The sequence below is a fragment of the Triticum urartu genome, chromosome 4A (genome assembly GCF_056163025.1).
Source record: "Triticum urartu cultivar PI428250 chromosome 4A, HENAU_Tu73, whole genome shotgun sequence".
NCBI lineage: Eukaryota > Viridiplantae > Streptophyta > Magnoliopsida > Poales > Poaceae > Triticum > Triticum urartu.
In genome coordinates, this window is record NC_141876.1 from 169,796,585 (window position 1) to 169,859,692 (window position 63,108).

At 46.2% G+C, this 63,108-nt stretch overlaps 1 protein-coding gene and 3 pseudogenes across 1 annotated transcript; 2 read left to right on the top strand and 2 right to left on the bottom strand.

Annotated features, from left to right (window-relative positions):
* Nucleotides 1–16,556: 16,556 nt before the first annotated feature.
* Nucleotides 16,557–18,665, top strand: LOC147975272 (uncharacterized; annotated as a pseudogene).
* Nucleotides 18,666–18,702: 37 nt separating this feature from the next.
* LOC147975273 (uncharacterized) lies at nt 18,703–22,161 on the top strand (annotated as a pseudogene).
* Nucleotides 22,162–26,147: 3,986 nt separating this feature from the next.
* LOC147975274 (uncharacterized) lies at nt 26,148–26,567 on the bottom strand. The gene has a single exon (XM_087520340.1). It carries the CDS (start codon nt 26,565–26,567, stop codon nt 26,148–26,150), a length of 420 nt encoding a protein of 139 aa, XP_087376466.1.
* Nucleotides 26,568–37,601: 11,034 nt separating this feature from the next.
* On the bottom strand, nt 37,602–38,638 carry LOC147975275 (protein FAR1-RELATED SEQUENCE 5-like; annotated as a pseudogene).
* Between the last annotated feature and the right edge of the window lie 24,470 nt (nt 38,639–63,108).

Below are 63,108 nucleotides of genomic sequence, written 5' to 3' on the forward strand. Positions count from 1 at the left end.
GATGAGATGGCGCCTAGTCATCACAACCCACCACAATCTACAAGGCTATGACCATCTATATTGGTCATTAACAACTAGAAATAAGGCAGCGGACTAGCACTGTTTGCTTTGTGACCATTTCGTGTAAGGAAATTACGACCTTTCTGACCAAAATGGTCGCAATGGTTTAGGGTTTGGAGCCCCCTGAATAGCTTTTGACCAATTGGTCTAAAATGGTCATAAATTTATGACCAATTCTTCGAGGGTCACTGACAGAAGGTCATAAGTTGACATATTTCTTATAGTGACATGGCAACTTGAACCTAGTAGACGTGATCTGTACATTTTTATGAAGCCAATGTGTTAGTTCCCACATTTCATGTTGGACAATCCTAGGGGGGTGGGGGTGAGTGTTCCTATGATCTACCTCATTTGCCACTTTCAATTGAGCCAATATGGCAAGTAGATTCTGCTAGCTGGCAACTGCTTCCTTCAGAATCTCATACACATCCAGTTGCCATGCTTCTGTAACTGCTTTTCCATTTTGATTTATTTTTCTGCCTTCTTGTGCATGTTCAGCACATGGCAATCACTGCCCTCTTCAGATGCTTAAACTTTGGGGCAACCATTGGAGTTTTCATTTTTTTCATTCATCGAAGATATCAAGTGAATATTTACTTTATGCATTTCTTTTTGTATCTGTCAGCTGTGTTTTCATTTCACCCTAACGTGTGTTTTGTTCTTACCTTAGCACAATGGCTCACGGCGACCATCAAGACGATGATGATGACTTCATGGAGTTACCGCAACAGAATCACGCAACTGGTCGGACGAAAGATGGCGATGAGATCACTTTCCACTCGCATATGTATTTAATGTCACATTGAGTTCGCAATCTTCCGTTAGAAACTAAATTTTCACAACATTGAAACATGGCAACAAATTATCCTTTTTCTGTTATGCAGAAGAAGAAACGTTATCGCAATAGGGCTTCGCAAGAACGTCTGACTATATTGACCGAGGGATTTACTGATGAGCAAAAGAGAGTTGTTGGTGAGATGGGGATGCAGGCTCTGATGGATATTCGGTGCAAGAACCTAGTGAACCCTGTATGCGACTGGCTCGGTGAGATTTATGATCCTGCCTCCAGGGAATTCGTGATTCCGTGACGTAGAAGACTGCCTTTGGATGAGGAATCTGTGTTCTGCACTTTGGGTGTGATACGCCTCCATCGTATCTACTTTCCCAAACACTTTTGCCCTTGTTTTGGACTCTAACTTGCATGATTTGAATGGAACTAACCCGGACTGACGTTGTTTTCAGCAGAATTGCCATGGTGTTATTTATGTGCAGAAAACAAAAGTTCTCGGAATGACCTGAAACTCCACGAAGATTGTTTTTGGAAATAATAAAAAATACTGGCAAAGAATCAAGGCCAGGGGGCCCTGTCACACCTTGATTTTCATGCCACAACACTTAAGCTAATTAATCTTGATAAAGTGTGGTTTGACAAAAACTTTTGCATTATTTGTCTTTTATTTGGAGTTGGTTTTCTCTCTGTGTTTTTCAAGTGCTCTTTAAAGTCAACACAACTCCACCTTCTATACTTCATCTCCTTTCCCCAAACTTCTGCCCAATGATCATGCCATGTGTATAGAGCAATATAGTATTTTCTTACAAAAATAATTTGGCCAAAAAGTATTTTCAAAAATTAGTTTTCCAAAAACCCTTAAATTGAGGTTTGCACAGCAAGTACTTAATTAAGGGCAGTAAAAATCTTTCCAAAAGTATATTTGAATCCTATTAGATATAGGACTCCCATAAACCACAAAAATATAATTTTAAAAGTTATTTTCCTATTTTATTTAAAAGCTTTTTCTTATGGCCAGAAATGGTCTTTAATAGGGAAAAATTATTTTATTGTTTCAAAAATATTTGAAAAAAATCAGGGAAACTTAGTGGACATATATTTTCCATATATAAGAGTTTCAACACATGGTCATGTTCAAAATATTGAACAAAACCTCCCAAAACCCTTTCTGCCCATTCTAAGGATTTGAAATATTTCTACATGAAATATTTTCATAAAAATCCAAGGAAAATCCAGCAAGTCACAAATGCATATTGTGATCACCTTGCAAAGCCTCATATCAATCAAGGTCATTTTGGTTCACCAAAATGCCCCAAAACCCTCTCTGACCAGAATCAAACTTGAACAACTTTGTACTACCAACTTTCTCTCCTTGACCCCAACTTTTCTGAGCATGTTCACATGACCAAATGAGGCCACTACACCAAGGGATTCATCAAGGGGAAGTGATTTGCTCAACTAGATCTACACAAGTTCATTTCTGCTAATTTCTAGGGTTTACAAAAGCTACATTGTGAACTTTGCCCAAATAAGCTCAAAACAGGTGTAAGGCCCTAATTATATGTGCAATTTCACCCTGTGGAGTCTCCTGCCAAATGGAGTTCATTTTCTTAACCAAACAAGCATCAAACACCTTCTGCCATTTTACTAAAAACCCTGTTTTGACCTCTTCCACTCTTCTCCATGGCCTCCACTTTTTACCACAGCCCCTCCTAGACCTCTTCTACCTCCAGTTGCAATGGCTGCATCTCAGATCAATAATTGAGGGGTGAAACCACCTCTCTTACCTCTCTGGACAGCCCTTGCACCCCTCTTCCTCACCTCCCTCCTTACTCCAGTGGCCACCCAAGGCATCCAAGGCTTTCCCCACATACTTTACTCCTCCCTAAAGCTACCAGACATGCTTGGTCGTGCCCACTTTGCCAAAAAAATGGCATGTCGGCCATTTGCACGCTCTGGAGCGCGCTACAGTGCGCTCCCGCACTGTAGTCGCCCCCTACCAACCACCTCCGGCCACATCGGCTCTCCCCCTCACGCCAGCCGATGCTCCTCGACGTCCGCAGCATGCTACGCCTCTGTCCCCCTCCTCCTTCTCCCTCCTGCTGCCCTTGCTCGCACGCGCGCCGGCCGCCCGAGAGCTCCAATTAGTGGCCTCACACGCGCGGCGTCTCTGACCCCTCCCCGCTCCCTCTCTTCTCCCCCTGGGCGTAGTTGACCCCCACGAACGCCCTAGACTCGGCGCAGCACCCTCCCGAGGCCCGTAGCGACGAGCATGAGCTCCCCGGCGCACGAGCCCACGGTGGACCACCGCTCGCCTATATAAGGCATCCTCGAGCCCCCCCCCCTCTAGCCACCACTTGTCCTCTTCCACTCCAAATAGACCCACTGGGCCTCCCGTTCACTCCCAGAGCCGCCCGAGCTCGAGATCGAGCTCGAGCTCCGCCGCTTTGGGTCGCCGTCGATCTCGTGGTACAGGCCTCCTTTGCCCCCCTCTCTCTTGATCTGGAACCGCCTCACCTCTCTTACCATTTCCCCTCTGTCTCCCCTCTCTATTGCAGCCGGAATCGACCGGGGCAAGCACCTCCCGAAGCCCTTCCGCCGGCTTCCTCGTCGCCGGCGAACCCCTACACTCCGGCGACCGCCTCCACCTCCACCCGAACGGCGACTCCGCCCTGAGCACGCTGATGCCCTTGGATCGCCTCGCCGTCAACCATAGCGACGCCGGTGAGCTCGCCTCCCTCTCTAGGCCGAGGTTGAAGACGACGGCCGTGGGGCCCGTCGGTCAGCCTCACACTCTGACGGGTGGGCCCCACCCGTCAGGTTTAAACACGCATGCGCGCGCACTGGTTTGCTGCGTCGGCTAGAGGCGTATTTCCCAAATACGCCTTCGACGTGGCAGCCTTGCGCGGGCTGGATTCCCCCTGGGCCTGCTGCACTGTGGCCGAATAGGCCCAGTTGCACGGTGGCCTTTTTCCTTTTCTTTTTCTGTAACTTCTCCAAAAATTCCACAGGATTAAATAATATCCAAATGCAATAATTCCAACTCCTAAATTCTTGTAATAATCCCACCTATTTATTGGTGCTGTTTCCGCTCTTATCAAACCAACTTTTCTTCATTGTTCAAATTTAAATTTGAATTTGAGCATTTATGCCTGATATTTAAAATTCCTAGCACTGTTTCCATGACTCCAAATCCAAAACTAGGAATTTTCCCCTTCTTAGTTTTCACCCCTAGTATTTAACAAAAATGAGTTGACATTTTTCTGAGCACTTTGGTTATTCTGTTTTGCTATTGCCTTATTTTTCCCGTCATTTCTTTTGCGACGAATAGATCCCGTATTTGATGAAGTAGTTGGATAAGAATAAGGAGAAGGACTTGAAGACTTTGAAGACCAAGGCAAGCAGCCCTTTGACCATGTCTATGAAACCCTTTTTATGCGTGACATATAGCACCATATTGTTGTTGCAACGGAATCTTGATGAGGTGGAACCACTTTGATGGTTTGCCTCCGTTACTTCCTTGTTGATACTTGCATTGTGCATGACCCTACCTCCTTATGAGGGTTATGCCGGTGGGAGTAGATAGGATGCTAAAGTAGTTGCTATGCAAAAAGGGACGGGGATATGCATGGTGATGGAGACAAAGTATTTTCAAAGGACTTTTCGAAAACCCCGTCGGGTGCCACTTATGCCCGAGGGAGATGATGAGTTGGGTAACCACTTGATGACGAAGTGGTGTACCGAGGCAAGTGTGTGTGTTGTTTCTCAAAACGGATTGGTTTAAGTTGCGACCGTTATTCCAACCTTACATGCGCAACCACTCTACCCTTGTATGGGAAATGGCATTATTGATTACCTAGGCTGATACTAGCTTGGAGCCCGCAATACTAGTGACGGGAGAGTTGTTGGTGCGCTCTCTCGGGACGGGGTCGTGCCAGGTAGGGCGGCCAAGAACATTTTTATGGGGCACCAGACACACCGTTGGTACCCCGTGCCAGTGGTATGTGATGAATATGGGAGGAAGGCTCCACAATTTTAAGTTGTGAAAGGTTGGGCACGGGGGTTACTACCAATCAAGTGGACTCCATGTTAGTGTCGTCTAGGGAAAGATAGTGATCGGGTGCTTACCCCGGGTACTTGAGGTACCGCGGGTCGTGGATGACACGGAAGTTCCCCGGATCTTGTGGGTAAAGTGTGCAACCTCTGTAGAGTGTAAAACTATTCGAATAGCCGTGTCCATGGTCAAGGACAGTTGGGTAACCGCTCTTGGGCTACATCCACTTGTTTACAAACCAGTGTGTGGGAATAACTACTTGGGTCAAGTCAAACGACTTGACATGATTGAGTTGGGTTGATGCCCACTCTATTTATGTTGATATCTGTAACCTGTCCTCATGGTTAATTGAATTCTCCTGATGCATGTCTTACAAGTTGTTGAACATGTCATTGCACTCAAAACTAGCTTTTCGCAAAAATTTACCTATATCATGCATTGTTGTATCTTGAACCAAAACATGGGTTGCTTGCGAGTACATTCAAAGTACTCATTGGCTTGCCACTGGTTATTTTATTAGCCAGGCATGAAAGACAAGATATATTGAAGAGTTCTTTGGTGACGATCGTGCGAGCTAGGACCTTCCCAGCCAGAATGCCTGTAGGGTTAAGGTAGATGGCATGGGTCCAAGTTGTTATTGAAGTTTTCCGCTGCGAAGTTATACTCAAGACTTGACCATAATGGTCATAATTTATGTAAGACAGTATGTATGGATGTAAGACTCTTGTTATTCAGCTTCTGTGTGTTCAGTGAGCATTGATCTCTGGGATCACTGTACACGTGCATTAGGTGATCATGACTCATGAGTCAGGGTCCCCACAGAGCTGGTATCAGAGCCATCCTGACTGTAGGAAGCCTTAGTTAGCATGGTCGTTAGTTAGGGTAAAACTATTTTCAAAACTATCGCTAGTTTTCAAAAACGGTCTATACTTCTCTTCCCCTTCTCAGTTTTTCTTCAAGGTATACTTTCCTTATTGATCTCTTCCCCTTGAAAACTTTTGGTCACTATAACCCTTATGCCCCTGACCACTGGATTCCTTGAAACCCTCGTGGATAGTCTAGAAGGAGGATGCCTTGTCAGACATTCACCCACATCTTCCGAACACAAGATTGGCGACACCGCAACAAGACAATACCAACAGAGGATACATCCTCGAGGAATGAGGACATGAAGACCCATAAGATGGTGACACCCTTAACACTGCCCCAAGATGGTGCGACCATAGCCTATGATGATCAAGGCATAGGAAATGCAAGATCATGATATACCTCGCTAATAGAGTAACCATGTCCTTACCGTTGTTGCATCGGCAACCACCGGTGGATGAGAACCTAGCCATTTGGTCCGCCTCACTATAGTGAGCAGGAAAACGGTTCTCTTCATCCCCCGCTCTCGGTGACGATATTTTCAACAATGTGTCCGATGGATTGGACCTCTATTATGCCTTGTTAATGTCATTGCATAAAGGATGGCCACCTGGAACCGCCGACACCTTAAAAAGGCAAAAGCGATCATCATGATTAAGAGGACAAGAGAAGACCAAGTCAATGCCAGCTACGAGGAGCCACCTTCACCCCATCATCTCATCGGGCGAGAAGTGTTGAAGATTCTTCAGGCCAACCCGGATCATTTCATCAAACAACTACAAAAGACGTAGCGACACCTGAGGAAAAATCCAGAAGACTGCATGAGGCACGAAGTAAAGCATGACTACTTAGTCCGAGAACCCCTAGGGTAGGATGAGTCGTGTACCCCCAATGCGCAGTCGAGTCCATATGATGGTTCGAATCAAACCATGACTGTGTGTTGCTTGTTTTTATTTGTTTGTGTTTTGATATCAGTCGCCCTTTTTGCCCTAGGCAACTAGTATGCGGCTATATCACTTGCCTTATTTTATTGTTTGTGTTTGGCCCTTTCAGCCCTTGTTTGTTTGCACTTGCACTATAGAACCCCCTTTAGGCATTCCCCTCCTCTATGCTACTTTTCGCTCTCATCTCTCTCATCAACTGAAGATCAGCAAGACAAAATGCACTAAGGATTCCACCTCGGTAAGCAACTGACACTGAAGACTTTTTGCTACAGCCTCCTCGACCAGGTGCAAACCCGTAGTATTACCCCTCATGACTGGAAACCCCATCCCTAGACCCTTCGAGACTTCACGAGATACCCCAGCTCGAGTCCTTAACCATGTGCTTAACCCACAGAATCGCAGGAGGACCAGTTAAGCCTATGTAAACCTTGCACAGCACTGGGTTCATTATGGAACTAGCAGACATAGTGAACAAGAACATTATCATCCTAATATAGCACCAAAACTGACGATGCCATAGGGAAGACCAATTTGAGGATATAGGAATAGAGGACAAATGACTTGATGAGTTTATATCAATGACTATGAGGAATTATATGAGACTATTTGGTGGATTATGAGGCTTTCATGTTGGCAGATGAACTTGGTGGGATCATGATTATGGAGTAGCATAACTTTCCTTACCCTTGAGTAAACTGGATTTCATGATGCTCGCCGCCGTGCATGAGTAATTCCATCGTAGGCTTGCTGGACGGTGACGGGTTGGATGAGATTTATCATGTAATCAAGTTAGTTTTGTTAGGGTTTGATCCCTAGTATCCACTATGTTCTGAGATTGATGTTGCTATGACTTTGCTATGCTTAATGCTTGTCACTAGGGCCAGAGTGCCATGATTTCAGATCTGAACCTATTATGTTTTCATGAATATATGTGAGTTCTTGATCCTATCTTGCAAGTCTATAGTCACCTACTATGTGTTATGATCCGGCAACCCCGAAGTGACAATAATCGGGACCACTCCCGGTGATGACCGTAGTTTGAGGAGTTCATGTATTCACTATGTGTTAATGCTTTGGTCCGGTACTCTATTAAAAGGAGGCCTTAATATCCCTTAGTTTCCACTAGGACCCCGCTGCCACGGGAGGGTAGGACAAAAGATGTCATGAAAGTTCTTTTCCATAAGCACGTAATACTATATTCGGAATACATGCCTACATTACATTGATGAATTGGAGCTAGTTCTGTGTCACCCTATGTTATGACTGTTACATGATGAACCACATCCGGCATAATTCTCTATCACCGATCCATTGCCTACGAGCTTTCCATATATTGTTCTTCACTTATTTACTTTTCCGTTGCTATTATCACCATCACTACAAAACACCAAAAATATTACTTTTGCTATCATTACCCTTTGCTACCATTACCACTACTATCATATTACTCTGCTACTAAACACTTTGTTGCAGATACTAAGTTTCCAGGTGTGGTTGAATTGACAACTCATCTTCTAATACTTGAGAATATTCTTTGGCTCCCCTTGTGTCGAATCAATAAATTTGGGTTGAATACTCTACCCTCGAAAACTATTGCGATCCCCTATACTTGTGGGTTATCAAGACTATTTTCTGGCACCGTTGCCGGGGAGCATAGCTCTATTCTTTGAGTCACTTGGGATTTATATCTGCTTATCATTATGAAGAGATTGAAAGATCCAAGAACCAAGATTTATCCCTCAACTATGAGGGGAGGTAAGGAACTGTCATCTAGCTCTGCACTTGATTCACTTTCTGTTTTGAGTAAGCTTGTGACACCTAGACCTGCTTCTGCTATTAATTCTGATAAGTCGCATATTATTGATGATGCCACTTCTGCTATGCATGATACATATGATGAAACTACTTCTATGCTTGATACTACTGTGCCACTTGGTGAATTTCTTGATGAACAACTTGCTAGGGCTAGAGAGAATGAAATTATTGAAACTGGTAATATTGATGAAAGTGATGATGAAGGCTCTCCTAATAAATATGAATTACCTGTTGTGCCTGAGGGCTATGTTATGGATGAAGAAACTAAAAGAGACTTTCTTCTTGCAATGATAGAAGTGATCTTAAGAAATTATTAGCTAAGCTTAAACAAAAACTTTGAATGCTAGAATGAAATATGATCCTGCTTATGCTACTTCACCTATCTTTGTTACTAATAAGGATTATGAATTCTCTATTGATCTTGATATAATTACTTTGGTTGAATCTGATCCTTTTTATGGCTATGAATCTGAAGCTGTTGTGGCACATCTTACTAAATTAAATGATATAGCCACCCTGTTCACTAATGATGAGAGAACTCGCTACTTTTATATCCTTAAAATATTTCCATTCTCATTAAAGGGTGATGCTAATATATGGTTTAATTCTCTTGATCCTGGTTGTATGCGTAGTCCCCAGGATATGATTTATTACTTCTCTGCTAAATATTTCCCTGCTCATAAGAAACAAGCTGCCTTAAGGGATATATATAATTTTGTGCAAATTGAAGAAGAGAGTCTCCCACAAGCTTGGGGGAGGCTTCTCCAATTACTTAATGATTTTCCTGATCACCCTCTTAAGAAAAATGAAATACTTGATATCTTTTATAATGGACTAACCGATGCTTCCAAAGATTACCTCGATAGTTGTGATGTTTCTATTTTCAGGGAAAGAACACTGGATGAAGCTGAAATTCTATTGAATAATATGTTGACAAATTAAAATAATTGGACACTTCCTGAGCCTATTCCTAAACCAATTCCGAAGAAAAGGGGTGTTCTATTTCTCAGCCCTGAGGATATGCAAGAGGTAAAGAAATCTATGAAATAAAAGGGTATTAAAGCTGAAGATGTTAAGAATTTACCTCCTATTGAAGAAATACATGGTCTTAATTTACCGCCTGTTGAAGAAATATATGGTTTTAATCCATCATCTATTGAAGAAACACATGGTCTTGATAACCCGACATAGGTAGTAAAGGTAAATTCTCTCTATAGATATGATAAAGCTGAAATCCCTCCTACTAAGTTTGCTAGCCAATGTTTGGATGAGTTTGATAACTTTATGGTTAAGCAAGAAGACTTCAATGCTTACTTTGGTAGACAATTGAAACAAAATGCTTATATGATTGAACACTTGGGTGATTATATGTCTAGAGTTAAAGGTGAACTTAAACTCATTAGTGAACATGCTTCTATGGTTACGACTCAAGTAGAACAAGTACTTAAAGCTCAGAATGATTTGCTTAGTGAATTAAATAGTAAGAAAAATGATAATGCTGTTAGAGTTATGACTAGAGGTGGTAAAATTACTCAGGAACCTTTGTATCCTGAAGGCCATCCTAAGAGAATTGAGCAAGATTCTCAGAGAAATAATATAGATGCACCTAGACCTTCTAAAAGGAAGAAAAAGAAAAATGATAGGACTTTGCATGCTTCTAGCGAACCTGTTATTGACACACCTGAGAATCCCAATGATATTTCTACTTCTGATGCTGAAGCACAATCTGGTAATGAACATGAAACTGGTGATAATGTTAATGATGATGTTCATGTTGATGCTCAACCTAGTAATGATAATGATATAGAGATTGAACCTGTTGTTGATCTTGATAACCCACAATCAAAGAATCGATGTTATGATAAAACAGACTTTGTTGCTAGGAAACACGGTAAGGAAAGAGAGCCTTGGGTTCAGAAACCCATGCCTTTTCCTCCTAAGCCATCCAAGAAAAAGGATGATGAGGATTTTGAGTGCTTTGCTGAAATGATTAGACCTATCTTTTTGCGTATGCGTTTGATTGATATGCTTAAACTAAATCCTTATGCTAAGTACATGAAAGAAATTTTAACTAATAAAAGAAAGATACCGGAAGCTGAAATTTCTACCATGCTTGCTAATTATACTTTTAAAGGTGGAATACCTAAGAAACTAGGAGATCCCGGAGTACCAACTATACCATGCTCCATTAAAAGAAACTATGTTAAAACTACTTTATGTGATCTCGGAGCTGGTGTTAGTGTTATGCCTCTCTCTTTATATCATAGACTTGATTTGAATAAGTTGACACCTACTGAAATATCTTTGCAAATGGCTGATAAATCAACTGCTATACCTGTCGGTATTTGTGAGGATGTGCCTGTTGTGGTTGCAAACGTTACTATTTTAACGGACTTTGTTATTCTTGATATTCCCGAGGACGATAGTATGTCCATTATTCTTGGAAGACCCTTTTTGAATACTGCAGGGGCTGTTATTGATTGCAACAAAGGCAATGTCACTTTTCATGTTAATGGTAATGAGCATACGGTACACTTTCCGAGGAAACAACCTCAAGTCCACAGTATCAATTCTATTGGAAAAAATCCATCGATTATTTTTGGAGGTTTTGAATTTCCTCTTCCTACTGTCAAGAAGAAATATGATATTCTTATTGTTGGGGATGTCCATATCCCCGTTGAGGTAACCTAGTGTTATTCGAAATTTCTCCGGTTTCATGTTACTCGAAATGAGTTTGTTAACAAGACTTGATCAACCTTGTTAATGGATTCCTTTTGATGAGCATGAGATGGATGAAGTTAGAAAGCACAACCTTCTGTACTTTTTTTACTTTCTGTTATTTATACTAAATAAAGCAAAAATAGTAATTTCTGTCTGTTTTTGATTGTCCGTGCAATATAAAAATACCCCCAAAATAAAAGTTCTCCAAATGCCCTGAAATTTAAATATGATTTTTTTTCTGGAATATTTTAGAATATCTGGCACTCAGAACACAGCAGGGGAGCAAGCACCTGGCCACGAGGGTCCACGGCGCGCCCACCCCCCTGGGCGCGCCCCCTGCCTCGTGGGCCCACGGTGGCTCCCCTCCACTTATTCCTGCACCCACACACTTCTTCTTCCTCCCCAAAAAATCACCATCCAGCTCAAGCACGAGTTCTAGCTCATTTTGCTACGATTTTCGATCTCCTTGCTCAAAGCACCTCTCACAAAATTGCTTTGGGGGATTGTTCCTTGGTATGTGAATCCCCCATTGATCCAATTAGTTTTTGTTCTAGTGCTTTATTCATTGCAAATTTGTGCTGCCTAGGTGACCATGTTCTTGAGCTTGCATGTCAAATTTATATGGTTCCAAGTAGTTCTAATGCATGATATAGGCTCTAGGAACTTGTAGGAGTAGTTGCTATTGGTTTTGTTGAGTTTGGTTTACTTTTATTTGAAGTTACTAAAAATTTCAGAAATTTTTCAGAAAAAGAAATATGTTTAGGAAAATGTACCAAGGTGGTCCTTCAAGGAAGCAAGGACCCAGGCTTGCAATGCGTGATGCTGATGATGAGCCACCAAGGGACGCTCCCGTGCATCCTTTTGAATGGCCTTCAGAGGACTTCATGGATCGAGCAGGAATTAAGGAATAATTTAACGCATATTTGTGTAACACTGATCTTGTGAGCTTCGAGGCAGAAAAGTGTCGTCAGTACCACTATCTCACTAGTTCCTTTGTGAGGAGGTTTGAATTTTCATCTTCACGCAATTCTCAAACTGTCATGTTTGATCTTTATGAAAATTCTTATACTATGGACTTAGAGGATTTTACCACTGCTTGCAAACTTCCAGAATGGGGTAGTACTAGGGAACCTCGCAAATCTGAGTTTAGATATTTTCTTGCTAGTATAACTGTGGGGGAATCTAGAGATATAACACAAGCTACCATAGGGAGCATTCATTTTCCTGCTATACATTATTTTGCTCTCTTCATAGGTAGATGCATTAATGGTAAAGATGAAGCATGTCACATGTGTGTCCCTGACCTCAGTATTCTTAGGAGTGCTGTGTTAGGAGATCAATCTTATAATTTGGGAGCCATTGTTGCACGTAGGTTGCACCATAATAGATTTAATGGAGATTTCTTTGGTGGAATTTATGCAACCCGTATAGCTAATATTCTTGGTATAACCATACGTGAGGATGATATTGAGTTGCCTCCTGCTTATTTGGATTATGAGGCTATGGTTCGTCATCATTTTGTTGAGAGGAACGACCAGTTCCTCCAGTATCGACTAATCTTTGACACACGACACACCTATCACGTCCCTCTCCCTGCTTCTACTTTCTTTCACTTTCAGGAAAAAACGAGATATTTTATAACCAGAGAGGAGGCGGAAGAGTATAAGAGGAGGGCTGAGATAGCTCACCTCCAAGCTGCAGCCCACAATGCAATGACTGCTGCAACTCAGTACGACCCCAACTACAACTTTGGATATCCGCCAGGACATCCGTGGCATTAGACCAACTTAGGCCAAGAGCCTAAGCTTGGGGGAGTACGTATTTCCCACCGACATTACATTCATGTTCACACACTCATTGCTAGTTGTCGGTGCTCATACTTTTTCATTGTATCATCCATACTAGTTTATTTCCTTTTTATGCTTTCTTCTTGTGTGTTTGATAAACCTTAAGAAAAAACCAAAAAAATTAGTTGTAGCTTTTAGCTAGTTTTAATTTCTATGCTTGTAGTAGTAATTAAAAAGCAAACCCAAAAAAATTTACTGTTCTTCTTTTGCTTGTTGGGAGCTTTCCCATGTAAATAGTATTATTTCTTTTCTTTTCTTTGGGGGTCGATAGGAGAAGACCATAATGAAAATGTTGAGTGTCTCTTATATGCATTATTGTTGATTTAACCAAGAGTCCATATTGCCTTTTCTTCTCCTGTTTATTGAATTCTTGCAGATTCCAGCTTAGTCCAATGCACGTGCACTATTATTACTATTCACATCATTCGGTCGTGCAAGTGAAAGGCAATTATGACGATATATGATGGACTGATTGAGATGGGAGAAGCTGGTATGAACTCGACCTCTCTTGTTTTTGTAAGTATGATTAGTTCATCGTTCCTGATTCAGCCTATTATGAATCAACATGTTTGCAATGATAATTAGAGATTATAGTTGCTTATGCCATGCTTAATTAGCTAGGAGCTTATAATGGTTTACCTTGCGTGCCAACATGCTATTAAAATGGTTGTGATGTGGTATGATAGGGTAGTATCCTCTTTTGAACGATTCGAGTGGCTTGACTTGGCACATGTTCACGCATGTAGTTGAAACAAAATCAACATAGCCTCTAGGATATTTATGTTCATGGTGCATTATATCCTACTCATGCTTGCATTCGGTGTTGATTAATTTTAATGCATGTTCATGACTGTTGTCGCTCTCTAGCTGGTCGTTTCCCAGTCTTTTGCTAGCCTTCACTTGTACTAAGCAGGAATACTGCTTGTGCATCCAATCCCATAAACCCCAAAGTTATTCCATATGAGTCCACCATACCTACCTATATACGGTATCTACCTAGCGTTCCAAGTAAATTTGTATGTGCCAAACTCTAAATCTTCAAATAAACATTCTGTTTTGTATGCTCGAATAGCTCATGTATCAACTAGGGCTGTCTGTATCTTCCATGTTAGGCGGGTTATTCTCAAGAGGAGTGGACTCCGCTCCTCACTCACGAGAAAATGGCTGGTCACCGGGATGCCCAGTCCCATGCTTTATGCAAATCAAATCAAAATAATTGCAAACAAAACTCCCCCAGGACTTATGTTAGTTGGAGGCACTCGTTGTTTCGAGCAAGCCATGGATTGATGCTTGTTGGTGGAGGGGGAGTATAAACTTTACCATTCTATTTGGGAACCGCCTATAATGTGTGTAGCAGGGAAGATATCGCCATCTCTTGGTTTTTATGCTGACAATGAAAGTATACCGCTCAAAATATTATTCACCTCTATTTCAAAATCGAGCTCTGGCACCTCTACAAATCCCTGCTTCCCTCTGCGAAGGGCTTATCTATTTACTTTTATGTTGAGTCATCATGCTCTTATTAAAAAGCACCAGTTGGAGAACACCGCTGTCATTTGCATTCATTACTGTTAGTTTACATTGAGTATGACTTGACTAGATCTCTTTTACCATGAATTACAATGTCAAGTCAGTCCTTGATCTTTAAAGGTGCTCTGCATTTATGTTTTGCGGTCTCACAAAGGGCTAGCGAGATACCATCTTGTTATATCATATTATGATTGTTTTGAGAAAGTGTTGTCATCCGAGATTTATTATTATTGCTCGCTAGTTGATTATGCCATTGATATGAGTAAACATGAGACCTAAGAGTTATTGTGAATATGGTTAGTTCATAATCTTTGCTGAAAACTTGAATGTTGGCTTTACACTTTTACAACAACAAGAGCAAACAGAGTTTGTAAAAGTTTTTCTTTATCACTTTCAGTTTACCAACTGAATTGCTTAAGGAAGCAAAGGTTTAAGCTTGGGGGAGTTGATACGTCTCCGTCGTATCTACTTTTCCAAACACTTTTGCCCTTGTTTTGGACTCTAACTTGCATTATTTGAATGGAACTAACCCGGACTGACATTGTTTTCAGCAGAATTGCCATGGTGTTATTTATGTGCAGAAACAAAAGTTCTCAGAATGACCTGAAACTCCACGGAGATTATTTTTGGAAATAATAAAAAATACTGGCAAAGAATCAAGGCCAGGGGGCCCACACCCTAGCCACGAGGGTGGGGGCGCCCCTGCCTCGTGGGCCCCCTAGAGCTCCACCAACCTCAACCTTGGCTCCATATATTCGTGTTCGGGGAGAAAAAAATAAAGAAGAAGGATTCATCGCGTTTTACGATATGGAGCAGCCGCCAAGCCCTAAACTCTCTCGGGAGGGCTGATCTGGAGTCCGTTCGGGGCTCCGGAGAGGGGAATCCGTCGCCATCGTCATCATCAACCTTCCTCCATCACCAATTTCATGATGCTCACCGCCGTGCGTGAGTAATTCCATCATAGGCTTGCTGGAAGGTGATGGGTTGGATGTGATTTATCATGTAATCGAGTTAGTTTTGTTAGGGTTTGATCCCTAGTATCCACTATGTTCTGAGATTAATGTTGTCATGACTTTGCTATGCTTAATGCTTGTCATTAGGGCCTGAGTGCCATGATTTCAGATCTGAACCTATTATGTTTTCATGAATATATGTGAGTTCTTGATCCTATCTTGCAAGTCTATAGTCACCTACTTTGTGTTATGATCCGACAACCCCGAAGTGACAATAATCGGGACCACTCCCGGTGATGACCGTAGTTTGAGGAGTTCATGTATTCACTATGTGTTAATGCTTTGGTCTAGTACTCTATTAAAAGGAGGCCTTAATATCCCTTAGTTTCCACTAGGACCCCGCTGCCACGGGAGGGTAGGACAAAAGATGTCATGAAAGTTCTTTTCCATAAGCACGTATGACTATATTCGGAATACATGCCTACATTATATTGATGAATTGGAGCTAGTTCTGTATCACCCTATGTTATGACTGTTACATGATGAACCACATCCGGCGTAATTCTCTATCACCGATCCATTGCCTACGAGCTTTCCATATATTGTTCTTCGCTTATTTACTTTTCCGTTGCTATTATCACCATCACTACAAAACACCAAAAATATTACTTTTGCTATCATTACCTTTGCTACCATTACCACTACTATCATATTACTCTGCTACTAAACACTTTGCTGCAGATACTAAGTTTCCAGGTGTGGTTGAATTGACAACTCAGCTGCTAATACTTGAGAATATTCTTTGGCTCCCCTTGTGTCGAATCAATAAATTTGGGTTGAATACTCTACCCTCGAAAACTGTTGCGATCCCCTATAGTTGTGGGTTATCAGGGTGTGCCCCGTGGAGAAATCAAAGTCCTGTATGAGGTGAATAATAAGATCGAGGAAGCCTTGTTCGCCCGTTTGTTTCCTGGGATGGCATCCATGCCGAATACGACTGTGTTGGCAACTTCGTTGGAGGGCATGAAAACCCATGGCGAGGTTTTTAAGATGAAGCTCCTCATGTACCTGATCTCAGCTATTTTTGCGCCTACCACATCTCTTCGCCCAAGCAACAAGTGCTTCCCCATCCTGGTGAATGCTCCCTCTCTACTTCTTTCTTCATTCAATCTTTTGATTTTGATGTGATCTGGAGGCTAGTCACTGCCAGTTTTTTGATGCTTTCATTTGAATGCTGATGCGACAACTTTTTGTCCTGAAATTGTGTTGTGCAGGCAAAGCTGAAAGGCGTGAAGAACATGAATTGGTGTAAATTCATTGCGGACTTCCTGCATGATGCATTCTCAAACAAGATGTACCAGAAGGGCTGTCGCTTGCACTTGATGGTACTTTTTTCCTACTCTTTGGCAAATACTCTTACCACGGTTGAATGCTTCCCCAAATCAACATGGCAGCTGTTGATAAGTGTGAACCGTACAAGATCATGCATGGAAACCCTTTGTTTTTCATTGTTTATGTGAATTGTTTACATGTGAAAGTGACTTCTGTTTGATCCATGGCATCTGCGGTTGCTACCTACAAGGCAATAGCATTTTTCAACAACACAAAAAAAGTGTTCATTCCATACATCCACTCTCTATTTATACAATCTGCATGGCAACCATGATGTTGAGCTTGTGGCAACTACCAGCATAACAAGATGGCAACTGCCAGCACAGCATGATGGCAACTAACACAGATAGATGGCAAATCTTTTCCCTCCATTTTCCCTTCAACTTGATGACTGAAGGACTCTACATTAGCTTCTTTTTTAACATAGCATGATGGCAACTGACATACTTTTATTTTCAATTGTGTATACCAGCTCATGTACGTTGATCGTCTTGATCTGTCCACCGTCGACTTTACTGGGATAGCAGGATCGCCGCCTCCACATAAGTTTGATGTCTCTGCATGGACGTACGATGCTGTCAAGGCTGTGCTTGCCGCAAACAGGATAACTGATACGAAATATGGGAAACTGCATGTCAGTTCTGCCTCCTTTCTTGCACGGCATTCTTCAATTTCGATGTTGGATAACATATGAAAAAATTCCCATACGGCAACCATCTGTGGCTAACAAGAGATAAATACGTTGTTAGCCATGGATGTCTGCGCATGGCACCCATGTCTGACCCCACACGGCAACTCCGCCACCCGTGTCAAAACTTCTTTTGTTCCCCTCTTTTTTGCAATACATGAATTGTTAGTCACTGCTCCTTTATTTTTTTTCTCTTACATCTTAGTTGTTTTTGTTGTTTTCCAGCTGATGGCCAAGCATGCTATAGACTACAGCGTGTTTGGTGGGCCTCAAAACTTTGGAAAGTGGATGGATGTGCATTCAGCTCCATCTTGTCCTGCTAAGGTAATCAAGGATGTTTGTTTTGTTTTTTGAAATTGTTTTTCTCTTTCATTTTTTGATATATCTCTATGGTTGTTTTGGTTTATTTGTTCCTACGCACGTGACTCTAATATGTTTGTTTATTGCTACTTTTTGTTGTGTGCTCAAGCGAGGGCACCTGTTGGGCATCTAGTTGGAAAGTTTGCTTCCGGCATGACCAGCTTGCTCGGAAGGTTGGTTGAGGGGTGGACTGCACTTAATGGATCTGACAGCGATGCGGTTGTGAGGCGGTTCACACCATTTGTTGCAGAACAGACGCATCGAACAACTGGTTGTCATGGCCGGTACGACTACAACAGCTCAAGGAGCTCCCCGACACGCAAGATGAACTGGATGGAGATGTTGGTCTCGACAAGGACAACTACGATGACATGGAGAATGTGCAACATGAAACCGATGACGATGAACATGTTGAAGTTCGTGTAGGTGGTAAGAAGGACAAGGCTGCACCAAATGTCCCCCCACCAGAGAAAGTCATTGAACAGACAGTTGTGAGAGACACGGGGGTGTCGCCTTCAAAGAGGGGCAGGGCTCCAGAGGATGTTGGGCAGGGCTCTATTGTCAAGAGGCCTAGGACCGATCCCGTAGCTGCTGGGAGGAGGTTTGACATCTATTTTAGTGTTTTGTTTGTCCCTCCTTTTTAACAGACCAACTCTTTTTTCATTGTTTTCTAAGCGTGGCATGATTTTTGTGTCTCACACTTGGTACCCTTTTTTGCCATTTTTTCTATGTGCAGTGAGGCTACACCTGGTGGACAAGCAGGTAAGAAGAAACAAGCACCAACGCCAACCTGTGTTTCTGCCCGATTGAACAAGGGTGCTCCCACTGCTGGTGACACCACTTCCACTAGGTCGTCTCCTTGTACGTTCACGTCAACACCGAGGATCCTGTCATGTTGAAAGACTTGAGGAAGACAATCAAGAAGTAGGTTCTCCCTGTTTATTCATTGTCATAGTGCTATTTTTTTGCTTGATGCATTCTAGATCATACACAACTTTTTTAGTTGATACATTTATGCGGCAACTACCGTCTGCTTTTCAATGTAGTTGTCCAGCTTGCCACATGGGCTACTGCCATCAGTCCCACATGGCAACTCATATTTTCTCATGATCTTACTTTTTGTTGCATGGCAACTCCTACTTGTTCTGCATGGCAACTGCTAACTATACCACATGGCAATTCCTTTTCCACTTATATGGCAACTAGCAGCTTTCCACTGGCTTCCACCACCTACATTGTCATGTGTGCTCATCCATACCTTGTTCTCAAATGGAAGCTCTCGCACATCACACATTTTTCATTTTTAAGATGACTACCATGGCAACTATTTTGTTCAAATTTTTACTCTTCCATGTGCTTTCTTGCAAGGTGAAGAAGACTACTACACGCGTAACCAAACAGAACCCTAAAGACCCACTCAAACGCATTCATTCCAAGCTGTCAACAAGTGGCAACTCAGATGATCATGAGGCTCTAGCTGACAAAACTGCTGCTGCACCATCAACTATTCCCACTAGCTCTGATGCAATCGGACGACCATCTCCGCCGGTTGCAGATGTGTAGGCTACAACAACATGCATTCGTACATCTGGGAGTGATGAGTCAGTATCTGCCAGGACTGCTGAGATATTGCCCACTTTGCTGGCAATGAGGGATGCTGTTGCGACCAATGCCACCCGATCAGCAAGTGTTGAAGTGGACACTCCCGAGATCAACCTAAGCAAGGAAGATTCCCGCTCATCTGATAAGGATTCCAAGCGTGTGGCTGCTGGTACTTCTGCACCCACAAAAGAAGGGGCTGCGGCCACAATTCATAATGAGATGCCATCCATAGGTGAGAATCATGGCACAACAGCTCCAGCTTCTGGTGGTCCAGAGGTTGCTACGGCGACCATTGCGCGAGCTGGTCTTCCACCTAGGCATCATAGCCCCCGCAAGCATCCTGCAGCCATACCCAATGCACCAGATCTAGCCAGGAGCAGCAGAGATGACTCTGGTTATGTGCCTGCTTCCACACTATTCCCACCTCCTGCCAAAAGCAATGTTATGGAGAAAACGGAAGTCCGGAGTACAACTGACACAGGTGGCAAGCCATGCATGACTGACAGAGGTGAACGTCCGGAGCAGAGTGCGCCTTTCAGTGCCGTGGAGAACCCCAGCTTAAATCTGCGCACTTCTAAGCTCCCAATCAACATTGGTGTCCCATATAGCCCAAACAAGAAGATTGGCAAGAAAGTTGCAATTGAGACCGCCTAGAGCACACCCTGCCCTACTAATAAGCCTGATGATACTGCAGCAGACGAGGCAGAAATGTTTGTTGATCTGTCACCCCTGGGTTCTGTGAAGCAATTTGTTCATGATACGGCTGGTAGGGTGGAGAGTCACCCAATGGCCTTCACCCCACCGAGCTGTAGCCTTGGCATCGATCGCACTCAAGATGAACCAGTGGTGCAAGATGATGTGTCTATTGCCTTTGCTTTCCCGGCAGGCATGGCCCCAATGATGGCGCAGCTAATGGCTAACGGCGGGAAGGCTGTGAAGTTTGCAGAGCCGATAGTGCAAGGTACATTTTTTTGTGTTTATCATTTGTTTCTACATTTTTTTAGTCCGGCGTTTGTCACAAGCTTTTCTGGTTTCTTACTGGTGATGGCAAATCTCATGAGATACACATGGCAACTGGAGTTGCTGCAACATTGCACCTAAAGTTGTTGCCATGTTGAATTCCATTCGCCAAGCACATGGAAACTGGAGTTGCTGCAACATGGAAACTTCAAATCAATGTACTTGGCAACTACAGTTGTTGCCACATGGCAACTACATTGCAGTACACATGGCAACTGGAGTTGTCTCCACATGGCAACTCACTATTTTTGCACCTATGTTTCATATTCTGCATCCTTTTTCACAATAAACTTGTTTTGTTTCCAAGTATTCTAACCTGCTGTTTGATCCTTGCAGCCACCCCTGAGGAGTTTTCACCGTCACTTAATGAAGCTTACCGCATGATTGAGGAGGAAGCATTGAAGAGGAGGTCCTCATGGGGTCAGGGGCAATCAAGTTCTAACGTGCCTGCTGAGTCGGTATCTGAGGATACCGTTAGAAGTGCCACCCCTGGATCTGCGAGGCAGCATAGGGTAGTTTACGCACCACCCGTGGATGACTATGAGCCCGAAGTCAAGGCCACAAAGGAGCAGAATCATCTGTATGATATTGTCAAGCGTTTTGGAAATGCGAGGTCCAACGGCAAGTACATGAAGGAGTTGAAAGCGTAACGTCCACACCACATAACCCCTCACTTGCTTTTCTCTTATTTTTCCTTTGCTATCCCAGCCATGCTTTGTTTACATTTTATTTTTTATTTATTTTAGTAGACATGATTCTTTCATGTTATATCATTTTCATACAGCTCATGTTTGGACAGAACCAAAATCATACAATGTGATGCGACGTACATCAACCTGGGTGATCTTGCCGAGTCTATGAGGCCACTTGGTAAAATGTCGAAGAATGTAGTTGCGTGTGGGATTGACTTCATCAACAGGCATATGGATATTTGTCCCGACAAGGCAATCATGCAATATAGTGTGACCTGCAAAATATGGGATGGTGACTTCCACCATAAAATCCCGAGGAAGCATTTTGCTGCTCATGGTGAATTCAAGCTCACACTGAAGAAATGTGTGAGTGTTCCCTTCTTGTTTGCACATATTTTTGTCCCATGCTATGTTTTGTCAGTAGCTATGCTTCACATGTGGGCTACATACTATTTTGTGACAGATGTTTCATGTGGCAACAGCTGCCATGTAAAATAAGTTTGCCTACTTTTTTAATGCAACTTATGTGGCAACTTCAATTAAAATAATTGGCAACTTCTTTTAATTACACATGGAAAATATACATTCTCTGTGGGCGCATTTCTGGATACTTGTTGCTTTGTCATTCATGTACCTCTTACTGCATCTGGCAATATCTTTTCAAATCATTTTTCCTACAACATCATTTGATGTTTTTTATTTGAACTCTACTTTTCTTTCCCTCTTATTTTTTACTTGCAGGTATTATTTCCCATGTTCCAAGAGCTTTCACCACATGACCCACATGACAAGTGTGGTCACCACTATGCGATTTGCCTTGACCTGAAGAACCAACGTTTTGAGGTGCTTGATTCAATGCGTTCAGAAGCCGATGCAGATCTTACTACGCATGCTGAATTCTTCATCAACAACCTCAGAGACATGGAACTGTCACTACGAAACTTCAAGGGTCCAGATCGATCATTTCCCCATCGAGTATGTCGCGACTACGAAGCAAGGAAACCGGTAATTACTATCTTTTTTCATGTGTCCTCCACATGAGTCCTAAAACTTTTTGTCACCTCTGCATTGAAGTTTATGATTTTTTCTATTCTCTTGAACTGATCTGATTCTTTTCTTTATAGGCATGACTGTGGCTTTCACATGTTGGAATACCTTGCAAAGTGGGAAGGCCGATGGGTCCCTATCGTCACAGCTGCAGTGGTCGTTGAGCTCCGCAAAATATACACATGGAATTGGTTGATGAATGAAGATTTCAACACGTGGGCCAATGCATGAGAGTTCATAGAGGAAGTTATCGAAAAAGCCAACAAGAAGTACAAGTGATCAAGTGGTGCTCCATACCACACGCCTACCTTACATTCTGTGGCTGAGGAATGTAAGGTATCAACTTTTTGTTTTAAAAATATGTCTGTGCACTATGTTATGAATGCATCCCCCCGGAGCCTAGTATATAGTGGTGGCGTGTGAGTGACATTTGAATATTTTGTAATATATGTGTGGATGTGAACCTACTTAGGTGTGACAGCAGCTACGTTTATGTTTCAGCACTGTTATGTGTTTGTGGTTGGTAGCGCCAGTTGGGTGTCTGAATGTGTCTATGATGCCTGAAAACATGGCAAATATAGTTGATCAACACGGTTAGTGTAAGTAATCATTCTGTTTTTTTGGCTTTTTGGGTTTTTTGCATTACTAACTGTATTGGTTAGCATGGTAGTTCATAAGCAACCGTTGCCTTGTGTTTTTTGCATGTGATCATTTCAACTAGGTTTTTCATAGTATGCATACAATACAATATGTGTGGAATAAAATGCGTTGACTGAAAACAGATATCTACATGATGGCGGATTTAGTAGAAATAACATGGCAGATTCAATAGGAATTGTCAGATGTGGGGTTCCGACAAACCCTTAAGGTTCGAACACTGGGGTGCGCACGAAGTCTTTTCCTCCCACCGATCTATGCCCTAGCTCGCTAAGATCTCGCGGACGAACTCGATGAACTCGCAAAACAGAAAGACACAGGATTTATACTGGTTCGGGCCACTGTTGTGGTGTAACACCCTACTCCAGTGTGGTGGTGGATTGCCTCTTGGGCTGATGATGAATAATAGAAGGGGAAGAACTGCCTCCTGAAGTTGAGGTGTTCTTGTGCGTGGCTAACTTGTGTGGCTGAGAGAGCGATTTAAGATGTCGTCCCCTTGCCCCTGATGGTGGCTAGTCCTACTTATAGGGGGCCTGGTCCTCTTCCCAAATATTGAGCGGGAAGGGAGCCAACGACGGCGGGCTAATTTGAAGGGGGACAGCTAGTACGAGCTATCCTGACAAAAGGTGGTCTGCGCCTGCGAAAGGTTCTGGTGGTGACGCCGTATTGGGCTCCATGATGACCTCCGTCTTGCCGTCCTTCCGGTCTTGGTCTTGTTGCACCAAAATGGCAACCTTTGCCTGATGCCTCGGTACTCCTCGCCTGCGCTAGCCTCCTTAGCACCAAAGAGGAAACAAGGACGCTGCGCATGCTGGCACCCGCCTGGTGTCGATCATCATGGCTCACGTCACGAGAGCCTCGTGAGGTTCGCCTCACCTTGATACCTCCGCTCCTCGTGAGCCTGCTTGACTAGGACGCTCCAAAGGAGGCCTCGTGTCGTCCTCCTCACGAGGCTTGGCCCCTCACGAGGGTCTTGGATGCCTTGTTGATGAAGATGGGCCATACGGCCTGCTGGCTTAGCCATGCTGCGGGCCGCAGGTAGGCAAGTCCGGGGACCCCCGTTCCCACGAAGCCGACAGTAGCCCCCGGGCCCAAGGTGCGCTCGGGCTTGGCTTCGCGACGAAGCCAAGGGCTAAGTACGGAGCGCCACAGGCCCCCAAAGCCTACGGCCTTGGTTGACGCGTGGCGGTTGATTGGTCATGGGCATCTCTGCTTCCCTACGCTGCCTCGGCGACTTCACGACTTGACGAGTCACTGCGACATGCAAGGGAAACCATCATTACCTGTGGTCGTGGGAGGTGCTGGTTGGCCTTCTTTTGCTATAAATGGGGTGGGGGCGGAGCCCCCGTCGCCCATCTCTTCCTCGCTTGCTGCTTCTTCTTCCTCGCTCCACTCTTAGCTTCTTCTTCCTCGATTCGTCGCTCGCTGTGCCACCAATGGCGCCAGGGAGGAAGTTCTCCGCCGCCGAGAAGGGAAAGGCCCCTCGCGAGGGACCTGGCTCATCGGTGCCCAAGCGCGGGCGTGGCCGTCCGCGCAAGCACACCGCGTCCCCTGTCGCGGCCTACTTTCGGAGTGGCGCCACGGCACGCGGAGTGGGTCGTCCCAGCCACGGCGATCCATCTGACGAGGGGAGGCGTGCTTTGGTGCCCCCCCCCCCCCCCGTCTGCGCTTCCACACGGTGGAAGTGTCGCCGGAGTTTGTCGTCTGGTCGGAGAACCCGGCCGGCAACTGGCTCCAACTTCCGTGCTTCTTCGCCAACGAGCTGCCGGCCTCCGATCCAGGCGGACTCTGGCTGCAGGCGGATGGTTGTTGCAGCAAGGCCTCTTGGGTTGCAGTCGCGACTTCTGCCGCGGGCAACATAGCCCTGGCCCATGGTTGGCAGACGTTCGCTCGCGCGTGCGTGTTGGGTCGGCGGTGCGCCCTCCACTTCAAGTACGATGGTGAATCAACCCTCTTCCTGAGGGTGTTTGGGTAAGATGGTCGCTGCGTCGGGTGCTTCCCCGAGACAAACGATGGTGAGGAGGTGCTCGGCCTCGGGGACGGTCGCGACGAGGATGGGGGCGAGCCTGCCCTTGGGGGCGGATGCGTCTTGTCCCGCTACAGCGGCTCTTCCTCCAGTGACAGCTCCAGCAGAAGTGGCCACGACCAGCCGCCCCGCCGCCTCCGTGAAGCGCGAAGAAGGATCTGGCTAGGTTCGGGGTGCCGCTAGTGGCCTGCCTCCGCAGATTGCTGTGACGCTGCTTTTGTTTTACTCTTTTTCCTGCATCAAGAATGTAACCAGTTTGGGCCCAAGGGGACGTGTATCGAACTATGGTTCCTCGATTGTGGCACTGTGCGTGTTGTGTTGTTATTTCATGCAAAGATGACTTGACCTGGTATATCCGAGATGCCCTCTTCCTCACGAGGTGCTCATTTTCTTGTGCCCATCTTGCCTTGGTGGCCTGCATCTGCTGGGGAACTGCGAAAGCTCGTTAGAAATTGCGTTAAAAGATTTGTTGTTTGCCCTGGTCCTGGCCTGACGCCTTGTATCGCGGTACCCGAGGGGCACGGACTAGGAGAGGCACGCCAGCTTTTGGGCTTGAACGAGGGTGGCTCGCGAGAAGGCAGAGAAGGGAGAAAATGCTTGCGAGGGCACCTGCCCAGCCCCCTCATGAGGCATGCGAGAGAGAGAACACGAGATAACCCGAGCCGGAAAAACGCAGCAAGAAGCGAGAGGGTCAACTCAGCAAGAAATGCCAAAAGCAAATTTCGATTAAGGAAAAGGGAGCCAAATACGAAAAGAAAATGAAAAGCCGCGTCCGGCACCTAATCTAGTCTTCAAGTCTTCTCACCAGCGTGGAGCTAAGTGTTGTCCACTAGGCGTAGGCGGGAGCCCCAGGGCCTGAGGCCGGCACCCCTGAGACTCCGGGGTGTGTACAGCCCCAACTCATTATTATGTGAGAGTGTCACGGGCGGCGATTCTTCACAGGCATCGGGCCTTCTTCACAGGCTCTGGGCCTTTCTTCTCAGGCTCTAGTCCTTGCTTCACAGGCTTTGGGCCTTGCTTCTCAGGCTCTGGGCCTTGCTTCACAGGCTCTGGGTCTTGCTTCTCAGGCTCTGGGCCTTGCTTTATGGGTAAAACCTCCGGAGGTGCTGAATGTTCCAGGCGTTTTGGACTGGTACTCCGTCTTGTGTCTCCAGGCGCACGGCGCCAGGCCTGGAGATGTGGACGACCTTGAACGAGCCCTCCCACATTGGTGAAAGCTTAGGCAGCCCTTCCCTAGAGAGGACCCGCCTCAGGACTAGGTCTCCCATCTCGAGTGTCCTAGACGGGATGTTGCGGCAGTGGTATCGCCGCAGTGCTTGCTGGTACCTCATCGCCTGCAGCGCAGCTCCGCGGCGATGTTCCTCCACTAACACGAGGTCCATTCCCCGCGTGGCTTCCTGCCGCATTTTGTCGAATGCCAGGACCTGTGCGGAGCGATACTTAACCTCGTGAGGGAGGAACGCTTCGGCTCCATACACGAGGAAGAATGGAGTCTCTCCCATTGGCTTGGTGGCGGTGGTCCAGATGGACCATAGTACGGACTGGAGCTCGTCGTGCCAGCCCCTGCTGCAGGCCTCCAACTTCTTCTTGAAGGTCCTGGTCTTGAGGCCCCTCAGGACCTCCGCGTTAGCACGTTCGGCCTAGCCATTGCTCCTGGGGTGGGCCACCGAAGCGTAGCAGATCTGCGTTCCAAGGTTAGCACAATAGGTTTTGAAGAGGTTGCTAGTAAACTGCGAACCGTTATCTGTGATGATACAGTTGGGGACCCCGAAGCAGCTCACGAGGCCCTTGATGAACTTGACAGCAGAGCCGGCCGGGATGGTACGGACGGCTTCCACTTCCGCCCACTTGGTGAACTTGTCGATGGTGACGTAGAGGTAACGGTAGCCCCCTGGCGCCCGAGGGAACGGCCCTAGGATATCCAACCCCCAAACCGCGAACGGCCATGTGAGCGGGATAGTTTGAAGGCCCTGAGCTGGTTGATGGATTTGCTTGGCGTGGAATTGGCAGGCTTCGCAAGACTTCACCAGCTCGGCTGCGTCGTTGAGTGTTGTAGGCCAGTAGAATCCACTGCGGAACACCTTGCCGACGAGGGTCCGTGATGACGAGTGGTGTCCGCAGTCCCCGCCGTGTATGTCAATCAGCAACTCCCTTCCTTAGTCGCTGGATATGCAGCGCAGTGTGACATCGTTCAGTCATTTCCTATATAACTCGCCGTCTTGGATATAGTATTCCGTGGCTTGTCGGGCCACACGCTCCGCCTCCTCTTCCTTTTCCGGCAACGTCCCGTGCGTTAAGTACTCTTTGAATTCCTTGGTCCAGCATTCCTCCTGATGCTCGAGCGCAAAGAGCAGCCGAGCCCCGGAGGTCGGTCCACAAGTCGGGGCTCCTGTGGCCGGAGGCTGGGGGAGCTCCTCCCGAGGTTGGGTCGTGCTTGAAAGAGGTGGCGCAGCTGATGGCTTGAAGAGCCGCTCCTCAAAGATGCCCGGCTCCTGTGGTTGCCACTTGGATGCTCTCTGGGTGATGTCGTCGGCTTCCTTGTTGGTACCTCGGGGTACGTGCTGCAGCTCCAGGCCCGAGAACTATTTCTCCATCTTGCGCACCTCTGTGAGGTAGGCCTCCATGTGCTCGTCCTTCGGCTCGTACACCTTGTTGGAGAAGTTGACGAGGAGTTGTGAGTCGCCTCTGGCAGTGAGGCGCTTCACCCCTAGGGCCGCTGCAGCCTTCAGGCGAGCTATGAGGCCTTCGTACTCCGCGATGTTGTTGGAGACCTTCTCGCCGTGCTAAAAGCAGAGTTGCACGGCGTAGTAGAGCTTGTCCTGGGTGGGCGAGATTAGCACTGCTCCAGCCCCCGCGCCCTGGTGTGCAAAGGCGCCATCAAAATACATGACCCAACCATCCGGAGCCTCACTTCCCGGGGAGGTGGACCGGTCTTCTCCTTCCTCAAGTGTCGAGGCATCCGTCCATTCTTCCACAAAGTCAGCGAGTGCGGCCCCCTTGATGACCCTGGTAGTGCTGAACTCCAACTGAAATGCTTGCAACTCGATGTTCCACTCTGCAACCCTTCCGGCTGAGTTAGGGCTCCTAAGTATCCTTTCTAGTGGGTAGGCTGAGACGACTTTGATGGGGTGGCCCTGGAAGTAGTGTCGCAGCTTGTGTCAGGCCACCAGGAGTGCGAGCAGGAGCTTCTGGGGCATGGGGTAGCATGCTCTCGCATCTCGTAGTACGGTGCTGACAAAGTACACTGGGTGTTCGACGAGGGTTGGCATGCTGTCGAGGCTCGGGTCATGTGGAGATCGGGACATATCCTAAGGTGGAAGGGTCCCTAAGACCCTGGTGTCCTCAGGAGCTTCTGCGGCGCCGCCCTGCTGAGCTTGGCCTTCCACCGCTGATGCCTTTGCTGCGCCTTCCTGGCCCCGCGCTACTTCAGCCTTGGCCTGGCAGGGCGCGCCCTTGACTTGGCGCTCCTCCCGAACCGCCACCAACGCTGCACTGGCGGAGTACGGGGTGGCAGCAAGGTAGAGTACCAGGGGCTCGAGGGGCCACGGTGCCACCATCACTGGGGGGCTAGTAAGGTATTTCTTGAGGTCTTGTAAGGCCCGGTTGGCCTCTGGGTTCCACTCGAACGGGCCATTCCTCTTCATGAGCTTGAAGAATGATAAGGCGTGCTCTCCCAGTTTGGAGATGAAATGCCCTAACGCGGTCACCCGTCCTGCTAGCTTCTGCATCTCTTTGAGGGTCTGCGGCGGGCTCATGTCCTCGATAGCCTTGACCTTCTCTGGGTTCATCTCGATCCCCCTGTGGGATACAAGGAATCCCAGCAGCTTGCCGGAGGGGACACTGAACACGCACTTCTCCGGGTTGAGCCTTAAGTTCACTTGGCGCAGGCTCTCGAAGGTCTCCTCCAAGTCTTGAATCAACGTCCTTGCCTCACGAGACTTGACCACTGTGTCATCGACGTAAGCCTCTTGTTTCTCCCGAGCTGCCGCCCAAGAGCGATGTGCATCAACCGCTGAAAGGTCGCGCCCGCGTTGCGCAGCCCGAAGGGCATGCAGGTGTAGCATTACACCCCACATGGTGTCAGGAAGGCCGTCTTCACATCTTCCACCGACATCTTGATTTGATGATACCCTGAGAATGCGTCCAAGAAGCACAGCAAGTCACACTCGGTGGTGGAGTCAACGATCTGGTCGATGCGCGGGAGTAGGAATGGGTCTTCAGGGCAGACTTTGTTAAGATTGGTGAAGTCAACGCACATCCGTTCCTTCCCGCCTTTTTTCGGCACCACGATAGGGTTCGCCAGCCATTCGGGGTACCGAACCTCTCGGATGGCACCTGCCGCTTCCAGCTTGCATGTCTCTTGGACGATGAAGGCATGCTTCTCAGTGGACTGCCGTCTCGCTCGCTGCTTCACGGGGGGGGGGGGGTGTTGGGGCATACCCTTAGATGATGCTGTATCACCTCCCTCGGGACCCCTACCAGCTGATTTGGCTCCCACGCGAATATCTCCTTGTTCGCGTGCAAGAACCTCACCAGAGCTTCTTCTTGTTCCCAGTCGAGACCGGCTCCTATGGTAAAGGTGGCTCCTGAAGGCCCGTCCTCTCTGACCGGTACCTCCTTGGTTTCCGCCTTGTCTTGGGTGAACAGCTGCTTCTTCTTGCTGGGCGCAGCCTCCCTAGCCGCGGGGGCACCGGCGTCGGCGGGTTGTGCTGCTGCCGCGGTTTTGAAGGCGAGCCTGAGTGCCGTCATGGCCTCCTTAGTGTCCCCCTTGATGGTGAGGACGCCCTTGCTCCCTGGCATCATCATGAGGTTGTAGGCTAGGTGAGTCACCGCCATGAACTGAGCGAGAGCCAGGTACCCGAGGATGGCATTGTATGGGAGGCCAATGCAAGCGATGTCGAAGTCCACCAACTCGGTGCGGTAGTTGTCGCGTGTGCCGAAGGTGACAGGGAGGCGGATCTGTCCTAGGGAGTGGGCAGCTCCACCACCCACTCCTGAGAAGGGCTTACTGAGGCCGAGCCGCTCGAGTGGCACGTGGAGAAGGTTGAAGGCTTCCACGGAGAGCAAGTTGAGGCCAGCACCACCGTCGATGAGGGTCTTGGTGACGACCATGTTGCAGATGGTGGGCATGCAGAGCATCGGAAGCACTCCGGAGCCGGCGGTGGAGTCGGGGTGATCCTCTGAGCCGAAGGTAAGGTCGGCCTCTGGCGCGGCCCAACCTGGGGGAGCCCCGGGATGCCTGGAGGTGGCCTCGTCTGATGGAGGAACGGCTTGGCGTGGCGGTCTGACAGCGGTACTTGAGAGCCGCCCAGCAGGGCCGCAACTGCGTGGTGCGCCGGCACTGCATAGTGAGCAGTGAAGAGGTCGCGGAGCTCCTCCCAAGATGCCACCGTGGATCTGGGAAGGTTGAGCAGCCAGGCGCGTGGCTCGCCGGCGAGGGCCATGGAAAGCCAGTTGGCCATGACCTTGCCATCGCCCCTGGCCTCGAGGACGGCCTCCTCGTACGCCAGCAAGAAAGCCGACAGGTCCGCTGCGCTGTCCTAGCGCGACGGCATCTCCGGCCTGAACCTGGGCGGCCACTGCGCCCGCCGTAGGGCGGGGGCCAGAGCTCGGAGCCCCCTGGCCCCGTCGTCGACGCTGGCCGTCGGAGTCGGCGGTAGGGCGCCTGCCATGTGAGCGAAGCGCAGTGGCGTCGGAGCGCAGATCGATAGAAGGGAAGCCTCAGCGCACCCCTACCTGGCGTGCCAAATGTCGGATGTGGGGTTCCGGCAAACCCTTAAGGTTCGAACACTGGGGTGCGCGCGAAGACTTTTCCTCCCACCGATCTACGCCCTAGCTCACTAAGATCTCGCGGACGAACTCGACGAACTGGCAACACAAAAAGACACAGGATTTATACTGGTTCGGGCCACCGTTGTGGTGTAATACCCTACTCCAGTGTGGTGGTGGTGGATTGCCTCTTGGGCTGATGATGAACAATACAAGGGGAAGAACTGCTGTAACGCCCCGAGACCGATGTGCCAGGTGTCGTCCAGTTATTCGCTGTTGTTGCGTTGTCATTGATTGCGTGTCATGCATTGCATATCATGTCATCATGTGCATTTCATTTGCATACATGTTCATCTCATGCATCCGAGCATTTTTCCCGTTGTCCGTTTCGCATTCCGGCGCTCCGTTCTCCTCCGGTGGTCATTTCTACCTTCTTCTCGTGTGTGGGGATTAAATATTTCCGGATTGGACCGAGACTTGTCATGCGGCCTTGGTTTACTACCGGTAGACCACCTGTCAAGTTTCGTACCATTTGGACTTCGTTTGATGCTCCAACGGTTAACCGAGAGACCGAAAAGGCCTCGTGTGTGTTGCAGCCCAACACCCCTCCAATTTGGCCCAAAACCCACCAAAACCCTCCCCATCATCTAGGTCGTTCGATTACGATCGCGTGGCCGAACACCGCACCTCATTTGGACTCTCCTAGCTCCCTCTACCTATAAAAGAGCACCCCTCCCCGAAATTTCGGATCATTTCGCGGATGAACCCTAGATCTCACCTCCCTCCGCGCCGCCGGACATGTCCGTTCACCGGCGGACGCGTCCACCGCCGCCGCCACATCGCATCGACCAATGGAGCACCGCCACGTCAGTGCGCCGCCTCCCGCGGCCAATCAGAGTGCGCCACTTGACGCCCCGCCGCCCGCGCCTCCCACCGGCCCGCTCGGCCCAAGGCCGGCCCCCTCCTCCGCGCGTTCGGGCCGCGCGCCGCCCGCAGCGCCCGACGCCGCCCGCCTCTTCCTCCGCGCCGCGCCTCCGCGCCGGCTCGCCGCCGACCAGCGCGCCTCGCCGCCCGCCGCACTCTCCTCGTCGGCGCAGCCACGCCCGCGACCACCGCCGCCGTTCGCCCGCGCCGGCGTGCGCCTCTCCTCCGGCCAGATCCGGGCAGGAGCCGGCCGGATCCGGCGGCCCCAACCTCCTCGTTCCCGATGAGCTCCGGTCATCCTCGAAGTCCGTGCCACGAAACCCTAGATCTGGAGGTGGTTATTTCGGCTAAGTCCTGAGATTCCAGTTTCAAATGCACATGTTCATCGCATCGTAACTTTCCATCCATAGCTCCGATTCATGCATATAGCATATCAAAATGTTCGCCTCAGAGAGTACATCATTTCATCTCATTGCATCATTTTCATTTGAGCTCATCTTGATGCCCGAAATGCTGTTAGAAGAGTGCTACTTGAGATAATTGTCAGATCTGCTACTCCATTTAGATATTTGTCATTTTTGCCATGATTATTGTGTGCATGATATGCCCATGAGCTCTACATATGTTTTGTTAAGGGTTTTGCCATCTTTCCAGAGGTGCAACCCATGTATTTTTGTGATGTGTGTGGTGACTAGCACAAGCTTGCAAAGTGAGGCACTTGGTAATGCTGATTTCAGGGACTTAGCATTTCCACTAAGTCCTTGACCTGTTTATCTCAATATGCCATATGTTCATGTTGTTTCCTAGTGATCCGTGCCTCTTTTGAGGATGATCAGTAAGGATGTTTTGTTAATCTTGTAGTGCTCTATCCATCCATGTCTTTGTTTGCAATTATGGAGCACCCTAGCTTGAGTCAATCGAGCTCTACTTTTGTCATTTCGTGAATCTGGGCAGATTGTCTACTTGTTAGCAATTTTGCCGAGGATGTTGTAGTTGATCCGTGCATGCCATGTTATTGTTCTTGCCATGTCTAGCTTGTATTTTATGTATTCTTGATGGGTGTGTGCTTAGATTGTCATGACTTGCTCTGTAGTGAGTGCATCGAGCTCGTAAACATGCCTACTTGATATCTGTTTCAGCATGCTCCAGTTTTCACTAAGTCTGTGATTTGATTATGTTTTTGCCATGTTCACATGCTTGCAATTGTATTTTCTGATCCCTTTTGGCTCAAGGTCACTAAGGGACTTTTGTTAAGCTCTTTGAGTAGCTCCATGCCATGCTTTACTTTACCATGTTCAGGCTCTGTAGCATATAGTTTTCATGCTCCAAAGTGTGCAACCTGATCTGAGATTCCAGGCTAGTGTTAATTTCACTAAGTCTGAAATTTGTTTACCATATGCATTTTTGCCATGCTTGTTTGAACCTGTTAATGGATGAATTGGCCGTAGCTCAGTGCTAGTATTTTGTTAAACATCATGAATGCATCCCTGCCATGTATTTTTTTGTCATGTTTGGGTGCTTTAGCATGTTCATCTTGTTGCATTTAGATGGCTACGTGCTGTATATCGTAGACCGGTGCCATATTTGAATTGCTTGCCATTTCCAAACCGTAACTCCGATTCCGGTGATCTTTATATCGATTTCAAGCGATTTCATCTCATCTTTCAAGTGGCACACTTGGATTTCCAAGTTGAGGCCAAGTTCATGCATTCCTTGTCCAATCATGCATATGCATCACATCCCGCATCCCGCATATCATACCATGTTCATGTGTTGGTTGTTTACTATGTTGTGTGCTTCTTTCCGGTGTTTGCTTCTTCGGGTTGGTTCCGGTATCGTCGCGTTTGTGAGGACCCGTTCGTCTACGCCCGTTTGTCTTCTTCTTGGACTCGTTCTTCTTCCTTGCGGGATTTCAGGCAAGATGATCATACCCTCGAAATCACCTCTATCTTGGCTTGCTTAGTTGCTCGCTCTTTTGCTATGCCTATGCTGCGATACCTACCACTTGCTTATCATGCCTCCCATGTTGTTGAACCAAGCCTCTAACCCACCTTGTCCTAGCAAACCGTTGTTTGGCTATGTTACCGCGTTGCTCAGCCCCTCTTATAGCGTTGTTAGTTGCAGGTGAAGATTGAAGTTTGTTCCTTGTTGGAACATGGAGATGTTGTTCCTTGTTGGAACATGTTTACTTGTTGGGATATCACTATATATCTTATTTAATTAATGCATCTATATACTTGGTAAAGGTTGGAAGGCTCGGCCTTATACCTGGTGTTTTGTTCCACTCTTGCCGCCCTAGTTTCCGTCATATCAGTGTTATGTTCCCGGATTTTGCGTTCCTTACGCGGTTGGGTGATAATGGGAACCCCTTGATAGTTCGCCTTGATTAAAGCTTTTCCAGCAATGCCCAACATTGGTTTTACCATTCGCCGCCTAGCCTTTTCTTTTCCCTTGGGGGTCGCGCGCCCAAGGGTCATCATTATTCTAACCCCCCCCCCCCGGGCCAGTGCTCCTCTAAGTGTTGGTCCGACCGAGTAGACTGCGAGGCCACCTCGGGGCAACTTGAGGGTTGGTTTTACTCGTAGGATGTCTCATCTGAGTGTGCCCTGAGAACGAGATATGTGCAGCTCCTATCGGGATTTGTCAGCACATTCGGGCGGTGTTGCTGGACATGTTTTAACCTGTCGAAGTGTCTTGAAGAACCAAGATACCAAGTCTGATCGAAACGTCTCGGGAGGAGGTCTATTCCTTCGTTGACCGTGAGAGCTTGTGATGGGCTAAGTTGGGACTCCCCTGTAGGGATTTGAACTTTTGAAAGCCGTGCCCGTGGTTATGGGCAGATGGGAATTTGTTAACGTCCGGTTGTAGAAAACCTGAAGTTGACCTTAATTAAAATGAATCAACAGCGTGTGTTACCGTGATGGTCTCTTTCCGGCGGAGTCCGGGAAGTGAACACGGTGTTGGAGTTATGCTTGACGTAGGTTGCTATAGGATCACTTCTTGATCATACTTTTATCGACCGTGCTTTGCCTTCTCTTCTCGCTCTCATTTGCGTATGTTAGCCACCATATATGCTAGTCGCTTGCTGCAGCTCCACCTCATACCTTTACCTTACCCATAAGCTTAAATAGTCTTGATTGTGAGGGTGTGAGATTGTTGAGTCCCCGTGGCTCACAGATACTTCCAAAACCAGCTTGCAGGTGCCGATGAGACCGTGCAGGTGACGCAACCAAGCTCAAGGAGGAGCTCGATGAAGATCTTGTCCTTTGTGTTGTTTCGTTCAAGTTGATCAGTAATGGAGCCCAGTTGGGGTCGATCGGGGACCTTTGTCGCATTTGGGGTTCTTCTTTTATTTTGGTTCCGTAGTCGGACCTTGATTGTATCTGGTTGATGTAATGTTTTATTCATGTAATTGTGTGAAGTGGCGATTGTAAGCCAACTATGTATCTCTTTCCCTTATTTTATTACATGGGTTGTGTGAAGATTACCTCACTTGCGACATTGCTTTCAATGCGGTTATGCCTCTAAGTCGTGCTTCGACACGTGGGAGATATAGTCGCATCGAGGGCGTTACAACTGCCTCCTGAAGTTGAGGTGTTCTTGTGCATGGCTAACTTGTGTGGGTTAGAGAGCGACCTAAGATGCCGTCCCCTTGCCCCTGATGGTGGATAGTCCTACTTATAGGGGCCCTGGTCCACTTCCCAAATATTGAGCGCGAAGGGAGCCAACAACGGCGGGCTAATTTGAAGGGGGCAGCTAGTACAAGCTATCCTGACAAAAGGTGGTCTGCACCTACGAAAGCCTCTGGTGGTGACGTCGTCTTGGGATCCACGATGACCTCTGTCTTGCCGTCCTTCCGGTCTTGGTCTTGTTGCACAAAATGGCAACCTTTGCATGATGCCTCGGTACTCCTCACCTGCGCTAGCCTCCTTAGCACCAAAGAGGAAACAAGGACGCTGCGCGTGCTGGCTCCCGCCTGGTGTCGATCGTCATGGCTCACGTCATGAGAGCCTCGTGAGGTTCGCCTCGCCTTGATACCTTCGCTCCTCATGAGCCTGCTTGACTAGGCCGCTCTAGAGGAGGCCTCGTGTCGTCCTCCTCGCGAGGCTTGGCCCCTCGCGAGTGTCTTGGATGCCTTGTTGATGAAGATGGGCCGTACAGCCTGCTGGCTTAGCCACGCAGCGGGCTGCAGGCAAGCAAGTCCGGGGACCCCCGTTCCCAGGACGCCGACAGAAATAACATGGCAGATTCAGTATAAATAACATGTCAGATTTAGTACCACACACGGGGCAATTGTAGTCACTGATTCATGTCATTCTCTTTCAATTTCTGATGCCCATCAATAGTCATTCTCCCATTTTTTAAAATCTAGACCATCTACCTTACAAAAATGTCACCAACACCCAAGTTACAATCCTCCAGCGTTGCTCACGGATTGCCCGTCCCTTTCTTTTTTTTCTTGTGTTTTGCTTGAATCTCCAACCCCGATTTGTATCTGACCCCTTTTGGACGCCCTTTTGTGATAGAACGGGGCGGGTTCCTGACCTAGGTTTGCGTGTTTGCTGTTCTAGACCCTACCTCCGAGTTTTCAAATGATGGACCCGTGGACGAAGGCACACTTGAGGTACGAGGGAACCTGTGTAAGGCTTCTTCAGCCTTCCTCTTTTTGATCTCATCAAGCTCTCTTTTCAGGGCCTTCCTGTGTTTTTCTGCCACCCTTGCTGTCTCATCACTCTTGCATGCTTCATCTATTAGTTCAGTATAGTTCTTGGTCAACACAACGTGCCTCACAGCTTCCATGGTTGCCGCTGGTCTCTCATCATGCACAGCCAAAACTGCATTTGATGTTTGTGGCCCCAACGCATCATCAGCATCCCAAGTCCATCGCTGCCGTATGAAATGGCGGGGCAATCGCGTTACCACGACCATGTCCATTATTTTCAGTATGTGACAGCACACAATCCCGTCCCGTTCGAATTTGCAGCATTGGCAGTAGTATTTTCCTTCATTTATCAAGGCCTTCACGAAGTAGTTCCTTCCCTTGTCCGGGTCTTCAGGTTCTGAATCCGACATGCCCAAGAGAGAACACACCTTGAATTTATGTTCGTCCATCTGGTAAGCTGTGTACATGCTGGCACGCTTGATTTCCTCCTGGAATCTGCATGTTTTTGTGTTTTTGTTAAACTCTTATATGATGTTTTTCTAGCACCTTGTGTTGATGTAGGTCGTAACATAGCAAACATATCTAACATCAACGATGGCATGGAAATGCTGATTTTTTTCCCACATCTGTTCTTGTGTTGTTTGTTTCCACATGGCAACCGCATGATATTTTCACATAACAACTGCATAACATTTAATATGGCAATGCAGTTCATTTAACATGGCAACTAAGGTTCATTTAACATGGCAAATCCAGTTCATAAAACATGGCAAATGCAGTTTTGGGTCACGTGTCAACTACACATCATTTCAGACGGCAACTATAGTTCATTAAACATGGAAATTATAGTTCAACCCACATGGCAACTATAGTTGATTTCACATGGCAATTATAGAACATGCATACAATGTATTCAATGGCTATTTTTCAATAGATCAGCAAGTCAAAAAAGTTGGAAAATGCATTGCATTCTACATGTCACCTACTAAATTCATGCTTGTGCAAATTAGAACGGTAAATTTATTCACTTGTTAAAACTCTTGTTGGTATATATCTTGCTCATCTGCCTTTCCATCGGTAAATATGTTAGCAATTTAGGCTGCTTGAGCGCGGTGTTTGCTTCTTGTTGTAGCTCAGAACCCAGTATTTTCTGTTCCAAAGCGGTGTATTGCTTGGCAAACTACAGCAATGAGTTGCCAGGGCTCATGTACCACTTCAAAACAGAATTGAACCCCTCGCTGCGCTGCGTAGTCTGCAGAAATGGGAAGAAGCACTGCATGAAGTAGGCTGGCACCCAGTACATTCGCTTCTCCCATAGGCTAGTAAGTGTCTCGTTGTCTTGGACTTGATATGTTTCAATCATAGCCATCCAGCTCCGTTCAAACTCCTCCACTGTCAAGTTGTGGTCCACGCACAACTCGAATGCCTTGTGCAGCTCTGGACGATCAGCAAAGAATGGTCCTAGCGTCTCCTCAGCCTTCTTAATAATATGCCACCTGCAGTGCATGTGCAATGCCAACGGAAAGACCTCCTCTATGCCTGCACGCATGCTAAAATCCTGGTCTGTTATTATATTCATCGGAGCAAGTCCATCCATGCACTCCAAGAAGGTTTTGAACAGCCAAGTGTAACCATCTGTATCCTCGTTCCGAATGAGTCGGCAACCGAATTGCAATGAATGATTGTGGTTATTTATTCCCATGAATGGAGCGCAGGGCATCTTGTACATATTTGTGAGATATGTCGTGTCGAATGAAATGCAATCACGGAAATGTTTGTAGGATCTTCTTGTAGCACCATCCACCCAATACATGTTTCTGACATGGTCCTCATCGTCCAATCTTATCCTGTAGAAGAAATCAGCATCCGCTTTTGCTTTCTCTTCGAAGTAGGCTATCGTGTCTTCTATGTCAGCCAACCTGCTCTCTCTACGGTACTTTGCCTTTAGGTTTGTGATGTCTTCCGGTATGTAGGGCATGCTACTCAGTCTACCATCTCCGCTATGGATCAAGGAAAGTATCTGGACCATTCTTTATGGACTGACGTTACAATCATGTAGCAGCTTTATGAATTTATTCTTGAGGGGTGAATCCTCTATGGGCGCTCAGAAATTTTACGAGATCAAACTTCTTTATGAGTTCATGGTTGTGTTCGTCGAAATATTCGGTGACCACTCACCATGCTCCATCTGCATTTAGCTTACACCGGACAGGGCATTCCATCTTGACAATGATGCCTCTCTTTCGTTCCAGCATGACAGGCACAGCACCTTTACCCTTCTTGTTCCTTCATGCCTTGTAGCACCTTATCTCACCTCTGCTGTACTCCTTAGTTTTTTTATTTTCCTATGGTATTCGTTGTTCACCGCAAACCCATGGAACATTGCATATCTCTGGTAGAATTCATTGGCATCTTCAAACAAACTAAATCTCTACCCAACATATGGTGGTTGAGGTACCATGATTTCTGATTGCCCATATTCTTCATCCCCTTGTGCTTCGTCATCAGTTTTATCATTCACTTCAATGTCGGCGGCTGTTTCATCTGCTAGAGTGTTGTTTGTGCTGGTGTGCAAAGGTGTGTTTGTCGGCATTGCTGGAACGATTGCCATTTCCAACACTGATTCTGCATTGTTTGTGACCAAATTGTTGGCTGGCTGGTGGAACGCTTCTTTCGTGTGCTCAGAGGTTCCCGCAGTAGATGTCCCCGCGGCGCTGTTCATTGTACTTGAAGGTCCTACAAAAAAACAGGTACGTATGTAAGCATTGCTTCGATGGCGGGTTTATCGTAACGGAATATAGCAACTGCATCTGATTTGGCATGACATCATTCATACAGCAAGTCATGGCATCTGCATGTGGCCATGCATGGCAACTGCAGTTTTTAAGCCATGGCAACTACAGTGTAACAAAGATGGCAGTTACTGTTGCCAAGGCATGGCAACCAACATCTTTTAGCATCAAAACTTGGATTCTAGGTACGAGCTCACTAGGCAAATGGAGTCAATCATGAATGTTGCACACAGGCATGCAATAATTGACAAATCCTGAAGACAAGCCACTAGATGACTATTTTTCATGTGTCCACTTGGTAGCATTTTTGTTGTTTTCCGCCAACACAGTGACAAATCCACTTTCCCCCATGCTTTTTCCACAAAAGTAAATGCACTATTTGTTTTGTTGGTTCACATTTTTTTACCTTGTTGTGCCGCATGTGCTAATCGAAGCTGGTCTGTCATTCCAATTTGTTGTGCTCTATCTGCAATAGTGTTGGCCTACAATGGTGAAGCTTGCCATGATACGTTTGCCGATGTGGTTCCACCATAACAACCTACGATCATTAGCAGTTGGTCAATGCATGGAAACTATAGTTCGTACAACATGGCACATGTAGTGGTTAAACCATGGCAAACAGATTTGTTCACGCTTAGCATCCATAGCTGTTTAGACATTGCAATCACAGTTGATTAGACATGGCAACTTCAATTTATTTTGCCATGGCAACTGCAGTTGTCCAGACACGGCTACTACGTCTTGAGCTTGCATTGGTTTTCCCCGAAGAGGAAGGGATGATGCGGCAGAGTAGCGTAAGTATTTCCCTTAGTTTTTGAGAACCAAGGTATCAATCCAGTAGGAGCCCACACTCAAGTCCCTCGTACTTGCACAAAGCGATAGCTACTCGCAACCAACGTGGTTAGGGGTTGTCAAGCCCTTCACGGTCACTTACGAGAGTGAGATATGATAGATAGAGTATTTTTGATATAAAGATGCAAAGTAAAAAAGTAAAGGCAAAGTAAATAGCAAAGCAATATAAAAGTGATGGAGATTGATATGATGAGAATAGACCCGAGGGCCATAGGTTTCACTAGTGGCTTCTCTCAAGAGCATAAGTATTCTACGGTGGGTGAACAAATTATTGTTGAGCAATTGATAGAATTGTGCATAATTATGAGAATATCTAGGCATGATCATGTATATAGGCATCACGTCCGTGACAAGTAGATCGAAATGATTCTGCATCTACTACTATTACTCCACTCATCGACCGCTATCCAGCATGCAACTAGAGTATTAAGTTAAAAACAGAGTAACGCCTTAAGCAAGATGACATGATGTAGAGAGATAAATTCATGCAATATGAAATAAACCCCATCTTGTTATCCTCGATGGCAACGATAATACGTGCCTTGCTGCCCCTTCTGTCACTGGGTAAGGACACCGCAAGATCGAATCCAAAGCTAAGCACTTCTCCCATGGCAAGAACTACCAATCTAGTTGGCCAAACCAAACGGATAATTCGAAGAGACTTGCAAAGATAACCAATCATGCATAAAAGAATTCAGAGAAGATTCAAATATTATTCATAGATAGACTTGATCATAAACCCACAATTCATCAGTCTCAACAAACACACGGCAAAAAGAAGATTACATCGAATAGATCTCCACGAGAGAGGGGGAGAACTTTGTATTGAGATTCAAAGAGAGAGAAGAAGCCATCTAGCTACTAACTATGGACCCGAAGGTCTGAGGTAAACTACTCACACTTCATCAGAGGGGCTAGGATGATGTAGAAGCCCTCCGTGATGACGGCCCTCTTCCGGTGGAGCTCCGGAACAGGCCCCAAGATGGGATCTCATGGATACAGAAAGTTGCGGCGGTGGAATTAGGGTTTTGGCTCCTGTCCTAATCGTTTGGGGGTACGTGTGTATATATAGGAGGAAGGAGCACGTCGGTGGAGCACCGAGGGGCCCACGAGGCAGGGGTGCGCGCCCTGGGGGGGCGCCCCCACCCTCGTGACCACCTCTTTGATCCCTTGCAGTAGGATCCAACTCTCCTTGATCACGTTCAGTGAGAAAATCACGTTTCCGAAGATATTATTCTGTTTGATATTCTGTTTATCCGAAACACTGAAATAGGCAAAAAAACAGCAATTCAGGGCTGGGCCTCCGGTTAATAGGTTAGTCCCAAAAATAATATAAAAGTGGAAAATAAAGCCGAATATAGTCCAGAACAGTAGATAATATAGCATGGAGCAATCAAAAATTATAGATATGTTGGAGACGTATCAGGCATCCCCAAGCTTAATTCCTGCTTGTCCTCTAGTAGGTAAATGATAAAAAGAGAATTTTTGATGCAGAGTGCTACTTGGCATAATTTCAATGTAAATCTTCTTAATTGTGGTATGAATATTCAGATTAGAAAGATTCAAGACAAAAGTTTATATTAGCATAGAAAATAATAATAATACATCAAGCATACTAACAAAGAAATTATGTCTTCTCAAAATACCATGGCCAAAGAAAGTTATCCCTACAAAATCATATAGTCTGGCTATGCTCCATCTTCCCCACACAAAGTATTTAAATCATGCACAACCCCAATGACAAGCCAAGCAATTGTTTCATACTCTAACTTTTTCAAAACTTTTTCAATCTTCATGCAATACATGAGCGTGAGCCATGGATATAGCACTATAGGTGGAATAGAATGGTGGTTGTGGAGAAGACAAAAAGGAGAAGATAGTCTCACATCAACTAGGCATATCAACGGGCTATGGAGATGCCCATCAATAGATATCAATGTGAGTGAGTAGGGATTGCCATGCAACGGATGCACTAGAGCTAAATGTATGAAAGCTCAACAAAAGAAACTAGTGGGTGTGCATCCAACTTGCTTGCTCACGAAGACCTAGGGCAATTTGAGGAAGCCCATCATTGGAATATACAAGCCAAGTTCTATAACGTAAAATTCCCACTAGTATATGAAAGTGACAACATATGAGACTCTCTATATGAAGAACATGGTGCTACTTTGAAGCACAATATATGAGACTTGCTATATCATGGTGCTACTTTGAAGCACGACTGTGGAAAAAAGGATAGTAGCATTGCCCCTTTTTATTTATTTATTTTTTTGGCCTTATTTTTTTTCTTAGGCCTTTTTTTGGGACAATGCTCTATTGAATGATGATCATCACACTTCTATTTATTTACAACTCAATGATTACAACTCAATACTAAAACAAAGTATGACTCTATATGAATGCCTCCGGCGGTGTACCGGGATATGCAATGAATCAAGAGTGAGAAGTATGAAAGAATAATGAATAGTGGCTTTGCCACAAATACTATGTCAACTACATGATCATGCTAAGCAATATGACAATGATGGATGTGTCCTGATGAACTAGATGGTGGAAAGTTGCATGGCAATATATCTCGGAATGGCTATGGAAATGCCATAATAGGTAGGTATGGTGGTTGTTTTGAGGAAGGTATATGGTAGGTGTATGATACCGGCGAAAGTTGTGCGGTATGAGAGAGGCTAGCAAGGGTGGAAGGGTGGGAGTGCGTATAATCCATGGACTCAACATTAGTCATAAAGAACTCATATACTTATTGCAAAAATTTAGAAGTTATCAAAGCAAAGTATTACGCGCATGCTCCTAGGGGGATAGATTGGTAGGAAAAGACCATCACTCGTCCCCGACCGCCACTCACAAGGAAGACAATCAATAAATAAATCATGCTCTGACTTCATCACATAACGGTTCACCATACGTGCATGCTACGGGAATCACAAACTTCAACACAAGTATTCTTTAAATTCACAACTACTCAACTAGCATGACTTTAATATTATCACCTCCATATCTCAGAACAATTATCATGCTTCAATCTTTTCTTAGTATTCAACACACTTAAAAGAAAGTTTCACAAATCTTGAATACCAAGCATATTATTATTAGGCAAATTACCATGCTATTAAGAGACTCTCAAATTAATTTAAGTGAATCATGAGAGATCAATAGTTTCTTTAAAACATATCCACCACCGTGCTATAAAAGATCTAAGTGAAGCACATAGAGCAAAATTATAATGCTCAAAAGATATAAGTGAAGCACATAGAGTATTCTATCAAATTTTAATTCATGTATGGCTCTCTCAAAAGGTGTGTACAGAAAGGATGATTGTGGAATACTAACAAACAAAGACACAAATAATACAAGACGCTCCGAGCAAAACACATATCATGTTGGTGAATAAAAATATAGCTCCAAGTAAATTACCGATGGAAGTGGACGAAAAGAGGGGATGCCTTCCGGGGCATCCCCAAGCTTTGACTTTTTGGTGTCCTTGGATTATCTTGGGGGTGCCATGGGCATACCCAAGCTTAGGCTCTTGCCACTCCTTGTTCCATGATCCATCAAAAGAATTCACCCAAAACTTGAAAACTTCACAACACAAAACTCAAAATAGAAAACTCGTGAGCTCCGTTAACGAAAGAAAACAAAAGACCACTTCAAGGTACTGTAATGAACTCATTATTTATTTATATTGGTGTTAAACATACTGTATTCCAACTTCTGTATGTATTATAAACTATTTTACTAGCCATAGATTCATCAAAATAAGCAAACAACACACGAAAAACAGAATCTGTCAAAAACAGAACAGTCTGTAGTAATCTGTAGCTAGCGCAAGATATGGAACCCCAAAAATTCTAAAATAAATTTCTGGACGTGAGGAATTTATCTATTAATCATCTGAAAAAATAATTAACTAAATATCACTCTTCAAATAAAAATTACAGAAGTTCTCGTGAGCGCTAAAGTTTCTGTTTTTTACAGCAAGTTCAACAAGACTTTCCCCAAGTCTTCCCAACGGTTCTACTTGGCACAAACACTAATTAAACACAAAAAACACAACCAAAACATAGGCTAAATAATTTATTTATTACTAAACAGGAGCAAAAAGCAAGGAATAGAAATAAAATTGGGTTGCCTCCCAACAAGCGCTATCGTTTAACGCCTCTAGCTAGGCATAACGAGCAAGAATAGATCTAGGTATTGCCATCTTTGGTAGGTAATCCATAAGTGGCTCTCATGATAGTTTCATATGGTAATTTTATTTTATTTCTTGGAAAGTGTTCCATGCCCTTTTTTAATGGAAATTGAAATCTAATATTCCCTTCCTTCATATCAATAATCGCACCAACCGTTCTAAGGAAAGGTCTACCAAGAATAATAGGGCAAGAAGGATTGCAATCTATATCAAGAACAATGAAATCTACGGGCACATAATTCCTATTTGCAACAATAAGAACATCATTAATTCTTCACATAGGTTTATTAATAGTGGAATCCGCAAGATGCAAATTTAGAGAGCAATCATCAAAATTACGGAAATCTAGTAAATCGCACAAAGTCTTGGGAATAGTAGAGACACTAGCACCCAAATCACACAAAGCATAAAACTCATGATCTTTAATTTTAATTTTAATAGTTGGTTCCCACTCATCATAGAGTTTTCTAGGGATAGAAACTTTCAACTCAAGTTTTTCTTCATAAGATTGCATCAAGGCATCAACAATATGTTCGGTGAAGGCTTTATTTCGACTATAAGCATGTGGAGAATTTAGCATGGATTGCAACAACGAAATACAATCAATAAAAGAGCAATTTTCATAATTAAATTCCTTGAAATCCAATATAGTGGGTTTAGCAACATCTAGATTTTTATTTCCTTCAATCCCACTTTCATCAATTTCATCATTAAGATCTAAACACTCCGAATTTTTAGAACGCCTTCTAGGTAAAGGAAGATCATATTCAGTTTCATCAAGATTCATATTGCAAAATAAAGATTTAATTGGAGACACATCAATAACTTTTAGATCTTCATCTTGATTTTCATAGGAATTGGAAGAACACGCTTTAATAAAGGCATATTTGGAAGCACACATCCTAGCGGTTCTTTCCTTACACTCATCAATTGAAATTCTCATGGCTTTTAGAGACTCATTAATATCATGCTTAGGTGGAATGGATCTAAGTTTCAAAGCATCAACATCAAGAGCAATTCTATCAACGTTCCTAGCCAAGTCATCAATCTTAAGCAATTTTTCTTCAATCATAGCATTAAAATTCTTTTGTGAAGGAATAAATTCTTTAATATTAGATTCAAAATCAGTGGGCATCTTATTATAATTTCCATAAGAGTTGTTGTAGGAATTCCCATAATTATTAGAAGGATTACTAGAATATGGCCTAGGATTAAAATTCCCTCTATAATCGTTGTTACCAAAATTATTCCTACCAACAAAATTCACATCCATAGATTAATTGTTATTCTCAATCAAAGTAGACAAAGGCATATCATTATTATCAGAAGAAACACTCTTGGTAGCAAATAATTTCATAAGTTCATCCATCTTTCCACTCAACACATTATTTTCTTCTATTGCATGCACTTTTTTATTAGAAGTTCTTTCAGTATGCCATTGAGAATAATTAACCATAATATTATCTAGGAGTTTAGTAGCATCTCCTAAAGTGATTTCCATAAAAGTGCCTCCCGCGGCCGAATCTAAAAGATTTCTAGAAGCAAAATTCAATCTAGCATAAAAAAATTGTATAATCATCCATAAATTCAAACCATGAGTAGGGCAATTACGTATCATTAATTTCATTCTCTCCCAAGCTTGTGCAACATGTTCATGATCAAGTTGTTTAAAGTTCATTATATCATTTCTAAGAGAGATGATCTTAGTGGGAGGAAAATACTTAGAGATAAAAGCATCTTTGCATTTGTTCCATGAATCAATACTATTCTTAGGCAAAGACGAAAACCAAGATTTAGCACAATCTCTAAGCAAAAAAGGAAATAACTTCAATTTAACGACATCATTATTGACATCTTTTTTCTTTCGCATATCACATAAATCAACGAAGCTATTCAGATGAGCAGCGGCATCTTCACTAGGAAGGCCGGCGAATTGATCTTTCATAACAAGATTCAACAAAGCAGTATTAATTTCACAAGATTCAGCATCGGTAAGAGGAGCAATCGAAGTTCTAAGGAAATCACTATTATTGGTATTGGTGAAGTCACACAATTTGGTAGCATCTTGAGCCATCACAATAAACAAGCAATCTAACACACGGGCAAACAAAAAGAAAGCGGACAAAAAGAGGCAAATAGAGAGGGAGGATGGAGAGAGAGGGCGAATAAAACGGCAAGGGTGAATTGGGGGGAGAGGAAAATGAGAGGCAAATGGCAAATAATGTAATGCGAGAGATAGGGATTGTGATGGGTACTTGGTATATTGACTTTTTGCGTAGACTCCCCGGCAACGGCGCCAGAAATCCTTCTTGCTACATCTTGAGCTTGCGTTGGTTTTCCCCGAAGAGGAAGGGATGATGCAGCAGAGTAGCGTAAGTATTTCCCTCAGTTTTTGAGAACCAAGGTATCAATCCAGTAGGAGCCCACGCTCAAGTCCCTCGTACCTACACCAAGCGATAGCTACTCGCAACCAATGCGATTAGGGGTTGTCAAGCCCTTCACGGTCACTTACGAGAGTGAGATCTGATAGATAGAGTATTTTTGGTATTTTTGATATAAAGATGCAAAGTAAAAAGTAAAGGCAAAGTAAATAGCAAAGCAATATAAAAGTGATGGAGATTGATATGATGAGAATAGACCCGGGGGCCATAGGTTTCACTAGTGGCTTCTCTCAAGAGCATAAGTATTCTACGGTGGGTGAACAAATTATTGTTAAGCAATTGATAGAATTGTGCATAATTATGAGAATATCTAGGCATGATCATGTATATAGGCATCACATCCGTGACAAGTAAATCGAAATGATTCTGCATCTACTACTATTACTCCACTCATCGACCGCTATCCAGCATGCATCTAGAGTATTAAGTTAAAAATAGAGTAACGCCTTAAGCAAGATGACATGATGTAGAGAGATAAATTCATGCAATAAGAAATAAACCCCATCTTGTTATCCTCGATGGCAACGATACAATACATGCCTTGCTGCCCCTTCTGTCACTAGGTAAGGACATCGCAAGATCGAACCCAAAGCTAAGCACTTCTCCCATGGCAAGAACTACCAATCTAGTTGGCCAAACCAAATGGATAATTCGAAGAGACTTGCAAAGATAACCAATCATGCATAAAAGAATTCAGAGAAGATTCAAATATTATTCATAGATAGACTTGATCATAAACCCACAATTCATCGGTCTCAACAAACACACCGCAAAAAGAAGATTACATCGGATAGATCTCCACGAGAGAGGGGGAGAACTTTGTATTGAGATTCAAAGAGAGAGAAGAAGCCATCTAGCTACTAACTATGGACCCGAAGGTCTGAGGTAAACTACTCACACTTCATCAGAGGGGCTAGGATGATGTAGAAGCCCTCCGTGATGACGGGCCTCTTCCGGCGGAGCTCCGGAACAGGCCCCAAGATGGGATCTCGTGGATACAGAAAGTTGCAGCGGTGGAATTAGGGTTTTGGCTCCTGTCCTGATTGTTTGGGGGTACGTGTGTATATATAGGAGGAAGGAGTACGTCGGTGGAGCACCGAGGGGCCCATGAGGCAGGGGGGCGCGCCCCCCACCCTCGTGACCACCTCTTTGATCCCTTGCAGTAGGGTCCAAGTCTCCTGGATCACGTTCGGCGAGAAAATCACGTTTTCGAAGATTTTATTCCGTTTGGACTCCGTTTGATATTCTGTTTATCCGAAACACTGAAATAGGCAAAAAACAGCAATTCTGGGCTGGGCCTCCGGTTAATAGGTTAGTCCCAAAAATAATATAAAAGTGGCAAATAAAGCCCAATATAGTCCAAAACAGTAGATAATATAGCATGGAGCAATCAAAAATTATAGATACGTTGGAGACGTATCAACAGCAACTGCAAATGTACAGACATGGCAACTGCAGCTGTCCAGACACGGCAACTGTGTTTTGTCAAGTCACAACGTAAACACCAATGTCACCTATGCTCCTTCTCCTAATTCACTGTCCACAAAATCACTTCAATAGACTCACATGTGTACGACATTGATGGTAGGTACATGGTTGCCGCCTGTTGCCACGTCCTGCATGAAGGTCCTGCATTTTTCCATATAACTCATAAGTCTTTGCCATCCTTGCAAGTTTAATTTCTTGGCCACACTAGTATGTTTCTTTTTAGTATGTGTTACCTTGATTTGCCACATTGGATACTTGAAGTTGTCCTGCACATCTGTCAACGTTAGCGCCCTATGCCTGAACTTTCCATTGTATCCCCGTGTGTGTGCTTGGGTCATAAGAACCTGCGAAAAATGACATTGTGCAATATAAGTAGAATGCCATTTTCCTCGTCACAAACATGGCAACTGTCCCTTTTTTATCATGCATTGTACCGATGCTCGCGTACTGCTCTAGTAGTGGCAGCAACGGCCCTGCAGAAATGAGTTGATTATACTCTGCTGCATCCCAAGGGGGTGTTTCCGGCCTTTGAGAAAACCAAGGACCAGTGCCGTCTTCATGATTCATGTTTCCACTTTTTTCTCCCACTGTGTTTTTAGTCACCGCATGAACAAGAACGCATCATTATCCGCAAAATGCATTCTTGTTGTTTGCACATACAAGATAACACAGCATCTTATCACATTTCTTGCATAGACAACCAACACATCATGGCAAGTAGGATATGCACATTCATTCTCTTTTCTAAAATCTTGATGCCAACTATCATTTTGAATCAACGGCAACAGCCAACATAATATGATGGCCAGTAACAAGATAATACTGTGGCAGCTGACGGCAAAGATAGATGGCAACTAGCGTCAGATACAAGTGGCAATTATTTTTCCTCCCTCCATATGCCAAATTCCTTCTTTCTCTTCCCTTTTTTAGTGATTCCTACGCATCCTTCTGTAGGAACTACTCGCACCAAGCCAACCCAGAAGCTTAGCTCAACTCTAGGATAGAATATGGCAGATCTGGCGTATGTTGGTGGGCAAATGTACACAAAAATCCATGGTGTGTTTGCCATGACAACGTGGATCTAGTCGACATCTTTGTGGGCAATCTGCAATTTCAATTTTTTGGACAGAAGAAGGACGAGAAACAGAAGGAGATCGGAGATCCACCTGTTAGGTCGTCATCTCGATAGGGCGGGGTTGGGGGTGGGTAGCGGTGGGGATGCGCTAGGGATTTGCTCTGGTTTCCATGGCAACTAGAGAAGGAAGGCGATGGAGGTAGGGGATCAAGAGGTAGGAGATGACAGCGGCAGGTCGGACTGGGGTTGGAAGGCAGGCCGGGACGAAGGGTGCATTTGGTCGTGCGGGCAGTGCGGTCAATCGCCCGGACGTGTGGGCGATTGTTCCACACATCGGACGTGCGGGATGTGGTTGCCTGCGTCCAGACGCCTCGTGCGGGCGGGGTCATCTCCGGGCCACACAGGGCATGTGGCACAACCCCACTAGATGCCACACGTGTGGTAGTTATCGACGTCCTTGTTCAAAGACGCCACTGCGGCCTCAAGCCCTCCCTAGCCACTCCGAGCCACGGTCTCCCATCGCCTTGCTATGTTTCCTCCTTGAGCCGCCGCACTCTGTCGGCCAAGCCGTCATCACCGCTTCGCCTCTGCGCCAAGGCCCATGCAGTGATGCCACGGACTCAGATGCAATTGATGACCCGGAAGCAAATACAGCATCAACTCGGATTCACAGCCGTGGGACCTCATCCGCCACGGCCCCGGACTCGTCGTGATGAGCTCTCCTCCGCCGCAGATCCGCCTGCTAGGCCGATGCCCCGTCACCTCCACCTGCGTTCCGGACCGCTGCCTTTGTCGTGGCTCACCGCGGCCACAGCTGTTGGATCACGGGTTCCGGCAAAACCCTCAAGGTTCGAACACTCGGGTCCACGTGAAGATCTCCCCCCTACCGATCCACGTCCTAACTTAGCTAAGATCTTACAAACTAACTCGACGAACTCGCAACACAAAGGACACAAGATTTATACTGGTTCGGGCCACCGTTGTAGTGTAATACCCTACTCCAGTGTGGTGTGGTGGATTGCCTCTTGGGATGAGGGTGAATAGTACAAGGGGAAGAACAGCCTCCTGAGGAGAGGTGTTGTGCTTGGTGAACTTGTGGTTGTCCTGGTCTCTCTTGGCCAGACCGATCGATCGATCCCCTAGCTACGGTGGTGGCTAGTCTTGTTTATAGGGGCCCTGGTCCTCTCCCCAAATATTGAGCGGGAAGGGAGCCAACAGCGGCCAATTTGAAAGGGGACAGCTAGTACAGCTTATCCTGACAAAAGCAGTCTTCGCCTGCCAAAGGCTCTGGTGGTGACGCCATCTTGGGCTCCACGGTGACCTCCGTCTTGCCATCCTTCTGGTCTTGGTCTTGTTGCACTGACATGGAAACCTTTGCTTGACGCCTCGGTACTCCGCGCCTGTGCCTGCTTCCTTAGCACCGAAGAGGAAACAAGGACACTGTGCGCGCTGGAGCCCGCCTAGCGCCCGCCTGGCCTTGGTCGTCATGGCTCACGTCACTAGAACCTCGCGAGGTTCGCCTGGCCTTGAACTCTCCGCCCCTCGCGAGCCAGCCTGGTGAGGCCGCCCCTGAGGAGGTCTTATGTCGCTCGCCTCGCGAGGCTTGGCCCCTCGCGAGGGTCTTGAGTCCTTGCTAGTGAAGATGGGCCATACGGGCCCGCTCGCAGAGCCACGCCGTGGGCCACAGGCAGGCAAGTCTGGGAACCCCCATTCCCAGAATGCCGACAGTAGCCCCCGGGCCCAAGGCGCCCTCGGGCTTGGCTTCGAAGCAAAGCCAACGGCCAAGTGCGGAGCGCCACGGGCCCCAATAGCTTGCAGCCTTGGTCGACGTGTGGCGGTTGATTGGACGTGGGCGTCGCCGCTTCCCCACGCCGCCTCGGTAACTGTCCGACTTGACGAGTCCCTGCTGCATGCAAGGGAAATCCATCATTATTACCTTAGATCATGGAGGCCGTCGGTTGGCCTCCTCTTGGCTATAAATGGGAGGTGGGGCGGAGCCCCATCACCAGTCTCTCCTCTGCCTCTCCCGCTTCTTCTCCTTCCTCACTCCACTCCTCTCTGGTGCAGTCATGGCGCCGATTCGGAGGTTCTCGACCGCAGAGAAGGGAAAGGTTCCCCTTGCCGGGCCCGAGCTGCTCCCGCCGAAGAAGAGGAGGTCCCATCGCCGCGAGATGGTAGTGAGGCAGGTGGTGTCATGGCCTTGGTATGAAAGGCCACCGCCTAGGTACCCACTACCCTAGTATGCTTGTGCCGATGGTTCCGGAGGGAGGAGCGACGAGCGTCGCCACCCGCGCCAGGGCCGTAGCCGTCGTGCCGTGGAGGCGCACGCTGTCGCCCCAAGGGTCCATGTGACGGACTCCTCGCGCGAGTTCGTGATATGGGCGGCGATGCCCCCGAGCACCTAGATTTGCCTCACGTAGTTCTTCGCCGCCGAGATGCCGCCGAGGGGCCCTCACGAGCTTTGGCTGCAACACGCCGACTGCGACGCCCCAGCGACTAGAGCGGAGATTGGAGCCATTGCCTCCGGGAAGATCTTCATGACCCAAGGCTGGGGCGAGATTGCCCGAGTCTGCCACGCGGAGGGCGCCCTCGTGATCCACTTCGAGTACGACGGCGCCTCCGTGCTCTTCTTCAAGGTCTTCAACGAGGAAGGCCGCCGCCTGGAGTGCTGCCCTGAAGGAGGTCGTCAGGACAACGCTGTGGCCGGTGCTGGGCCTGCCGCAGGCCTTGCCTGCAGCTCCTCCAGCGATAGTGGCGACTCCTGGTGGTCCAGCGACTCTCCCGAGCTTTACGAGACTCCGGAGACAAGCGACGACAGCTACGTGCCCCCAAGCTCTCACCGAGCCCGGAGCAGGGCTGCAGTGCCAGGCCGCCGCCGCTACCGCTGATCTGGATGAGGTTGGTGCTGGCCTCTGGTGGCCCATTGTTGATGATGGCGTCATCCACAGGGGCACGCGTAGTTAGGACTCCCTAGGTTCTTGTCTTTTGTTCCCTGCGAGGAATCAAGAAATGGACCTCGCTGGGGCGTGTAAGGCGTTTGTAGTGTCCTTTGTTGACATTATCCTTATTATGAAATTGTGCGTGTGTGTGCTCCGTTCCGGCTCGGTTTCCCCTTTCCAACCTCGCGACGGCGTCGTGCTCTACGCTGACAGGTCCCGGTCCCCAGGCAGGCTTCAGCCATCGCTGGTATGCCAGGTCGTGTGCCGTGGTCAAGGACAGGAGGTGAGCGGCCCGAGGTCGAGTAAGAGCCCCTGAGATGCGATGCTCCGGAGGTCCCCTTTGGCATGCAAGCGACCGCCGAGAGGTAGGAGAGGGAGACTACGTCGCCGCAGCGGGGCTACACAAATGAGAACTCTGCGTTGTAGCGGTTGATTGAGCGCGAAACTTATCTTGGCAATTTGGGGTCGGTTCCTCGCAAGACGCCAGGCTTGGGCGTCGGCCGTTGCTGAGTAGCTAGGTCAGACTCATGCGGGCCTCCCTTTCCTCTCCATGTTCTTCTTGTGCTCTACGTCCTCAGGTCCCGGCCCTTGAGCGAGCTCAGCCGCCGCTGGTATGCCATGTCGCGTGCCATCGTCAAGGCCAGGGGGTGAGGGCTGGAGAGCCAGTAAGAGCTCCTGAGATGTGATGCTCAGGAGCCCCCCTTTTAATGCTCAAGCGAATCGCATGAGAGAAGAGGGAGATTTCACAGTACCGCCTGCCGTAGCCTTCAGGAAGTTCCTGCAAGTTAACATGAGGGAGTGCACCGATCGCCGTGGTGATTGCTGATTCGCCTCCGGTACGTGGGAGGGGGCTCCTTGCTGCGGAGAACCCCTGGGGCGTGCACAGCCCTACCCTGACACGTGGCTTGCACGGCAGGGCTAGACGAGGTGTGTCTGGGCACTCGTGAGCCAGCACGGAACTCACGAGGCCCTACCCCATGGCGGGTTGCACCTGGTCTTGATTCTTGTTCGTGTTCTTGGTCCTGCGAGGTGGTTAGACAACCTGCGTCGAACAAATCTCCTGAGGTTATCGTGTGAGACAGCCAAGCACCAACGACCTCAGGAGGTGACGTGAACGGGGCCGGCCTTCCAGACAGAGCTCGCCGTTGGGTTTATCGATGCTGCAGGGACGGGCCCGAGCACAGACGCCGTGCCTAATCCTCTCACGCGAAGGGTCCTGAAGAAAGACAACCGGCGCATGGCTCCCGTGATGGGCGACAACCAAGCAGGTGATATTCATAGATAGATTAAGCATGAAAGGCAACCTAGCTCAGGTAAATGCATAAACGATACGCGTGTAGGATCGAAAGTATGTCTAGAGGGGGGGTGATTAGACTACTTGACCAAATAAAAACTTAACCTTTTCCCAATTTTAGTTCTTGGCAGATTTTAGCTATTTTTAGGACAAGTCAAGCAATCATCACACAATTCAAGCAAGCATGCAAAGAGTATATTGGCAGCGGAAAGTAAAGCATGCAACTTGCAAGAATGTAAAGGGAAGGGTTTGGAGGATTCAAACGCAATTGGAGACACGGATGTTTTTCCCGTGGTTCCGATAGGTGGTGCTATCCTACATCCACGTTGATGGAGACTTCAACCCATGAAGGGTAACGGTTGCGTGAGTCCACACAGGGCTCCACCCAAGGGCAACGGTTGCGCGAGTCCACACAGGGCTCCACCCACGAAGGGTCCACGAAGAAGCAACCACCCACAAAGGGTCCACGAAGAAGCAACCTTGTCTATCCTACCATGGCCATCGCCCACACAGGACTTGCCTCACTAGCGGTAGATCTTCACGAAGTAGGCGATCTCCTTGCCCTTACAAACTCCTTGGTTCAACTCCACAATCTTGTCGGAGGCTCCCAAGTGACACCTAGCCAATCTAGGAGACACCACTCTCCAAGAAGTAACAAATGGTGTGTAGGTAATGAACTCCTTGCTCTTGTGCTTCAAATGATAGTCTCCCCAACACTCAACTCTCTCTCATAGGATTTGGATTTGGTGGAAAGAGGGTTTGAGTGGAAAGCAACTTGGGAAGGTTAGAGATCAAGATTCATATGGTAGGAATGGAATGTCTTGATCTCAACACATGAGTAGGTGGTTTTCTAACCAGAGAGTTGGTTAGGCAAACTCGGTGGGACCGATTTGCTCTTTCGGTGACACCGAGTGGAACTCGGTGAGACCGAAAAGTTACAAAGGGGAAACACTGAGTTTACATTGCAATCTCAGTGGGACCGAAAAGTTACGAAAGGGAAACAGAGAGTTTGCTACCCCATCTCGGTGAGACCGAGATCCCTATCGGTAGGACCGAATTGCTAGGGTTTGGCAGTGGCTAATGACAAGTGAAACTCGGTGGCGACCGAGTTTGGCTTAGGGTTTAGGTCATATGTGGATATGGGAAAGTAGTTGAGGGTTTTGGAGCATATCACTAAGCACATGAAGCAAGAGGCTCATTAAGCAACACCTCATCCCTCCTTGATAGTATTGGCTTTTCCTAAAGACTCAATGTGATCTTGGATCACTAAAATATAAAATGAAGAGTCTTGAGCTTTTGAGCTTGAGCCAATCCTTTGTCCTTAGCATTTCGAGGGTTCCACTTTCACATCCATGCCATGCCAATCATTGAGCTTTCCTGAAATAATCATCTTGGAATAGCATTAGCTCAATGAGCTATATGTTGTTATGAATTACCAAAACCACCTAGGGATAGTTGCACTTTCAATCTCCCCCTTTTTGGTAATTGATGACAACATATAGATCAAAGCTTCAACAAATGATAATAAGCATGAAATATATCGTCGCTTTGAGAAGTATGTGATAAGTAAGAGCTCCCCCTAAATTTGTGCATATTTAAAATTTGCTTTGGACTGCAAATGCACAAAGAGTTAGAGTCATGGGTTACTCTTTCATGTCACATACATCTTGCTGGAGCGCTTAAAATGATAAGAATGAGATACATGCACTCATCACCAAGAATAATGAATGATCACATAAGATAGATAATGAATAGCATTAAGCAAGCATTAAGTGTAGCTTATGATCAAACACATGATCATCAATGTCTCACAAATAATGACGTAGTATCTCAAGCACTCAAAAGTGAACAAGTTCGAAAAACTACCAAATAAAGCAAGAGAGAAAAGCAACACTCTCTCTCTCGAAGCCTATGATCTATACATCTTCTCCCCCTTTGGCAACAAGTTACCAAAAAGTTCCTAGAAAATGCATAGCACTAGATCGACGCTCAGGCTTGATCTTCAGGTGGTGGTGGAGTCCGGATCACTCCAAGGACGAAGGCTTTGGTAGATGCTGAAGTAGTCGCTGGAGTTGGAGCTGAAGTAGATGTTGGAGCTGGTGGAACTGAGGCTGTGGCTGGTGCTGAGGTGGTGGCTCTTGTGTCAGCAACTGGCACGGCAGATGACCTCGGGCCTCGTGGCACTCTGGCAAAGGCATGAGTGGTAGTCCTGCCTCTCCTCTCCTGCATGTCCTCTTGGAGCTGCTCCACTGCAGACTGAACTTCCGTTACTTTGACATCCAAGTCATAGAACTTCTGTTCCATGATTCTCTCTAGGCTCTGCTGATTCTTAGTGAGGGTGGCCAGACTTTGCTCAATCCTCAGCGTGGATGCAATCAAGTAACCAAGCTGCTCTTGTTTAGTCTTCAAGAAATACTCAGATGCCTCCTCTTGAGTTGGCATCTTGGCACCTTTCTCCTTCCTCGCCTTCTCCTTCTTTGCATATGCTTGGGCAGATGATGGCTCATTCTCAGTCATCACAACTTCATTGTTCTCAAAATCTGGACGGATGGGCAAATGTTCCTTGTCCAATAAATAGATGCCCGTGCCCATCTTGGAGTTTATGAGCTCCTGAATTTGAGGGGTATATCCGCAACTCCTCTTTTGGTCTGCTGCAGTCCTCTTGATTGTTTCCACTATGAGGCTCATCACCTTGAACTTCTGAGGCACATCAAACACATGTAGCAAGTTGATAGGATGGCCTCTGATCATCTTGTGATCACCTGACTTGGGCAATAAGGTGTGCCTCAAGATCCAATTGATCATCGGGAGCCCTGACAGAAGGTAATGTACTGATCCAAACTTGAAGGTATCAAGTGCTTCATTTGGGATCTCCTTGTACATATTCGACATCGAGTTGTGGTCCATCTTCTTCTTGGCATAGATATCCAAGTCATCATCTTGCTCCTCTGGGGCATTAATGATCTGTGCCCATTCAGCAACTGTGGATTGGTACCTTGTACCCTCAGACATCCATGTGATCCTCCCATCCGGATAAAAGTGAGCTGTGGAGTAGAACTGCATGATAAGCTCCTCATTCCACTTTGTGAGCTTCTGCCCAACAAAGTCAGCTACTCCACAAGCATGAAAGCTGTCATATACTCCTGGGTAGTGTTCCTCATTGTCCTTGATGTATGTCCAATCAACCCAATGCATATCACAGACAATGGGCTTCTTATCTAACAGCACTGTCTCATAAAAATCCTGCTGCTCCTTGGTGTGAAACCTGTAGTCCACTGCAGTCCTTCTCCTTGAAGCATACGGGTCTGCTTCTCTCCATTTCCTTAGCCCTGAATCTCTCCTGAGCTTCATATCCTCAGCCACAGGATGAGCATCGTTGTGGTCTGGGATCTTGGGCTTTAGCTTTCTCAGGACGTTCTCTTCCTCTTCTTCAGCAACAGTCTCAGGCACTGGGGCCTTGTTCTTCTCAGCTGCAGGAATGCTCCGTGTGTTTCTCTTAGGCTTTGGCTTGGAGGCAGCTTTGGGCTTGGATGCAGTAGCCCCTGACCTTATGGCATCACCCATCAGCTTGGGTGCCTTGGGTGCTGGTGCAGCTACCTCTTCTTCTTCTTCCTCTTCCATGATGGAAGCTTTTCCAAGCACTCTAGCAACAGTCTTCTTCACCCTTTCCTTTCTCTTCTTGCCTTCTGCAGCAGCTGGCTCTTGGGGAGTGGGCTTCTCAGTTGAGGCTCTTGCCTTTGACATGGGCTGCCTACCTGCTGGCCTTTTGATTTTCAGACCTGGCTTAGTGCCTTGAGCTGGCTCAACTCTCTTGGAAGTGGCCTCTTCCTCTGCCACATAGTCCTCATCTTCGGAATCTGAAGTCCTCTTCTTCCTTTGTCTTGTGGCAGCCTTTGGCAAATTGCTAGGAGTGCTCCTGCTGCCTTCATCAGAAGAACTGGAGGGACTAGTGCCCTCACTCATAACCACTTGCTGCTCAGACATATTCTGGCTATCACTCTGGTCTGACATGCTGCAAACTGACTGCTGACCCTGTGAATAGTTTATAGAAGAGATAGAGTGGATGAGCATCACAAAATGCAGAGATTTTTGCAAAAAAGAATGATCCAAAAACTTAGTTTTAGTTTCCCACTGAAATCATCTCGGATCTACCGATTTTCAAACTCGGTGATATCGAAGCAGTTTTGGAACCTAAACTAGTGAACTCGGTAGGACCGAGTCACAGTTCGGTGGCACCGAGACTGCTAGGGTTTCACAGAGTTCCAAAATCGGTCACACCGATAAGTAATTCTCGGTCAGACCGAGTCTCACTTGTGCAATGGCATAAGCCAAATCGGTGGGACCGAGTTTTTCAACTCGGTGGGTCCGAGATGGTTTCGGCGGAAACCTAAACCTAGAATTTTCGAATCAAACCTAATCTACGGGCGTTTTGACTGGATAGAAGTTCATCAAACATGTCTAGAATTAATATGATCACAATGTGCTAGGAATCGGATTGAGGAATAGCACAAAGATCAAGTCCATACCCTAGTTCGGCGGGGACTTGCTACGGCGGCAACGGCGGGGCAGAATTCCCGTTGACGGCGACGGAGACCAGCGACTGGAGGCGGCTGGTGGCGAGAAGACGATCCGGAGACCACGAGGGCAGAGCAGGCTATCGCGCGGGCGAAGGGGTTCGGAGAAATTTCCAAAATTTTGCCCGTGACTATATATAGCCCGACCCTGTCGGTGGCCGAGTGGAACAACTCGGTGGCACCGAGATTCATAACTGCAAGCAGTTACTGAAACTCGGTGTGACCGAAAGGTTCAAATCGGTTGCACCGAGATCGAAAACCTAGATCAACTTAATGATCTCGGTAGGACCGAAAGTGGAGTATCGGTCAGACCGAGAATCATAAAGAGGTTTTGGAAGTTTAAGTCTATGACAAATCGGGGACTCCGAGCGCTCCTCACACAGAGTGGTTCGAATTTGACTTGATCAAATTTTGTGATGCAGCATGAATAGAGTTTGAGACGAGAAAAGCATAGATAGCTAGAGGAGGTTCTTAGGCATTCTTGTCCATCCACTTGGTAAAAGAAGATAAAACCAAACAATCAAAACAACAAGTGGATGTCCTCGAATGAGTAAATTATGCAACTAGCATGCTCACACAATAAGATGGCAAATGAAATATGTGTCAAGGCATGCACAACCAATTCTAGCATCTATCAAGCAATTTGCGATGACTAGGTCATCTATATATGAGTATATTGACTTAGGAGTCAAGTGAGAACACTTGATCATAGGTCATACTCATCGTTTAAGCTCAAGTGGGGTTACCACTTTTACATAAAGCATTGTTTTGTTCACATCTTTAGAGTTGCTTTAGCTCAAGTCTTAGAGTAAAGCTCCCCCTAGATGTGATATCCCCCCTAAGAGGGATGAACTAACCTTGGGTTTTGTCGATGATAACTTCATGTAGATATTGAAGATGTGGATGCTCAATGTTTATGTAGATCTCTTGGAGCTATCCATTTGAGTGAATTGCACTTTCAATACCTACATGGGTTAGTCCCGCAAGGAACAAGCAAGGATATCCATAGACATAGAGTGATGCACACAAAAGATGATGTCCATGAAAACTTTTAGGTTACCTTGTCCCTTGTCTTACCAACAAGAGGGTTTGTGACTCCTTGAACTAGTGCAAGATGTGGAAGTTGATTGCACTTGTTCTTGCCAAAATGATAAGAGTGAAGTATGTTGGCGGAGTCACCCTCAAGAACTCTCTAGTTCTTCTTCTTTTGGATCCACATCATCTTGATGGGAATCCTTGGAGTTGTAGCCGTACTTGATGAAGTGGAACTTGAAGTAGTCTTGGGAATCCACTTGACTAAGGTCTTAGGAGCTTCTTCAAATGCATCAATTTCCTCTTGAAGCTTGTCCTTCCCTTTTTGCTTGTAGTCTTGTGGTGGAAGATCATCTTGAGCTTGTGTCCCCTTGAAAGAAGCATGCTTCTCTTGTTGAGGGACAAACTTTGTCTTAGGGTATTGATCTTCTTCCCACTCAACTCCATTGGCATTGAACTTTCATTCAAAACCAACACCTTGATTCTTCCGGTGCATTCCTTGCTTGCGCACAATTTCCTCGAATTGCTTACTCCCGACAAGGCTTTTGTACACTCCTTTCTCTATAATTCCCTTCAATAAGATATTTTCTTGCTCAAGTATAACTTGGCTAAGAGAATCATTAGTGGAATCAAGAGAGCTACTAGAAGTAACAATATTGGATTTAGCATGATCATTGTTACTACTAGAGGAAGAATCTTTCTTGTTAGACTTGACTTGAGGCATGTAAGTGGATAAGAGTAAATGCTTGGCAATGTAAGAAGAACTTTTCTTGTGGAGATCATCATTGATTGCTTTTAAGAACTCATGCTCTTGATCAAGATTGAGCTTTTCAAAGCGTAATTTCTCATGAGCTCTTAAAAGTTCTTGATGATCTTCGAAGATGGTTTCATGAGCTAACTTAAGAGTGTTTAGTTCTTTAGTTAGGGCCTCAATCTTCTCCTTATCATTGTCATTCATTTTATCTTGATTAGCATGTTTAATTGACATTTCATCATAGTATTCATCACTAGAGTTGTCACCAAGCAAATCATCACCTAACAAGTCATCTTCATCACTATTGAAATCAACATACTCGGGGTGTGTTACCTTAGGACCTTTGGCCATGAAGCATCTTCCAATTCCTTCATTTGGTGAGTCAAATATGTCGTAGGAGTTGGTTGACACAAGTGCTAGACCGGCAACACCTTCATCTTGAGTATCTTCGGAGTCGGAGTAATAACTTCTCTCGGAGTGGCTATCGCAGTCGGAGCCGGATACCCATTCACCAACATGAGCTTGATGTCTTCGTCTTGTGTAGCTCCTTGATGATTTTTCCTTCCTTTCCGAATCCTTGCTTCTCCGTGAGTATCTTCGTTCATAACGATCATCTCTACTCCTTCTCTCTCTTGGTGGTGATCCTTTGCTTCTTCTTTTTGGAGAATCTTCTCTTCTCTTGTAGGGAGCCGTACATTCATTGGAATAGTGTCCGGGTCTTCCACAATTGTAGCAGTTTCGCTCTCGACTAGAAGATCTTTTGTCATTGTAGGACCTTGACTTGGAGTTTCTATCTTTGCTTCTACTCTTGTAGAACTTGTTGAAGTTCTTCACCATTAGGCTCAATTCTTCATTGAAGTCTTGTTTCTCACTTGATGATGTAGGGGCTTCACATGAGGCTTTATAGGCACCACTTGATTTGTTGTGAAGTTCCTCTTTATCCTTAAGTGACATCTCATGAGCAACAATTCTTCCAATCACTTCCGTTGGCTTGAGATCTTTGTAATTGGGCATCATTTGGATCAATGTGCACATGGTATCATATTTTCCATCCAAGGCTCTTAGAATCTTCTTGATGATGAATCTATCGGTCATCTCTTCACTTCCTAAGCCGGCAATCTCATTTGTGATGAGAGCAAGCCTAGAGTACATTTCGGCGACACCTTCACCATCCTTCATCTTGAACTTGTCAAGTTGGCTTTGAAGCACATCCAACTTGGATTCCTTGACGGAGTCAGTACCTTCGTGCATATCAATCAAAGTGTCCCAAATTTCCTTTGCATTCTCAAGGCGGCTGATTTTGTTGAATTCTTCAGGGCACAATCCGTTGAAGAGAATATCACAAGCTTGAGCATTGTATTGCAACATCTTCAACTCATCCGCGGTAGCTTCACGGTTCGGTTCTCTCCCATCAAAGAAGTCACCTTGCAAACCAACACACACAATAGCCCAAACGGCGGGGTTATGTCCAAGAATATGCATTTTCATTTTATGCTTCCAACTAGCAAAATTAGTACCATCAAAGTAAGGACCTCTACGGTGATAATTTCCCTCGCTAGACGCCATACTCTCCTAGGTTGTGAAACCAAGGCTATGACCACCAAAAGCTATGGAGATCAAGCAAATGGAGACCAAAGCTCTGATACCACTTGTAGGATCGAAAGTATGTCTAGAGGGGGGTGATTAGACTACTTGACTAAATAAAAACTTAACCTTTTCCCAATTTTAGTTCTTGGCAGATTTTAGCTATTTTTAGGACAAGTCAAGCAATCATCACACAATTCAAGCAAGCATGCAAAGAGTATATTGGCAGCGGAAAATAAAGCATGCAACTTGCAAGAATGTAAAGGGAAGGGTTTGGAGGATTCAAACGCAATTGGAGACACGGATGTTTTTCCCGTGGTTCGGATAGGTGGTGCTATCCTACATCCACGTTGATGGAGACTTCAACCCACGAAGGGTAACGGTTGCGTGAGTCCACACAGGGCTCCACCCAAGGGCAACGGTTGCGCGAGTCCACACAGGGCTCCACCCACGAAGGGTCCACGAAGAAGCAACCACCCACAAAGGGTCCACGAAGAAGCAACCTTGTCTATCCCACCATGGCCATCGCCCACACAGGACTTGCCTCACTAGCGGTAGATCTTCACGAAGTAGGCGATCTCCTTGCCCTTACAAACTCCTTGGTTCAACTCCACAATCTTGTCGGAGGCTCCCAAGTGACACCTAGCCAATCTAGGAGACACCACTCTCCAAGAAGTAACAAATGGTGTGTAGGTAATGAACTCCTTGCTCTTGTGCTTCAAATGATAGTCTCCCCAACACTCAACTCTCTCTCATAGGATTTGGATTTGGTGGAAAGAGGGTTTGAGTGGAAAGCAACTTGGGAAGGTTAGAGATCAAGATTCATATGGTAGGAATGGAATGTCTTGATCTCAACACATGAGTAGGTGGTTCTTTCTCAGAACATGTGAGTTGGAATGGTGTGTGTGTTCTGATGGCTCTCTCCTCGAATGAGAAGAAGATGGAGGGGTATATATAGCCTCCACAAAAAATCCAACCGTTACACAGTTTTCCAATCTCGGTGGGACCGAATCAATAAACTCGGTCGGACCAAAAATGTAACCCTAGTGACCGTTAGTGATTTTCGGTGGGACTGACATGCAACTCGGTAGGACCGATATGGTTAGGGTTTGGGCATAACGTAATCTCGGTGAGACCGATTACACAAACTCAGTGAGACCGAATTTGGTAATTAGCTAACCAGAGAGTTGGTCAGGCAAACTCGGTGGGACCGATTTGCTCTTTCGGTGACACCGAGTGGAACTCGGTGAGACCGAAAAGTTACAAAGGGGAAACACTGAGTTTACATTGCAATCTCGGTGGGACCGATTCGCTCTTTCGGTGGGACCGAAAAGTTACGAAAGGGAAACAGAGAGTTTGCAACCCCATCTCGGTGAGACCGAGATCCCTATCGGTAGGACCGAATTGCTAGGGTTTGGCAGTGGCTAATGACAAGTGAAACTCGGTGGTGCCGGATAGGAAGAATCGGTAGGACCGAGTTTGGCTTAGGGTTTAGGTCATATGTGGATATGGGAAAGTAGTTGAGGGTTTTGGAGCATATCACTAAGCACATGAAGCAAGAAGCTCATTAAGCAACACCTCATCTCTCCTTGATAGTATTGGCTTTTCCTAAAGACTCAATGTGATCTTGGATCACTAAAATATAAAATGAAGAGTCTTGA

Excerpts from the sequence above, each read along its gene's own strand:
- LOC147975274 (XM_087520340.1), bottom strand. The coding sequence starts at position 26,567 with ATGGGAGAGACTCCATTCTTCCTCGTGTATGGAGCCGAAGCGTTCCTC.